This window comes from Vanellus vanellus (genome assembly GCF_965231255.1).
Source record: "Vanellus vanellus genome assembly, chromosome: 6".
Classification (NCBI taxonomy): domain Eukaryota; kingdom Metazoa; phylum Chordata; class Aves; order Charadriiformes; family Charadriidae; genus Vanellus; species Vanellus vanellus.
The window spans coordinates 64386076-64458164 of NC_138911.1; the positions used below are offsets into that span (position 1 = coordinate 64386076).

General features: G+C 41.9%; 1 protein-coding gene across 1 annotated transcript; it reads right to left on the bottom strand.

The window, feature by feature from the left end:
* Positions 1–11034: 11034 nt before the first annotated feature.
* Positions 11035–40598, bottom strand: TUNAR (transmembrane neural differentiation associated intracellular calcium regulator; the record flags this gene model as incomplete). Its single annotated transcript, XM_082485320.1, has 2 exons — positions 11035–11220; positions 40560–40598. The coding sequence occupies 2 exons, from the start codon at positions 40596–40598 to the stop codon at positions 11035–11037; spliced, it is 225 nt and encodes a 74-aa protein (XP_082341446.1).
* Positions 40599–72089: the final 31491 nt, after the last annotated feature.

The following is a 72089-nucleotide window of genomic DNA, read 5'->3' on the forward strand; positions in this document are numbered from 1 at the left end:
GCCACTGATTATGTTGGGATCTTTTGTTTTCAGTACGAGCAACAATGTTTGATTCAATTCCAATGACTAACCTCTTCTATTCCGATTATTCTTTTCATATTTCATTATGTGTCTGAGATGATGGGAGTATTCCAGCAATTACTTGAAGAATTTGTGAGCTCTCCAGGCACTGTGGATGAAACACACTACTACTGTAATTTGTAAAATACCATGTCATCAAAGTGCTCACAAGTCAAATAAGACTCACATAAGTGACTCTTTTAAGTCTTTTTAAAGCTGAGCCGGACTTGCAAATTATCTCTAAATGATCTGAGAACTCAAAACCAAACAGAAACAAATTTTGCTAACGGAAAGTCTCAGCTGGGTTCCCAGGCCTTCATCCCATGATCCTCCCACCCACACTGCCTCATGGAGGAGGCAGGAGTCTGGGGAACACAAGGATGCAGAAAAATGGTCCCTTTTAAAACTCTACCAAGGAGTGACATATCTCCTGTGAGGAGCAGCTGAGGACTTTGGGCCAGTTGGGAGAAAAGGAGGCTGATGGGTGCCCTCGTTGCTCTCTACAGCTTCTTGAAGAGGGGATGTGGAGAGGGAGGTGCTGCTCTCTTCTCCCTGGTATCCAGTGCTAAGGCACATGGGAATGGTTCAAAGCTGCACCAGGGGAGGTTCAGACTGGTCATTAGGAAACATTTCTTTGCTCAGAGTGTGGTCGAACACTGGAACAGGCTTCCGAGAGAGGCGGTCGATGCCCCTAGCCTGTCGGTGTTTAAGAGGCATTTGGAAATTGCCCTTAATAACATGCTTTAACTTTTTGTCAGCCCTGAAGTGGTCAGGCAGTTGGACTAAATGATTGTGGTGGGTCCCTTCCAACTGAAACATTCTATTCTATTCTATTCTATTCTATTCTATTCTATTCTATTCTATTCTATTCTATTCTATTCTATTCTATGTATAGGAAAATACACATACAGGAAAATATGGAGGGTGGAGGCCTGCAGCAACACACAGCATCCTCAGAGGAGAGAGCATGGTCCCATTCAGGAAGACACCAGTTCACAAAAAACATGTTTTGGGAAGGAGTATTTAGGGGCACCTTAAAAAATCTCTGGCTGCTTTTCTGTTTTATATCAGGCATTTGGGTTTGTTTTTTTTTTCTTCTTCACTATAACATTTTAAAACAGTGACAAAGAAAGATGTGACAAGCTTTCCCTCAGAAATCGTAACCTGGGCAACATGAAGCAGGAAGCTCCGGTATCAGCGGGTGATAGGTAAGCTCCAGGGAAGCCTGAGGCGGCCACTGACCACGGCAAGGCTTTGATGCTGAACAGAAGCCTTTCAAAGCCCCGAGACAGCCCAGCCATGGTGCCCTGATGCCCTGGCCTTTGCCATAGTCGCTCTCACCACAGCAAAGCCAGCTGAGCGTGTAACTCAATTAGGATGGGGAAAACATTCATGTTCCCCTCACTCCCCCGGAGAGCACGAGGGACATCGTGGCCAACAGCCAGGCATGGGGAAGAGGCGGCTGTGTCCTCGCAGCCTGAATTTTGTACCTCTGAAGATTTGTTATGTGGCTGTCAATGACAAGCAGGCACCTCACGGCCTCTCGCTTTCCACGTCCCTTAAGTGCTCCCGAACTCGTGGGAGAAGGATCCTGACGCAGGCGAGTTACGCGGTGAGGGGTGGTCTCAGTTTACGAAATATTTATGAGGGGGGGTGGGGGGGGGAAATTAAAAGATTACCTTCATTGCTGAATACTCTGCTGAGTCGCATAGCTGTTTTTATAAGTCAAGTCTCAGCCTCCCGCAGCCGCTGCTCCCTAGTGCTGAGCAGTTTTGTTTGTCCGCGGGACAGCATCCCCAGGGCGGCTCAGCGCCACGGAGGGAGGCAGGGACGAGGGCCCCAGCTGCCTGGACGCTGGTTTGGACTCTGTATTATGTAGGGGACGGTCACCTCAGGGGGGAAACCGTGATGCTGAGGTTAAAGCACAAGACTTGTGGGGTTTGTGGCTGTCCCAAGAGGTACCGTCTATCTTTGTGTAAGTAAGCGGAGACATGGGAAAACATAACTGAGGAAATCAAAAAGCATCAGAAATCTTTATTTGATACCTTTTACGACATACACAAGGACTACTGATGACTGAGAGAGTTGGTCTGAGCATTGTAATCCAGGTAGTTTTCAGTGACAAGGTAATAAAGCAACAGAAAGTTTGTTTATTTTTTTTTTCCCCACACACTTTCTTTGATGCCAATGAAAATTCAATCAGGAAAAAGGTGGGCAAAGTATTATAGCTCTCTGGAACTGAGTTTTGATTTTAATCTGAAACAACTTTTCAGTCTGAAATTAATTTTCTATTAAGAAAAGGAAAACAGCCAACCCAAAACTTGTTTAAAATACATAAAACCAAATTGCAACAAACAATTGTTTCTAAATGCCATTCTGTGACAATCTCCGAACTACTGAGGTTTTGGCTTCAGCTCAGGTCAAAAACCATTTCAAACAATAACAAATACTCAGTGGGTAGAAAAAGCTTTTTCTCAGCGTCTCTGACGATGAGAGGTCACAGCAGTGGGAGGAAAGCCCCAAGTTTGGGTGTTTTAACACCCAAACACAGCAGCGAGGGTTCTGTGTTGAGTCGTGCTAGTGTTTGGCTACTGCCTCGTTAATAGCTCTGGTGTTATTTTACGTCTTTGCACCAGTGGAACCAGGCACATTAGTAATGGTGATATTTCAAAATTTGGAAAGTTAATTGCCCGACTATTATTGCCTTTCATCAAGTATAGAGGGCGCCAGGCACTCGGTCTGTCAGGGTGCATGGAGGGCTGCGGCGCCACAGGGAAGGTCAGCCAGGAGCTGAACACCCTCTACAGCCATCAGAATTTTTTGGCTTGCTCTGTAAATTGCGAAGACAGTGCGATGCACTGCTTCAAGGAGTGCAGCTGAACTCCTTTTTTTTTTTTTTCCAAAATCAAAAGAACCTCATCTTGTAGGGCTATCGTACCCAGCACAATATCGGGGTCACTCGGGGCCGGCCACGTGAACGGGCTTGAGAAATAAGCCCCCCTGTTTTGTGTGAAAGGCCACATACTTTCTACCTAAACTTGTAGGGAAGTTTGCATCATTGTATGTTGCTCTAAGGATGTGGTTGTATTTCGCTTCTTGGCCTTTAAAACAGGAGATCGGGACCTACTAGAAAGGAGCTTATAAAACTTCAAAAGCAACCAAGGACACAAAATCCATTCGCTAGTGTTCGCGCAGCTCACGGAAACTGTACATAAATATGTACAATCAAATAGAAATAGGATAAAGCCACTAATGAGTTAGTGTATTGGCTGATGGTGAATCACATAAAGGAAAATGTAAAACATTCAGCACTGAGATTTTTTCGAAGCAGTTTTTCCTAGTTTCTGAACGACGATGTAGATTGAATATTCCTCCATTGTCTTGATTCTTTGATCAGTTGTATTAATCAGGCTTTAGCGTCCTTCTCATCAATCATACAGTCTCAAACAGATCAACTGAAAATAAGGTCAATGAGGCAAAGCGAAATAGCTCATTGTACAGGAAATGTAGTATTTTTCCCTGTCTGATTAGTTACATTGTTGCTACAGCTGAATTGTCGGCTAACTGTCAGCTGATGCCCCAAACCTGTAAATACATATTCATATGCGTATGGACTGTAAAGATACTTAACCCCTTAGTCTGAGTTATGTACGTGCAGAGTTTTAGCAGAGTGAGCGTCTAAATTCTAGCCTGGCGTGTACTCTGCAACGTCAGCAGGGGTGTAAGGATGATAGCTGTGTGGTCTCACTTTTGAGTTTGAGTCTGCTAAATATGTATATGTCTGGCATTGTCTTCTTTCACCTAATGCCAACATTTCATATGCTTCTGTTTGCTGGCATTTGTTTGAAAATGCACAGCTCTAAATGCTGAATCTTTGTCCCACAGAATTCCTTTAGGGTCCAGAAATAATGGTATCAAATTATTATAAAAATACTGCTAACAATGTGCACTGGATGCAAAGAAAACCACTGTCTATTTTTTCCTGCCCACGATAACAAATTAATAAAACATTGACAATGTCAGCTTCATGCTTTCCTTATGGATTCAATACCAATATTTTTGCATTAGCCATCGTTATTAAAGAAATAAGAATAGTGTCTGCAAAACTAAAACTGAAGGTAAGGGAAAAAAAGCAGCACATTAAAATTTGAAAACGTATATAGTAAATTTTAATCCATATCTTGAATTGACAGAGCCAGAATTATTTATTAAGCTTTCCCCATTCAGTTTGCAGGAACTAAACGTCAGAATTCACTCCCCTACTACGCAAACCCTTTATTACATTTACCCACCGCCAATATCAGTCCACCGTAACACCATCGCTCCTCGGGAAGGTATAAGTAAGTAGTGTGGAAAGCAGACAGCCTCCTCTGCATGAACTCTGGCTCCCGGTGGCTCCCATCTGGTGTCCCGTGCTAGTGCTGGTCCACCGAGGCTGTGCTGCCAGAGGCTGACGATGACCGAGGCTCTTGTTATCGTGAGACCTCAGTGGTATCAAGGCCAGATTAAGATATCAGGGCCTTTAATCTGTTCCTGAAGACCCGGCTCCGGAAGGCATTTGAGTATAACAGAGTCTCAGCATCCAAAAACAAGTCTGCCTGAGTCTAACTGGCGACTGAGCCTGCGCAGAACCCGGAGGCCGGGTAACAAACTTGCCTTTCCCAGGCTATGTAGGATGGTGGGAGGGCAAAGTGTCTCCATCAGCACTCCAGGCAAGTAACCTGGTCGTTGTTAGCAAGAAATGGATGCTCCTCGCTGCTGTCTCTTGCAGGAGGGACTTTGCTCCCTATTCTAGGAGATTAGGGAAGCCCAAAGCCGTTTTCCTTACCCACGTGGAAGGAAGCTCCGCTGCTGCCAAGAAGAGGGTCAGGAGTGGTGCAGAGATCATCTTAAGCTGAGTTTGTAGTGGTTGCGGAAGAAGGGATCCCAGTGCTGTGAACATAGCTAAGGACCTTCTGCGAACAAGGCAGGATGTCCTTTCACTTGACAGAGCTCAGCTTGGGATCCAGGCTTTGGTACACAGCTCTGCTGCAGGGGCCAGTTACAGCCCAAACCCACCCCCGCTCGCAGTCAGGGATGCTCAGTCGGTGAGAGACTACACGTGGAGGACTGTGTGCCACGCGCACGGCACTGCACAGGCATATTTCAGGATGAACAGGCACCTTTCTAGGTGACGGCTACATTACCTGAAGTTGTACCGTTGGAAACAGTCGGGCGCTTTCAGCCCTACAAATTGCCTTTCCCCATCCGAGTCCCCAGGTGAAACGCAAATAAGCAAACCTAACGCTTAGGACAAGGGGAGTCTTATTGGATACCAGATGGTTCATATGTAGATAAATGCATCTGGGTGCACGTGGGATTTCAGCCTGGCATGGAGGTTTCCACGCTGAACAGGTTTTGTTTCTCTTGGATCAGTGGTGGGGGAAGGAAAGCTCCACTGAGTTTATAAGACCCTTTGGGAAGAGCCTCCAAAATGCACAGCCGAGCACGGAAGCAGCGCAGGTTCTGCAGGGTGTCTGCAAGGTATTTGCTGGAAATAAAGGTGAACAGCATTATTTTTGTTTGTTTGTTGGCTGCGTAATGTACTATTCCTTACATTTTGTAAATCTTTGCTGATCTGTGCGTTCTGCTCCACAGAAGACAAAGCCTCTCGGTAAACAAGAGGTGCTTACATATATGTGCACTGTGCTCCTGGGCTGCCAAAAAGTACTCTTGGGAAGCAAGCCAGAGTCACTTGGAGGCCCGGTCGGTGTTTTTTTTGGAAGGTTGCTGCTGGAAACTGCTGCTGAAACATTTTCAATGGGGTTCTTTCTTTCAGTTAGACATATTTCTTCCAGAGACTTTCCAAGGAACAATAATATTTTTTCTCCAAAATACTGGCTAGCCAGAAACAAAGTACTCCAGCCAAACCTCAGACTATTTAATTAGTAAATTCCGCAGTGCTGCCTCCCTGGAGTTTTAATTCAGTGACGTTTTATGCCCGTTCCCCTCTCTGGGCCAAGTTCTCTGCTTATGCCACAACGCGCTCTGAAATGTCAATTCTCACTCAGAAATAGTGGGACTCCTGACATGGATGAGACCTCGGGGCACTGGGGTGAGCTCCAGGATATAGATTAGACGGAAATATAAGACAATTGGACTTAATCAATGCTCCATACTAAATTTTTTCATTTTAACATTTTCAGTTACAATGTAACTGAAGCTTTTTTTTTTTTTTTAATTTGGACGTCTGCCGAATCAAAATTTCACCTCTGGGCCAGGGGAGGGATGGGTCTGGGAATTCAACCAGCAAAGTAACCCCTAGATTACCAGGCAATAACGTGAAGATGATTACTGACTGTCCTTAAAGTAACAAAACTCTGCCCCACGGTAGACCTTTACACCACAATGAACCAAACCAGCAGCTTCCAGAGGCTCCCCGGCTGGGTACCCGTAAAAACCGTCCTCAGGCGTGATGGGGCGCACAGCGCTGCAGAGGCGAAAGCAGAAGGGGCAAAAGGTACAGAATGGAAAAGGCTGCCCTCTCACACGAGAAGATATATTCCCGTATGAAGACATGATTCCGGAGATGACGAATTTTCAGTGGCGGTTATAAAAACCAGCGGTGAGAGCGGTAGCCTGTCTTTCTTCTTTGTCCGCACTGTTGTGTGCATAATGGCATTTAAATAGTTTTAGCTTCTTCTTTCTTGAAAGTCTTCTGTACCCACCAGACAACACACCAGACACTAGTGGGGAGAATGTCACTTTCCTGTCACCTCAGGAAGATATTTCTCATTCCCGTAACACAAACCATCAAGCCACATGGGATAATTTAAAAATACAATGGTATTCTTAGTTGACAGAAGCCAAAGGTGATGTTTTAATATCTTATTAAGATATTGGATATTAATTTCCTTTTACTCAAAGGCAAACATGAAAGTTCCTGTCTCTAATGGAGTAGTATTTTATTTAAAAAAAAAAAAAAAATTACTTTGGAAACTATTTGCATTACCTAAAAGTCAAGCCGGAAATGAGACTATCAGCTTCTTCCTTGCCAAAACACATTTACCATTCAGCACCCGCAATGAGACGTTTTATTCAACTCTTTATACTGCAGTTACTGACTGTGAGGTACCCATGATAAACATGTTACCTCGTTGAATATTTCTTACAGGTGCACGCCGAAATCTGCTGGCAGGCAAAAGCAGGAGGGTAATTTGGCAGCAGCTGGCGTTCAGCCGAAGGCAGGCCCGCGTGCGGCTGCCTGGGTAGGCACGCTTTCAGAGCTTTGTATAAAACATTTCCCTTCCACGGTCTTTCTTGAAAACATACTTTTCCTATATCACGGTTCCTGAATACCAAATGCAAGGTAGAGAAACTGCCCTCGAAGGAAGCTCTTCATTTTTATTTAAATGAATACTTAACGAATCTACTTAAGAAGTACTTGCCCCAGGACATTTCTAGAACTATCTGTGAATAGAAACCCGTAAAATTAAAATATTGAGTGTTAAACTTTTTATGGAACGGGATAACCCTTTCTTCCTATCGCGGGGCGCAATAAAAGCCCCGTGGCAAAGCGCAGAGCCCGGGGCTGCTGACGGGGCAGGGCGGCGGGCGCCCGGACACGCTGCCCACGCTGAGACCAACAGGCGAAGTACGGCACAGCCGCAGCCGGGAACTCTTCCCCCAACGGGTCTTCTGTTGGGCAGGGCAGAGGAAGGACAGAGTCCGCAGGCTTTCTGGTCCACCAGTTCAGCTCAAGCGCGTTTGGGTATTTGCAGTGCCCGGCTCGGTGAAGGTGCTGGCCTCCGGGCAGCTGTGGCGAGCAGCAAAAGTTGCTCCTTTACTTTGGGGGTGGTGGGGTGGTGGGGGTGTTGTTTTACAATGCAAAGCTCTAATTCGTAATATTAATAGAAGCACTAAATGAAATTTCATTCGTTAAGCATCTCCGTGCCTGGAAGAAGATGACAGGTATCAGCATTTGATGCAGAGAGAGGCGAAGAAATATCTCAGGCATGAGAGCTCATCCCGTGACTCAGACACTGACCCTTCCCAGGCTTCCCCTCTAGAAGATGGGTAGGAGCCGCAGGCAGACCGCCTCGGTGTTGGCTGGAGAAGGAGAAGAGCTTCAAGAGAGACATCTGCAGAGAGGATCCTGCCAGCGTGAGGGGCAGGCTGCAGTCAGGGGGGTGCCTGGAGTACGGGGAGGAGCGCTCTGGGGGAGGAGTGCCAATGCCACGGCCACACGCTGTGACCAGCAGGAGTCTAACCAGCAATGAAAATGCAGCATGGAGGGAAATAAATTTTACATACATACACAGGTCGGAGGAGGTCATTCTCCCCCTCCACTCTGCACTGGTGAGGCCACAACTGGAATACTGTGTCCAGTTTTGGGCTCCCCAGTTCAAGAGGGACAGGGAACTGCTGGAGCGAGTCCAGCGAAGGGCAACTAGGATGATTAAGGGATTGGAGCATCTGCCTTATGAGGAAAGGCTGAGAGAGCTGGGACTCTTTAGCCTGGAGAAGAGAAGGCTGAGGGGAGACCTTATTATGGCGTACAAGTATCTAAAGGGTGGGTTGAAGGAGGATGGAGCCAGGCTCTTCTCAATGGTTCCCAGTGACAGGACGAGGGGTAATGGGTACAAGTTAGAACACAGGAAGTTCTGTTCAAATACACGGAAAAACTTCTTTACGGTGAGGGTGACAGAGCACTGGCACAGGCTGCCCAGGGAGGTGGTGGAGTCCCCTTCTCTGGAGATTTTCAAGACCCGCCTGGATGCAGTCCTGAGTAATGTGCTCTGGGCAATCCTGCTTTAGCAGGGGAGTTGGGCTAGATGATCTCTAGAGGTCCCTTCCAACTCTGAAAACTCCGTGATTCCGTGATTTTTTTTTTTTCATCCAGGATGACCAAAAAGCAGAGTTCGCTAATTCCTTAGAATTACCAATAAATAACTATAAATTAAAAAACGAGATCAGCCTCACTCAGCTGCACTGAACTGTGCCACTAATGTTTCTCACCCTCTCCAAGACCCGCAGCTCTACCGCTGCCATCCAAACACAAATGTTTCCCCAACCCCGCTGGCGCGCTGGGTACCCTCTTTCTGTGCCGCTCACTGCTTGTTCAAATCTCTGCTCATTTTCTCACCTCTCTCACCCTGTCGTGTTTCCATTAACATGAGATTATTTTTGCTCTTTTTCCCTTCAGTCTTCATATTGGATTTCATTTTAATTTATTTACTGACCTTTTCCCTCCTTCTAATGGTTTTGTTATTGAATGTCCGATACCACAAGAGACTAAACAGCTCTGTTTATGAGAAGTGCCCCTCAGGGTTTTGCAGGTTTGCTTTTATATCCTGCGACAAAATTCTGTATATTTGAGACCAGTCCTAGCCCCTGGAAACTGATGAAAAGCTCATTACTGATTCCAGAGGGACAGGATTGATCACTAAAATCAATGAGTCTCTAGGATCAAACTTTTTACAACTCCAGCTGACTTCAATAGCAGCCTCCCTTGTGCATCTGAGGACGCAATCCAAACCACAAATCAGTAAACAATTAATTGACCTATTTTTTAAGAGGATATGTCAGAGTTAATGGGCAACGTACTTAGGCAGCTCGAGGCAAAATTGAGGTCTCATGTTTTTAATGCTTCATATATTTATAGGTACTGAACTCTGAAGAAAAATGGTGATCATCGTCATTGTACATTCCTGTCAAAAACACAAGTCAGAGAATTTCACTGCGCCGATCTCAGTTAAAGCACATGTCAGAGAAGCATAAAGGGTTAATAATGCTCACATTTAAAATATAGTCTGTATTTACAGTCTGGATTTCGCTTAAGCCCCTCACTACAGGTTCTCTAAATTTCTCCTTTCAACTGCATAAACCTCTGCTCGCTTCTCTCAATATAAGTATGTAGAGAGTGTGACCAGATTTTGAAAGCCGTGAATTCTGTGGGTTTTTTTAATATTTTGTGAGATGCCTCAATATTCCTTTCATTTGCCCTTTTTTTTTTTTTTTCCCAAAACTATAAATAGAGCCTTCTTTCTGCAACCAGTCTCCAAAGGTCACCTTACAATGTTTTGCTATTTCCCGTATTAAGCAGCAATGCTTTTCAGCTGACATTCCAACTTCAAGTCATGCATATGAGCATGATGTGAGCTTGCTTCAGACCACAGTGAGAGGGCTGCAAACAAGACTGCTGTATAATTGCTGAGAAAAATAACATCCATTGTCAAAAAGGGCACTTCATCGAACAAAATTTAGCTGCATGAATACAAGTGTCTCCAAATATTTGGTTCATGCTAAAAATATAGCACATTTATTAAAAATAGATATTTATAAACATTGGTATGAACAGACACAGACGTTAAGCAAATGAGAAAGGAAGAATAACTGTGTAACGTATTTCTCCCAACATTTTATCAGGTTTAGGCAGACCTTGCTCAATGGAATTGCTTTTTTCATGATTGCACCATATGTTCATTCTAAATAAAAAGCTTGTCAGATTCAATGTAAGTAAAAGCAAAAACCAAGAGAAAAAAAAAACATTTGACCTAACAGACACGTGATCTGTGCTATGAAGCTATCTTTGAGTTCAATCTTTGCGGGTATACAGTATACATTTCTAGTTGTATATAGTGTACAGTTTCTTTCTTTTTTTTTTCTTTTTTTTTTTTTTTAAATTGTGTTAAAACGACATATCCCTGGTGGATTTTTTTCAAAGCTACAACTTACATAATTGCAGTCATTTTCCCCCAAACCGAAAACCAAAGGGAAAGGAAGAGGGCAGGACAGAAGAGTTAAGCTTGTTACTGTGTGAAAAAGTCTTGTTCAATTAATTGTGCTTCAGCCTTCGCTGCCTGCGGGCAGTGCTTTTATGATGTGTTAATATAATACACAGTCCATTCTGATTAAACAACTTGTCAATAGTCAGCAATGTTTGTAGTCACTCTTAACGGCCGTTTTATCTGGTCTATTTGCATGCCTTTTAGTTTACAACGTTGTGTAAATATACACAAAAATGATCACAATGAGGTTCAAAATTGTCCCAATAATTCCAAGCATTGCCAAGATGGTTTCTTCTTTGCTTTCCTTTTCTTGACTGCCTTTATCTTCTTCATTTCCGCTAGTGATTACCATCTTGGTAGCCAGTTTCTTTATCCTCCCCTTCAGGATAACCTAGATTTAGGAAGAAAAACATCAAAATGGATCGTTAGATTGAGTTTCCAAACTAATATTAATAGCGGAACCAACTGCAGATTTTTTTTTGCCCCATAATGTGTTATATTAAGAATTCGCTTTGAAAAGATTAGTATTTTTACTAGCGATTCAGTAAATGCTTAATTAAAATGATAGTTCGGCTAGCCTGTAGATTACTTATACCCCACGGTAACGCTCTGTTTACACGCCAGCAATCATCCGTAACACATACAACTCATCTGCAATGTCGTTATAAAACTGGTTAGAAATGTACCACTGAGGTGTGACTCCAGCGGCGTCCGCGGGGACTTTCCCTGCATTAGGGCCGCAGGAGACCACCTCATCACGTTGCGGAGACCCCAGATTTACCTCCGGTACCAATAAGCAAGTGGGTGAGGGAAGTCAAACTGGGAAGACCTCGTTTCTTTTTAATAGGGAAAAATCACAAAAGACAAAGGCATTTTGTCTCCTGACGAGAAGGAAGACAGTGGTGACTTCCTAATAAATAATTCAAAATAAAAGCAAAACCAAAATAACATCCATCTTGGCTTTTATTTTCCTCATTCTTAATGTACGATGAAAAGTTACTTGCAGTGCAGTGAGCTGAAATGTATCGATCTGCCTGCGGGGAGCACACAGCCATTTCCCAAGCAGCAGCCCCAGCCTCTGAAACGCTTAAAAAAAGAAGGTTCTTCCAAGGCGGGACCAGCCCTGACTGCCGGCACTGCTGGAACCACGAACTAAGAAGCTCCCTTGGTCTTCCAGCCAAGCGCTGAGACCTGGGCAAACATTTGATTGTTCCAATTAGAAATGGACAAATTCTATTGATCTGCGCTTATCTAACGCTGCAAAGTCTAATCTCACGGGCAAACCAGAGCGCCCCAGAAAACTGAAGAAGGTTGGCTGGTTTCCCAAAGCCAAGTGATCTGCCAACAGCTGGGTTCAGGCGATGCCCTGCTGTTGTCTCCCAAGCCGTAAACCTTACCCCTTGATGTTTCTGCTGCAGGAAGCAGTGGTAGGATGGAGAAAAAGTGCTGCCCAACAGCTCCTGCCCATAGGAAGGGTTTGGCTGGAGGAGAAAGGGGGCACAGGCACTTCCCTCATTCCTCCCTACGCTAACCAAAAAGGAAAAACCACCAGGTCCCATGCAGCGTGGATGTTCAGGGTGGTGAGAGCGCCTCCAGAAGGGGCCACCACCTGCGCGGGCACAATTCCTCCCCAGTGGGTATCACCAGAGGGGAGCCCGGACCTGCAGCTCCCCCGAGCTCCTGGGCTGCGCAGCCACGGAGCGGCGACCAGAGTACCGAAAGGATGGAAAGGAAGGGGAGAGGTGAGGAAATTCAGCAATGGAGAGGCAGAGAGGGAAAACAGAGAATCCAGACAAAACAACCTGTATTTTGTCACATCTCCAAGTTGTTCATATAGAGGGCAGCGAGTAACTGCTGCAACTTCCTAGAAAGGGCGTCATGGTTGAATTCCAGCAGGTACAAGTAGTTAGCGGTGAGTAAGGCAGAAGCGGGAGTCTGCGGAGGTGCCACCGGCCTTTACACTTACACATGCATTAACATTTATGTGCTTTGCCTTAGTGACACCAAGTGATGCAGAGGAAAACAAGAATGAGGTAGTCAATAACCTGAGGGCACCCACTGCAGACGCAAGTCAGCGGGCGCAGGGGGCGCCAGGCAGAGGTGTACTCCATCAGACATCAGAGTGTGCTCATCCAGCAGGTAACCTGCCCCAGGAGAGCAAAGCCTCAGAGGCACCAGGTACCTCCCGGGGATGCTGGCTCCCTGCTGCCCTCCTCCAGGTTCCCTTCCGGCTCTCAGAAACTCCCCGATCCCCACAGTTCCTCCAACCACAGCCACCCGCAACTCCTCCTGCAGGACCTACATCTTCTAGCAGCAGAAGGGCTTTGTCATATTTGCCCCCAGCTGGTGTCCATCTGGCATCTGCCCTCCCTATCTTATTAATTGCCATCATGCAGTCAGTGATATCTTAACAAGCAAATTGGCTCTGGGAAGTCTCAGGAGACTTCCTACCAAAGCCATTTACATTAACCTCACAACCCAAGTACATCCATTCCGTGTGGCACCAGACCACAAACCCCCATCCCAAGCTATGACATGCGGCCATTACTTCACCCACAAAGCCATGAATCATTTGGATACTGTGCTCTTTTCCCCTTCAGTAACTGGGAGGTTTTTCCTCTAGGCAAATGTTTGCATTTCACTGTTTGAAAAATCAAATGGGATAACAAATATGGTCTGATAAAATCGCAGGCCTGGAAGAGAAGGTTTTGAGGGGAGGGTGAGTTCCTTGCTGGCGGGTTCCCACAAGAGCTGAGTGCTCTTGATTCAGCACTCTTCCCACAGAAGCGTGGTCATACCCAGGCATCCTGTGGGTCAAGCCCTTCTGGCTCTGAAAAAAAAAAAAAAAAGCCAGAGAAGGAACAGTGGGTTGCTCTGCATCCCATGGTTTGGGCTGAGTTTCCCATTGACATCAACACAAACCCGCACACAGTAGTGCAGGGCCCCACCTGGGGCGGATTTGCAGATGCGCTGCATCCACCGACACTCTTACCTTGGGCACGGCAACTCTGCGCCACATGCGCTAGACAATCCTATTTCTAGGGTTAAAGTGAGCAGAGGCAGCACGGGGGCATCTGAACCCCTCTTATTAACATTTCCAGTCTTTTCCTAATAAATCCAAACTGTGCAGCATGAAGTTAGGGTCAAACTTTTCCCTGCAGGACACTGTGGATCCTAAAGTCAACATAGGTCTAAAAAGTAGTTAAATAATTCACAAAAGAAAAAAAAATATGAAAGGCTATTAGGTATAAAGACAAAGCCTCTCACTTAGGAAATCCTTGAGTTGCAATTTTTTTGGAAACTAAGTATTCTGGGGAAGTTCCACATTCCTGTCTTGTTATTAAAATCTTTTCCAGGCACCCATTATTGGTCACTGCGAGAGAGGGGGTTCCTGGGATGCACAATCTCTGATCTGAGGTTGCACAATCACTTTTCTGTTCTTTGCAAGTTCTAATTATTAACAAGAAGATACTGAATGGTTTCAAATCCAAACACCGCCAACGCAACTCATACTGCCAGGTTCTTTCTGTTCCACTACCGGTCCTTAACTGAGGGAGAAGGTCCCCAGTGCGATGCGGCGAAATATGCATGGAGAAGCTGGTGACCAGGGCCATGATGAGCATGAAGGCACAACAAGGAGGCGACAGCAGTTGAGAGTTTATGCATAGGCTGATGCACAGTGCGACTTGTTGGAAGTCATCTCTGTTGCTCCAGCCATGCCTATGTGCTTGCTGTATTTGGCTCACAGTATGATGCAGCCTGGGACTGCATGTACTGCATCCTTTTTGGATGAAATTACACCCAAAGATGTGCTCCAGGAGCTCTTCATGTGCAATAAAAACAATAAAAGAAACTTCAGTCCATGGAAACAGGGGTCCAGACAAAAGCTGGTCCAAAGGATTGCTCCAGCAGGTCCACACTGTTTGTTATTTATATATCACCTAAACTATAAGAGAGAGAGAGCACAATGGGCTTGGTATTAAGAGACATTTAACGTTCAAAGAGGACAAGACTAGGACCAAATACAATTATATTACTACTTTGCCAAATATAGCACTATGGAAATCAAGGTAAGTGTTGACTTTGAACTGTGGGGAGACCAGAATCAAAATTTCTTTTCCAAATTTAAGGACTAACCTTGGGAGAAGAGGAGCACTTTCCTATTGGCAGACTCAAGCCTTTAACCTTCACAGATCTCATGCTCAGAGCGGTATTTTGGCTGGATGGGGTTTGTGGGTGCTTTTTGCCACTGGGAAAATATTTGCTGTCAGTTTTAGTATAATTATCCCAATTAAGAAAATAGAAAAGTCTTCTGGCTTTCTGGGTACCTTTTTTCAGCCTTTATTATTCTCTTCCGGAAATTGATTTCATTTATTTGACATTGTTTCATGTTTTTAAGACTCTTATGACACATTGCTCCTTTTATTTTCTCCTGGTGAGACTTCACGCTTGTCGGAAACACTCCTTTTCCTTACCCAGAACTGCTGATGGAAATGCTGAGATGGGAGGGATAGAGAGCACTACATTTACCAGTTCTTTAATAACTATCCTTCTTATTTAATTACTACTTCGTTAGGAAAGCAGTTTCCTGCTACATCAAAATTAACGTGTTTCCTACTTCATTTTGTAAGATTCATTAACCTAACAACAGGCTTTTGAAAAGATACGTATTCTGAAAAGCTACCCATGAAAAAATATGTATTCCAAGTATTCTGCTTTGCACAGGGGAAAAAAGGACATTTCAGTGGTTGGGACAGTCCTTGCGCTATTCCTTTCCTGGCACCACTGCTGACTTCTTATATATCTATGGGAAATCCAGTCTCTCCCTGCCTCAGTTTCTCATCTGTGAGATTCTTTGAAGAACAGCCCAAACTATGTCAGAAAATGATCCACAACTACAGCGAGGCCCCACAAACCATTCCAAAAGAGGGAGATGCTAACATGAAAAATTTCCAATCCAACGGTGCTGTAAAATACATCCACTACCATCTATACCCACTACCCACTATACCAAAATACACCCATCCCCCGGATCTGTGGGACCTGTCGCCTATCACTGTCATTGCAAACAGTCCCACGAACTATGCGAAGCATCTCTTGCAAAAGGAGGTAATCCTTACTCGTCTCTTCCCTCTCAGCGTGAGCAGCGAGTGAGCTAAGCTAAAGGCGATGGCTCGGTGGCAGGGCTTGGGAAAAGGCAGCAGCAAGTGCACGTTTGTGAATTTACTGCAGTATGTTTGTCACGTCGAAGATACAAAGCACATCCCTCGCAAAGTACCTGCCTCGACATATCTGTCAGCTTTTAAATACGCTGGCACCTTGACTCGCTCTTGAAAAAAGTTTTGTAATCTTAAACCATTTCTCTTCTAAGTCCTTATTTATGAGGTCCCCAAAGAGGCTGTGAGCGGAGGGTGCAGCCAGCAGAAGCGGAGCTCCTGCGAAGTCAGAGGAGGAGAGGAGGGTCCGGGTTCTGCCGGGGGCCCTCAGTGCTCCTCCTGATGAGCCCGTGCTGTCGTGTATTATCTGGCACCTTGAAAAACAAGAATGAAAACTTCTGAAAGGCTCCCAGGGCGAGATGCTCGGCTAGTGCAAAGCAGCCTCCCTCCCCTGAGTTCAGCTGTGCTACCTCTGCTTACACCAGCTGAGGATCTGCCCCTCTTTTATTCAATCTAGCTTGAATATCAGCGAGCACAAATTTTGTATTCTTAATCCATAATCACAGACAATCACCAGCCAAATTATTTTGATATTTAAACTTGTTTACAGTCCCCAGGCTATTAGTTGCGATGACACATTAAGAGATAAGAGAGCTTTAATTTTCTGAGGATAGTTCCACCCTCTGGGGATAAGAAACACACAGCAGAAACTGGTTTTGATTAGCAAACTGAAGAGGGCACAGAAGTCATACAAAGCAGAGTGTGAGTTCAGATGCTGCTGGAGCTGACACCTTCCCTTATCTCATGAAGAAGTGCTTGGATTACCAAGCAGGGAGGAGAGGCTCCTCGAGGATTTAACCCCACTTGAACATCACGGCCAAGCGGAGTTTTCTTCCTTTCCTCCTAACAAGTTCTTTTAACCTCGTTTTTCTCCAAGGGGACCTGGGAAAGCTGGGTGCTCAGCTCAAGTCCCGGACAGTCCCCCGGCGAGATGCTGAGCAGGGCAGTGAAGTGGCTACCTCGCTACTGCCAGCCGCCCGTGGGAGAAAGGCAAAGGTATCAAACCCGTTTGTGCTCCTTAGCAGTCCTTATTCTAAGGATTACGTTGGCGCATTCTCACTTCTGTGGTGACTTTGTATCCTCGCACCTTCCTTGTGCCATTTTGACCGGGTAAAGTCCTCTCCTAAACTCCACTAACAAAATGTGCTCTCAGCTGTCAGTCAAGATCCTGCTCAGAGAAACACCGGCGGCAGTAGGGACACGCGTTTGCATTTATTTTTAGAGTTGGAATTTCACAGAACTGAAAGGCACCATGTAAATGCAAGATAAGGCTAAAAGAAACTCCGGGGCCATAAGAAGTGTCACTAAAAGCTCATTTAGACACAGCAGCTTGCGCAGGCGGTGTGCGGTACGTATGAACGGCAGATGAATCGAAATGAGGTGAGCAGAAGCGAATATAAGGCAAAAATCAGAATACCTGAGAAAAGCAGAGACCTGCCATAAAAGAAGGGAGAGGGGAGACAAGGAAAGGTGCCCAGAGAGAGGGGTTTTGTTAGAGAAAAAAGATCAGAAAGGGTACAAATGTGAGCCAGGTTCAATAACGCTTCCCAGCAGTGAGCAGAGACACCAGTGCCTAAAGCGAAGAGATGTCTCAGCGGAGAGAGGACACAAGCACTCGTGTAGTCCTCAAGCAGGGAAATAAACCCACGTCAGGCTGCTGCTATGCTGGCAGGTTTTAGTCAGTGGGAAATACGCGCTATTTATAGCACTACAGCCAGCGTATTTCCAAAGGTCTCGGCAATGTGAGGTCTCCTCTAGTATAAAGGGAAGCGCTCGGCAGCAAAGAGGTTATCCTGAGAGGGCAGAATTCAAATAAATAATGCATTATAGGGCTCATCCTGGTCCCTGCCATGGGTCTGATCCAGTTTCTTTTGGCCGCTGCTTTCGGCCCCCAGGCCGCTCAGAACTCAGAAGAGGTAGAGGACTCGCAGCACAACCTTCCTTCTCCTCATTTATGTCTCTGGGACCCCACACAACCCTGAAATGCTGAGGATACCTAAGCTCTATTAGAAAAAAAACGGATATTTTGAATCCAAGTGTCCCTTATCTTAGAGACAAAGCTATGATCTGTGTCAGAATAACAATCCTTAAATACCAGGCTGTTACTACAGCCCCTCCGTTACCTGCCTGTATGCAAACAGTGCTATCCATAGACACAAACAGCCTTTGGCTCCCCCACCTGCAGCAGGGTCTCCTGTACCAGGAGTCATAAGGCTTCACGAGTCCCAGTTTGTGAAAGAAAGCGACCTGGCTAAAACGGCAGTGAGTCACCCTTTATCCCATAGCTCTTTCCCCTTTGGCATGAGATGCACTACGAAGAATGAACTCTTGTTGGTCAAAATTAGCAATCTATTTAAAATGCAATTGGAAGCATTTACGATTCAAACTCCAAATGTCACAAATCCAGAGATGATGAATTTTCTGGCTGGGCCCAAACGGTGGTGAAATTTCAGTGTAAATCTTGTTGGGTTAGGCCGAACTATTTTGTGTTCATAATCCGTTTTCCTGATACACAAAACTCTGCCTGGTGCTAATGCTCAGAAATGTTTGACTCTCGGTTGGTACTGCAGCTCCCACTTGCCATTGTCCTCCTTTTAAAGACTCGGTATTTCTTTTCAGACCTTTTGAGTTGAAAGAGTATTTCCTTCCTCCCACTCTTCCTGAGATTAACGTCTGAGACCCTCTATCAGCAAGAAGAGAGGAAGAATGACGTGGTCTATATTTATTTTGCTTGCATGAATCCCTCTACAATGTGTGCAAACGTGCTGGTTCTAAAAACATAACTGAGGATGCGTGTACTCCATTTTCAGACAATTTACTGCTCTGCTGCAATGGACAGTTAGTGCTGAAAGACAGAAGTTGCATATTGTGGATGCAACGATGGGGAGCAGATCCCAGGCTCTCTCTTCATCTAGTGTCTGCTGAGCCCCGTCCTGCAGAACCCGGGGTGCTCCTGGCCCCAGAGCAGCAGCTGCACTGGGGAAGGAGAAGAAGAACCAAACACCAGCCCCAAACTGGTATTTTGTGTCTCACCACTGCTCCTTTCAAATCGGTGGGGAAAGGACAGCCAGAGCTCGCCCCAGTGGAGATTTCCCAGAACCGCCTTATAAGATGCCCAGTAAAGGCCAAACACGCCGCAGTGTCAATGGGCATAAAAGTGGCCAAATGGAGCCAGACCGTGGTACAGCTGATCAGGCGTCCCCTTGCCATTAGATAATGCCAAAGACGCTCAGCACAAGCATACAGTAATGCTTGCCCCACTGTACCTAACTAGAGTCCAGAAATCTGCAGGTCAAGACTTCCCCCCCCCCAGAGGAAGCATCTTTGGGTTTAATGCCGCTTTGTAGACTTGTTTTCTCTAAATTTGACTAACTGCTGTTTGAACTCATGTTATGATTTATTTTTTTTCTATACAGTGCCCTCTAGCAATGAGCTCAAAAGTTTATTTAAGGGACATCTGAAAAAGTATCCACTCGTTATTTGAACCTGTTACTTGCTTCCTCGTTACGCAATTTGAGAAACTGTGAGAAATTGGCTTTTATTCTGCAGGCTGCCTAGAATGCTGTCAGTCTCTTCCCATAGCCCTCTAGTCATCTTTGTTCAAGACTCAAAAATCCTGGTCTGTCTAGTTGCTCCTCATACAGAAGCTATTCCATGCTTTTGGTTATCTATCTTGCCTTTCTCTCTGCCTTTTCTAGCTCTACAAGGGGGTTTTGGCGCAACAAAGGACAAAACTCTTCTGGAATTAACGTGGAGCCTGTGCGCTACACCCTCAGAAGATGTATTGTTCTTACTCCAAAGATTTTATGATTTATACATAACAATGTTGGTAGAAGGGACACTTTTCATTTGGGGGCGGGGGAAGGCTAACTTCTCTGCTTCCCACACCCCAGAAATGATGATAGAATAAAGATTTGATGATAGAATAAAGATTTGAAGTTTGAAGTCAGAGTTCTCTCTCTTAGTCCTTTGCCCATCTTTCCTGAGCCTAAAAAAGCAGAACAACAAAAAAACTACAGTGAGCACAGCTGGATGCTGGTGTATTCAGTTAAAAATAGCTCTGTTTAAAAGCCTTAAATTTTTTAGTTTTGCCCAGACAGAAGTAGCATTAGCTGACATAGCTATGTGAAAGAATGAGATGTTAAAGTATCTGTTTCCGTCATTCTGGATCTCAGCACCTCATTTTCCATTTCAAGGGCATCTCCGGGGTTGTCTTTCAGGAGCAGAAATACATTGAAGGAAAAAATACAATACCCAAGTCTCAGCGAAAGACAGGTCTCCGTTATCTGCCAGAAGGCACATAACCTCTGTCACAAGCAATTTGAAGATCTGCCCTCACCACTGCACGTTGGAATGGAAACTGAGCTGCTTCAGAAGACATTTAAGAAATATTAAGAGACGGAAAAGTGACACAAATTTGTATTCATTTTTTTGCTATATAATATCTCCAAATTCAGCCAAGGCCAGGAGATAATTTGGCCCGTACCTCAGAAGTGACCTCTCCTTAAGAAACAGTTCGTTGGTACAGCAATAATCTAGAATCATTTCATTCCAACTATATCTTTATTCCGAATGTTAATTACAGCTACATTAAGGGACACTACAGCTAATTCTAGCCAACTGACACTTTCTGATTGAGGAAAGTTGTGTCCAGGATTTTTTTATAACTTTTTAAAATTTGGTCTGAAATGAGGCGTGCCAGCCGTTTATCTCAGGGATGGTATCTTCTGGGAAAAATTCAGTTTTGCTGTTTACAGGAATGATGCTTGGAAACCCATCATTGTTTTATCCATATAGAAACCTGACAACTTTTTCTATGAAATAGTGAAGTATCTTCACTGCATTAGCAATTTTATTGTGGCTGAGATGGCCTGATATAAGTGCTGAAGAAGGTGTGTTTATGTGTTTATTTTTAAGTGATCAGTTTTATAAAAGAATTTACCTCTATTGTAATTTTCTTCCTGTTTAATTACTCTCTTAGCTCAAAGTGTCTTTGCAGTACTTCAGTAGGTTGAAATGACATTGACAGTTGTCAATATGAACATTTGAATAGCAAAAGGTTTGCAGTTTGGTTTTCAAAAAGAAATTATTTAGGTTTTTTTTTTCTGGTTTTTTTTTTTTTTCTTTTTTGATTAATTTGCAAAGACCAAAAATGCCACAATTAAAGGTGATCGAGGATGAATTCAGCCTCCTTCTGTCCATGTGTTATCAGGTAGAGTTTTGTGCTATTCTGTCCACCAAATTCCAGCTTCAGTCAGGGCACAGTGCATTTGCCATAGAAGAGGAGAGAAAAAGAAAAAAGCTTTTCCTGTTGGATTCTTCTTTTTTTTTTTTTTTTTTTTTTTTTTTCAGAACTTCAAAGGTGGCAGGAGAGTCTGAGAAAAGGAGCAGCAGTCATTTGTCTGCAGGCGTGAGATGTTGCCCTGAGGAACGGGGCAACTCGTTCAACACCACGCTTTTCAAAGCTGTTCCCCTCTTCCGTATTTCTGGGAGTCTACCTTGGGCTTGGAGGCTTGAATATCCGAAAGTGGCGAGTACTGGCCATTGCAGTGGGAGCCAATGGGAGCTGCAGTACTCAAAATTACATCAGGCACCCACAGTTATGGATACTTGTGATCTTAGTGGGTTTTGCCGTAGGTTACCAGCTCTACTAGGGAGTAATGATACCCAGAAATGCTGTTAAGGTGCTGTAAATGGGAATAAGTCCGTGTTCGCACGTGGCAAGGACCTGCATGGTGGAACACCCTGGAATGCCCCAGCGGGAAAGAATTTTGCCTTCACGGCAGAGTGTGAGCTATGCATTGAAGAGTGAAAAGAAAATCAAGTATTGAAGTCACAAAGTGTGTCATCTATTATGCGCACCAAGCGAGACTCGGATCCTGGGCAAAAATAGTCTGTGACTGATGCACCTGTGCAAGGTGGCAAATTAATGGAGTAGAGACAATTTCACTTGCAGCATTTCTTAACTTCAAGTGCTGAGCTGTGCAACCTTGATAATGTTCTTTTCACATACTGTTTTGTGTGTAATTATTACCTATATCAGCCCAAATTTAAAAATAGAGCACTCCCCCGTTGGATGCCTCTTATAGGACACGGTTACAGCTGACTCTTAAAGGTGCCGATAACCTGCAATTCATGCTGAAGGCTGCTGGCACTGTGACAAAAATCTGAAACTTCCAAAGCCTCTTTCAAAGTCCTGGGATGAGCGTTCAAAACCAGAGGCGGCCAAAAATCCCTTCCCGCTTTTAAAATATTAGACCTAATAAGATAAAATAACAGATAATTTGAGGAAGAAGCCAGTTTCTAAAACCAAGTTATCAAAGTAGGATAACACTGCAGGCAACCGACTCCCACACCTTTTATCATCATCATTAGTCATTTATATTGCAGCAGCATGTGGCAACCCCTGCTGACGTCTGGGCTAGAAACCAGACACAGAGAGCGAGAAGGGTACCCGGCCCGAGCAGCTTACAAAATTACAACAGTGCAAAATACGGGAAGGAGGAGAGGGGGGAAGAACAGAAGGTTGAAGCGAGTTGCTGAAGGTTGATTTGCACGAAGCCAGCACAGCCAGGAGAGCCAGGCCCTCCATCCAGGCGAGCAGCTGCCCCTCTGGCTTGTCCTCAGAGCAAGCACGGTGCGCGGGAGAGGCGGCAGCTCCACTTGCGCAGGTCCCACGCTCCTGGGGAAATGTCGTGGTTTGGGGCTGGACTGGCCACTGAAATGAATGACAGATGGTCTCCCCCACCTCTCCCCCTCCAGGGAGAGGGGGAAGAGAGAGAGAGAGACTTATGAGTTTAAAAGAGAACTAAACTACTTCAATGGAGATATTAATAAAATAGTAATAAAAAAAATGAAATATATACCATACATACAAAACCAGTATCAAGCTCCCAGGATGACGATTGTGTCACTGACAGGCACCGACTGGACTCAGTGACAGACGGGAACTGAACTCGGGATATGGATTCAGGAATGCACAGATCGGGATCAAAGGCAGATGAACAGACAGGGTCCTCCTCGGATGTTGGCCATTGAAGAAAAAAACCTGACCCTTTGATCCCTCAGCTTTTATACCGAGCATGAGGCAGATGGGATGGAACACCCTGTTGGTCAGTTTTGGGTCACCTGTCCCATCTGCTCCTCCCCGCAGGTGGGACCCCACTATGCTTTTCTGCTTCAGACCCTCCATCGGGGCAAATAACAAAGTGAGCTGCCCTTGGGTGTTGGAGCAATAAGTATGAGCAAAAGCCTTTCTGCATACCATTCCTTGGCATAAATTATAAACAATCAGGTCTTATCGCTCTGGAAGCAGACACTGTCTTACAAAATACGCCATTAATTTCAGAGAGTTCGGTTATAACTAGTTCGAGTTCTAACTAGAAGCAGCTTAGCTGCAAAGTAAAATTACTGAACAGAAAATTGGTTCTGTTTTACCTCGAACCAGGAGAGGAAACAAGCTGCCTTTGCGGGGAGTAGCATATATGGGAAAACATGAGTGAGGTGACACCTCTTCAGGGCTCAGGGTAGAGTTCTGTGGCACAGCAGAGAAGTGGGATTCAGGAGTGAAAAGGTCATGACTAAGCCACCAAATTCTCTGGCAAGGCCATCAGGATGGGCAGTGAAGAAAGGAGAATGGGAAGAGCTGGATTTCCTAACCCCTGTGCACTGGCACCTTGCTATGGCAAGTGCTCACTGTCACAAGTTGTGGATGTCACAGAGTCACAGAATGGTTGTGGTTGGAAGGAACCTCTGGAGGTCACCTGGTCCAACCCCCCTGCTCAAGCAAAGGCCACCTACAGCCAGCTGCCCAGAACCTTGTCCAGACAATTTTTCGATGTCCCTAAGGGTGGAAACTCCACAAGCTCTCCAGGCACCCTGTGCCAGTGCTCGGTCACCCTCACAGTAACGTGCTTCCTGATCTTCAGAGTTTCCATTGTTCAGCAGAGGATGTCACCTTGCATATGGAGCACAGCCATTTGGATTCGTTTGTTTTTTTTTTTTTTGTCCTATGGCTTATTCCTATTATCTTTAAAAAGATACAAATGATGTGCCTATAGATCTGGAGAGATTATTTGCATATGTCTTACCGCTCTGTGCAGCATGCCTAACTACCCACGTTCTTTCTCTGTCTGCAGTGGGTACCGTACTACACAAGGAACATATTTTGATAGCTAATGTAATGCAACATACACACCATGGTGCCTCAAGCTCATGGTAAATTGTATCTGTTTATATGATGCATCTTGACATACTCTAATGTAGTGCCAGTAATTTAAAACAATGCCTGTATAAAATGTGAATAAGACCAAGAACATAACCACAAAACTAAAAATATTTCAATGCTTTCTTACATTAAGAGTGTTCAGTAGCATATTGATAATTCTTCTTAAGAATTTAGGGAGAGGAATGTATATTTTTCTATGCCTTTCTTCAATGGACACCAAGCCAAGTTCTGTTCACAAAATCTTGAGTAAAATTACTGTTAAATGGAAAGTTAATCCGGATTTATGCCCCCAGAACAAAGCGCCAAATTTAACCCTGATTTTTTTTTTTAACATGTAAGGGATTCTTTAAAAATATTGCTTGCAATAAAGGGGCTGCTAATAAAAAATAAAAAAATCATAGTGCCTGAATTCTGCAAAACTGGTCCTTGGAAATGATTGGGTGTAAGTCCCAGCATCCTTATGACACACAGGGAGAGCACTGAGTCCCACTGAACTGTTGTGTTAAGTAAATGAATAACAACGTGCCTAGAAAGAGTAGGTTGTTAATGTTTCCTTCAACTTGACTTTAAAAACAAAGTGTCTATCTGTTATGAATTGTTGCCCAAGATATTGTGCTTGTTCACACAGACCTGTTTTCACTTCTAGCAGCTGTCACAACATCCCTATAGGACTGATGCTTTCTTGATTAAGATACTTTGCTCACATTTGTAAAGTATCCATTTGGCTCTATTCATATTTTTAGAGCCAAACGGTCCTCTAGGGAGATATTTATCCATTTCTTCCCCTTTTATGCTGTAAGGCAGCATCCAGGAGTGCTGGGGTGAGGTGACTGGGAGCAACAAGCATACCAGTAAAAAAAAATAAAACTTGTGGTCATGGACCATGTAAAACCCATATAAGATAGCAGCCCTGTGGCAGAACAATGCTCTTCAGGATCTGATGAGAGGAAGGACTTTCACTCACAAAGCAAAATTTGGAGATGAGCGGTAATCATAGAAGAGATATTTAGGTATTGCCAGTTCATGACATTTAAAGAAATTCTAATAGAAAGAAAAAAATTGAAGATCCTGCATGAGTCACATACCTGGGATTAAAAAATAAAGTAAAAAAGGCACTTGGCCCAAACTTCTCCAAAGGCCGTTTAAGGGCTAATTTAAAAGACTGAACTAAATATTAGTTCTGGTTAACCTGAAAACTCTGATCTGAATCATTCACATCTGAAGAAAAACTTCTGGATTCACTTCACTATGTAGGAAAGAAATGGAAGGCTGAATGATGGGCAAAAGTCAGTGCTGATTCAACGTGGACTGAGATGTGATGCCTTCTAGTGAATACTCACAGGCACCGGTAAACATAATTGACTTATTCAATGATACCATAGCATTCCTACATATTATGATTTCAGAAACTATCTGTAATGTGAATTAATCAGGCAGTTATACTCATTAATGTTAGATGTGAAGAGAATAAGAAAAAATGAACGTGCAAAGTGCTTTAAAATACAGTGCCACTTTACCATCCATCCAGAAAACCTGAGGTGGAGCAAGATGCAAAACTTTATCTAAATTCATGAAGCCGCCCATTGAAGCTCCAGAGAACCGAACTCTCTGTCTCGGTTTCCAGATCAGTACCCTATTCTTTGGACCACACCGTCTCTCTGAACCATGTGGTTTAAGCTGATGCAGCTCAGCTTCAGTTTATACCGGCTGAAGTCTTGCAGCATAAGCTTTTTAACAAGTCACTTTGCAGCACCAACAATTTAATTCAGCTTAACAGAAACATAGAAATAGAAACAGTAAAATGTCTTTTGACCTTTGCTGTTGGCTACAATCAAACCCATGCAATAGAAAGAGCAGAGAGGAAATGTAAGACATATGCTCAAGAAGATGAAAGAAATGTTTGGGCACGTAACACAGTACATTGAAGAAAATATTCAAGAAGAATTCATCCTGTGGAAAATACTATTCCTATAAGGCTACAAGGGTCAGTGTCATCTTAGATTATGCACTGTACAAGTGCTAGCCACAGGAGAAGACCCACCCACAGGCCCTGCACTCTTGGGCAGGAGGTCACTAAACACTAGCAATTGATCTATGGCTCTAGAAACTCCAAGGAAGGGCACAAAAAAACCCAAATAAAATGCACAGATTTCCTTTTTTTTTTTTTTTTGCTATTATACATACTATTTTGCTAAAGAAGATTAATAAAGCAGTAAGAATGACACTGTCCTGTTAATTCATTGTTAGTCAGTATCAATGACGAATGAAAATAAACTAACACAGCTCAGAAAAACATCCTTAAACTAAATTCCTCTCCATTTCCTCCTGATGCAGAAGCAACCTTCCAAAGATTTGTCTTTGTTTGAAGTCATTTTTCTCCAGAGACTTCCCAGCTGGTTAGCTGCATTCACACAAGCCTGTCTAACCTAAGAGCTCAAGCTAAGCCCTGTTTTGCTTATCCTGTCAGCCCTCAGCTTCTCCCAAACATCACTGACACAGGCAACATATCCACCCCTTGTTCTCCTCACGGGGTTTCTGACTTTGTGTCACGCTCTAAACCACTCTTTTTTTACGCTGAAGGTGCAAGCCACGTTGCCCATGCCACAGGTCCAACAAGGGACATCCTTTTGTCACCCAAAGACTTTTTCTGTTGAGTTTGGCGTTGGCATTGCCTCGGTCGGACCACAGACCTGGCTCTGCATCTCCGGAAGCCTTTTGAGTTGCAGTCTGACATTTGAACCACACTTTTCGATTCCTTAGATCTCCAGATGCCAAGCACACTCCAATAATTCACATCGAAACTTGGCCCAGTGACTGGTGACTGAAATGCAGCCAGCTGTCAAGTGAAGCACAGGCAGTTAAAACCAAAGAGCCAAGGCAAAGGGTCCAGAAGAGAGGAAGGGATGAAGATTTTTTTTCTGAAGAGAAAGCATATGGCAAATTTATATAGGGAAATGTCTTATTCCGTGAATCAAAAGACATAAGCTTTCATTGCCAAAAACTGGAGAGCCTAAAAGCTCATAACTCTACAGTAGTACAGCAATTATATTAGCTTTCCTGTATTTTAAAAACCTGAGACAAAAGTTTAATGCTTCTGACTTTGCTTTTTAAATAGAAAGTGAGAGCTACACTAAAAAAACCTCCAATTTAAAATCTCAGCGGGGTTGACAGCTCTGTTGAAGAAGAAAGCTTTTTCACGGTACAAGCTTGTGGGTTGATTTTAATAATGGACATTTTCTTTCCATAGATCCAATATTTGTATTCTTTTTGTTATTTGAAAACCTGTCTGGGGACACACAAATCTGTCTGCAACATAATTACACTTGCTGACATTTCATGCCTATAATCAGATTAGGACCTATGGCAGCAGCCATAGGAAAACTGGACAATCTATTCTGCGTGGGTGGGTTAGTAAGAAAGGCTCCAGTTACTTTTCCAAAAGGATAATCTGTTTTATGAAGAAGAAATTAATTCTGTCAAGTTTTCAGGAAGCTAAGGTTTGGCCAGGAGCAGTTTTTGGCTTATTTCTGAAAGAGAACAGTCAGAGGACTCGCGAGCCTGTCTTTCCAAGCCCACGGCTCTCTTTCTTCCAGTTGCTCCCAATTCTTTCTTCCTTTCTCCAGTCCTTTCTTCACTGGAGCTTGCTTGGGGGGTGCAAGCCAAAGCAGGAGCTGCTGGCTGGCAGGGAGAGGTTGCAGGTAGCTTGCAGAGCAAAGCAGCGTCGCTGCGGCTCCCTTTGCTTGGGGGGGGGGGGGGGGGGAAGGAAGAAGGATGTAGGCTTGTGGAATCCTTCCAAGAGAAAGCTTAGGGTTGTACGACTCCAAGCTACATTCAAACCCCCACAAATAATCCAAGAGTCAGGCTTTTTATGGAAACCCACTGGCGGTGTTTTACTTTGAATACCGCTGCTTCTTGGACTACAAATGTCAAAAGCATATCGGTAGTGATGCGCTGCTGCAGGCTGGCCTTGGGAAACCCTTCCTAAAAATCTGTCAGTGAGGCTGGGTAACTTCCCTCTGCTGACGAAGTCATCCGCTCAGGTCACAGCCACACTCTCTGCACTCTCCCTGGGGCGAAAGTAAACATTACTGAGGAGAAAACCTGCCTGACTTACAAATGCATGGCACTTCACCACATGCAGGTATTTGCAAATAATTAAGGAACAGAACAGCTTTCTCATAGATAGCTGCATGCCAACCGTGCTCTACCAGCGTGAGGACTCTGCCACCCTCCGTACACTTCACAGCCAGTTAAGAACAAACTCTTCCACGCCGCGCTTGCAATAACATTTTTGCTGTATGCTGTTGCCTGTCGCAGGAAGGATGGCCCAGTGACCAAAGCACCAGGTGGCACTGGGAAGTAACGGCCTCTGGGGTCCCAGGGGGGCACCTGCACCCTTTGCAAGTGGGACATTGGTCAGCATGAACAACCCGGGCTCTGAGAAACTGCACCTCCGTCCTCCTCGCTCATTAGCACTCTTTTCCCAGGTTGGTGCTGCCAGGAGGATGCTGTGCAGAGCTACCAAACATTTCATCCAAGCACCAGATTTCCATCTTGTCGAAGCATGGTATGGGCTGCTTCTCCTTCACTGTTGCCAGGTGGCAATTGCTAACCAGGAAAACAGGGATTTGCAAAAACGACTGCTCATCATAGATGGCAGATTGCCCTCTCTCAAGAGCCGTAACCCCTCTGTTAGCACGAGTCTCTGTTGCCTTCCTTCTGTTTTCTCATTCCTGACTTCTTGTAAATTCTAATTTTGGGGTTTTTTTCCTGTGTTATTTTGCTGCCAAAACAGTAAACACGAGAAGATTACTGTACGTCTCATCAAAGGAAGATTTACAGATGTTTGGTTTTCATTATTTTGTTATAACTTTACACATTTTTTTTTTAACAGCACAGTAAACAAAGCATTTAAAACCTCCCAAACGTGGGGCTTAGATTCCTCCTGTTCCAACTTGCAGTCATTTATAACTGCCACCGGCTATATCTCTGCTGCAGTCATAGGACTGCTGCACACATAACCGTGCCCAAGACAGCTCCAACAGAGCCAGGTGGGAGCAGAAGTCTCCCAGAAAGTACAAGGAGCCCGCACCTCCGTGAGGAGCGGATATGTGAAACCACAGGCACTGTCCTGCTACATCCATTAGATGTTCTCCCAAGCCCACGTCCTACCACCTTTCCTCTGCATTTTGCTTAATCCAGCTAGATCAACACAGGCTGGGTACGTTTAGACAGGTTGTTTAATACGAGTGTAAACAAACACCCTAAATGGAGATTGGCAGTCATTTTATGAGGAGGAAGAAGAAATCAGTTCCTTTCATTGTCGATCATTTTCACAGAGTTTTGTGGCTGACAAACAGGCCGTTTGAGTGAAACTAAACAAGACGTGTGCTAAATCTCGGAGGTACCCAGTTGCAGAGCAGCTCTGCTAATACCAGTGGAGATCTGCGTGCAAAGGCACTGTGCAGAGACACAGAGATATGCCCTGAGCATTTGCTGAAGCCCAAAGTATGCGGCAGATAAATGTCTGAAGCAGGAAAAGAATGGAAAGAAGGTTTCAGGTAGAGAAAGAGCAAAGCCACAGTCTGTTCATATTTTCTACCACAGCAGCTTGTACCGGTGGTGATGATGAAACCAGCCAGTGGTGTGATCCAGCTGTGGAAGAAATCAGTGGCACAATTGTCCCTGACTCCACCAGGCACCAGATTAGGCTTTGAACGCAAAAGTCGTCCAGACAGGCAATAACGGCAGAAACAAAAAAATACTTTTTCATAACTAAATCACCCAAATTGCAGCATATATATTGACTCCTTATCCCTGTGTTAGCTCCTGCAAATGACCCACACAGTAAGTTTTCAGCTCCGGTAGCCTCAAAGAAGAGGACCATGTGACAACGAAGATTCGCAGAAAGTCCCTTTCTTTCTGCTGTCCTACTCTCATTTAGTAACAGCTTGTACCCAGAACAGCCCCTGCCTCGCGCTGCAGCATTGCTTTCTAGCTTAGGTATTTAAGGAAAAATATAGATACACCCACAGAGACATCAGCGAAGATCAGTGGCAAACGATCTTCACTGCAAAAAACATTAAAATAATGAAAGTATTAATCATTCATACCAAAAACCAACATAAAAATCCACATGGAATGCTGACAACTGGGACCAGGTAGGCGGTAAAGCAGCCAGTGAAACTAATTACTCAACTCTTGGTCACCTTTTGTTGTTCTGTGTGCTCGCGGAGTTAGTTGTGGAAGTTCCAGTGTCTCTCACTGTTTGTACAGTATCTATCACTGTCAGGCCCCGATCACAATAACCCATAATAGCTGCAATCGATGTGATAAGCACAGGACAAAAAGGCTCCCGGATTTGAAGCACAGCCTCCTCTTGGGTAGAGTTCACATTCTCAGAGGGGCTCATGCTAAGCCTTGCAGCCGTCCTGAGCGCCTGCAGCTCCTGCGGGTGCAGGAGGGCCAAATCCTGCCCACGGCTGCCAGAAGCAGCTTCTGCTGCTGCCTCTTGTCCACAGCCAAGCAGAACTCCGAGCTCTGCCAACCCTTGTTGCTCTCCAGGCGTCCGTCAGAACCTGAATTGCAAGTGTGCTACAACAGATCCGAGAGGTTTCCTTTGAGCTCCTGGTCCTACACAAGCATAAATCGATGCATTTATTCTGTTCTAGGTTATGTGGAAAGCATCCGCCTTGCCTATTTGTGGGTGTTTCACCCAATCAAGAAGCTAGAAGAAGTAGGCCCAGCTCCCGAGAGGGTTAAGCCAGTCAAGCCACATCAGTGAACTCTGTCTGAAAGCACAGAGGTTGTTTGGCATATATCTTAAACTGTCAGGAGGAGCAGCCAGTGAGCAATGCAGCTCTTGACCTGTCAGCACAATACAGATCATTTACATAGCTTTTTACAAACATTAACAGATTAATCCCCACCTTGGGACACACAAGCAAGGTTCAGTAGCCCTGACGAACAGATCTGGAAGCTGATTCATGCAGCGGTTGTAACCTGATTTCCAGGAGAAGCCACCATCTTTACACCTTATAAAAGCAGAGAAGGGGATGGGACTTCACACCTCCAGACCAGGAGAAAAAGAAGCGTGAAGCAGATAGCAGCTTTGGCCCAGCCATTTGCGTCTGAGGGAACTGAGGCTATGGTGACTTTCCCTAAGTGCAGATTTCTTGGCTCCTCTTCAATTGGCACCAGCTGTGACAAACCCAGGAAGGATGGTAGCTCTCACCCCAGCTCCGAGGACGCAGGCACCTTCATGTGCAAAGCACCACATTTCACACCCAAAGTGTAAAGCAAATCAAGCAGCTGAAGAGGAAAAGCCTTACCTGGTTGCAATTTCCTTACCCAAACAGCTATCCCAAGCATCTCAGCCCACTGCATTTCAGCAGGATCTCTTTCTGAAAGCAGTAGCAGTCATCATACACTAGCACATGGGTGAAAGTCGAGTACTGTGCACAAGGATTGGGCTTCGCATTGGGGAGCAGTAAGAATTGTGATGGATATGGCCCACAAGATCATACTGACAGAGCTCACAGACCAAGACAGAAACTGGGACGCGGCTTGTATTAGGAACAGTGGGGCCAGCAGGGCTACGGAAGTGATTGTCCCACTGTACTTAGCACTGATGAGGCCGCACCTCAAGTACTGTGTTCATTTTTGGGCCCTTAACTACAATAAAGACATTGAGGTAATGGAACACTTCCAGAGAAGGGCAATGAAGATGGTGAAGGGTCTAGAGCACAACTCTTACAAGGATTGGCTGAGGGAACTGGGGTTCTTCAGCCTGGAGAAAAGGAGGCTCAGGGGAGATCTCCTGGCTCTTTACAACTACCTGAAAAGAGCTTGTAGTGGAGGTGGTGGTGGTGTCGGTTTCTTCTCCCAAGTAACAGGTGATAGGACAAGAGGAAATGGCCTCAAGTTGCATTAGGAGACATTTAGATTGGATATTAGGAAAAATTTCTTCACTGAAAGGGTTATCAAGCATTGGAACAGACTACCCAGGGAAGTGGTTTATTCATCATCCCTGGAAGTATTTAAAAGTGGTGTAGATGTGGTGCTAAGCGACATGGTTTAGTGGTAACCTGGCAGTGCTAGGTTAACGGTTGGACTTTATGATCTTAAAGGTCCCTTCCAACCAAAATGATTCTATGATTCTATGGCCATGGCCCATGAGGTCATGCTGTCTCTTTCATTTAATCACCCGGGAGACATCATTTGCGCACACATCATTTATGCAGCTGTGCGGTCTGGTCTGAGCACTATCACCGAGGGCTGAGGAGTTGTCCATAAGCCACAGGTGATTGGGAGATCAGGTCCCTGGAGAGGCAAGACAGGGAGTGATGCCACAGCTGTGTCTCTCTGCAGGAGGGACATGCATGTATGCACCGAAGGGGGCGAGAGGCTCAGTTCACACACACACACCCCAGGGACAGATGTACCCAGATACACTGCCACGGGGGTTTAGCCGTGTGTGTTCACATAGACTGGGATAGACACAAGAAGAGATAAAGCAGGATGCATCTCTACTGGCGTCTGCTAGAGATGTGTGGGCAAGGAGGACATGCCACTGGATTCTTAAGATATATAGTAATTCACGTCTTGTAACTTGGTAAAAATATTTGGGATTTATCCTTAAAGAACGGATGACAGGAAGGTCTCCTCTGTTTTACAAAGGAAATTGCTTATTGATCCTGTCTATTTGCATCATATTCACACCGTACTACTGCCGTGCTTAACCTGCAGGGAGCCAAGAAAGGTTGTTTCTCTCTTCACGCGCGACTTGACTTCTGCAGGGAGATGCTGCACCTCCACGTGAGGCTCCAGAGAAGGGCCGGGTATAGGGACAGGTTGTGAGCTAGGGAGCACTGCTGTTTCTGATGTTAAAACCCCTGTGATGCCCATTTGGGGTGCCTTCTTCATGTACTCATAAATCTACTGAAAGCCAGATGAGAGATCACAAATTAATTTGGAGACAGGTTCAGCAAAACTATTGTAGGATTCTCTCGGTAACATTAGGCATGGTCTACTTTTTTTTTTTTTTTTTTCAAAGGAATGTAAGCCTTTAGTGATGCTTTTGAGCTATCTCCTCTTGTGAAACATTGCAGATGTGACTTGTGGTCTTTTACTAGCTTACTAGAATTCAGTGAGGAGGACTGGAATTATTTTGTGGTGAGCATGAATGGATGGGGCGGATGCTCTGTGGGCCCTTCAGCATTAGACATCCATTGCATGGCTTTCAGGGTGGGGAAAAGGACTAGACCCAAAGATACAAATGATCCTTTGCAATTCCATTAGAAAGCACATGAAGAGATGCAGAATTTGAGGGATAACAATTAAGAGCAAAAGTAAGAGACCGAGTGTTCCTCAGTCAGCTCTGACGTGCTAATATTAAAACCATATTACAAGGTACACCACATTGCACACTCAGGACATTCCCAGTGACACGACACATTGAAACACTCTGAGCATCACCAAAGTCATGTCAAAGATGCTGCTCCCTTTGTACCGAGTTAACAATATCTCAGAGTGGCCCCAAAGGAGCAGGTACAACGTAGACTGTCACACGTTTCCACAGCAGTGTTTTGAGAACGCATCCAGCTGTGGCAAGCTCCAGAACATTTTGATGCAACATAAAGCATTTGCTATGGAAAAAAAATACAGGAACCCAAAATAAATGGACATGACATCAGTGAAATGGATGATTCTTCCTAAGGAAAACTTTGTTTTCTAGTTTTGATTAATACAGATAGAGAACAAGTACTATGTTCAGCAGCACAGAAACAATACTATCCTAAGGGCCGTTGTGGTCATCCATTAAGAGCCACTTTCAAGAATGCTTTAAAAGCCCTGCCAAAATCCTACCTTCTTCTGCTAAGTATTTTGTACTGCTTCTATATTCAGTGAAAAGTTACATTTGCTGTGAATACGCACACAAAAGCCTTTCAAGCAGTTTTTGGTTTAGGTGCAAAGTAAAAAAGAAATTCCAACAACACAGAGGCCTTAATAAACAATCTCACCATTTGCTTTCTCATCCAAAAAGTTAAATGGTTTTGTTTTCAAGCCTCAGATTTGCCTTCCTTAAAGGTAAGTTTGTGGTACTCTTAACATAGTTCAGTTACATCTCACTTTACAGACAGTATTGATAGGTTTTGGGATGTATCAAAGTCAAGTCCTAATTTTTCTCATTAAATATATCACAGTTTCACACGGAGGAGAAAGTGATGCTTTTCAATATATAAAGACATATGCATAAAATGATAAGTCCCAAAATTTTGGAAGCCAGAAGTTAAGAATATGCACTGCATTACTATTCTTATTAAATGGGTAAAAAACTATTAAGGCATGATTTATATTTACAAATACCACATTGTTTTCTACTCACACTGCTCTCTTCTGTCTAGCTTGGTTGAAAGCTGGAACAGGCATTCCTCCACTCTCTTTCCTCAAAGAGATGCACCACACATCCTTTACCTTTTTCGCAATCTTTTATTTCGTCAAAGCTTACTGACCTCTTCAGCTCATCAGTTTTTCTCCAGGTCTCTTGTTTCTGAGCCTCTTACCACAAATGACATTCTGTATTTATGTTCATGGACCTCAGTGGTTCTCCAATGTTTCTTAGCCCACTAAAAACCACCTTACCTGTCAAAGTTCAATAATCACTCTACTACAATAATTTGATTTACCTTCCTGATCTATTAATGTTGTAGAAAATAGACTAATATTATGAAGCTCATGTTCACATCCTCAAAGTGTTTGGATCCCTTAGCACCCCCCGGTTTAAAAAAGAACTAGGGGCCATATTGTATCTTAAGCTCCTGAACACCAGCATGTGTTTGAACTTGAACACTTTTAGGTATTCTAATATCCAAGGTTTCATGGCAAAATTGTCAGCTTATATGGAAAAGCTTTTCAGAACTTCTTTTATGATATTTACAGATAACATTAGGTCTAGTTTAGGACAGAGGGCTGAGATAGGCTGGGAACAACCCTCTGCACCATCACTGCTGACGAGAATAGAGTGCGGGTGATCCCGCTGGCTGCCCTGAGCTCTGTGCATTGGAGATCAGGATTTTGAAGCAAGTTATGTAATTGCTCACTATAATGGAGTATGCGTTGACTAAGACATTCCTTTCTAACCCTCTTCCATTGTAAGCCAGTAAAAAGTTCATGTCAGAAAAAATAAGAGTGTATTTGATGCAGTAGGGTGCATTTTAAGTTCTCTTCTTAACTATTCTCAGGAATAAAACAAAAGTGAGATGAGGTTTCCAGTGGAAGTTGCGCTTTTAATCAGACTTTGATACTCTTCTACATTAATATGTCATTGGGTAATTGAACAAGTATGGTACCTGTCAGTATGCAGAGGTGTGTCACACCTGGAGCTGTATAAGTAGACAAGAGCGAGGGAGGTACCCCTTAGCTTCTGGGTTATTCTGCTGCAGAACTTATTGCAAAACTCTGGCATATTTGCAAAAAGCTTTTTTTTCCTTCTCGACATGTACAAAATTTTCCTGGGTTTGTATTCAGATGCCAAGGCAGATTTTTTTCCCCAACTTCAGATGTAATTTTAGCTGCTAAGATTGTTTTGTACAAACCATCTTTTCCCTTTTTCATAAAGAGGATAAAAAAGCTGAAAGATTACTGTATCATGGGTACCATATTCTCTGTGTCACCTTTTTGCACACAAGTGCTGGATTCATAATGACCTGTGTGAATTCTAGATAGCGAATGTTCAGTCTTTTTACGATTTAACTGGATTTGTTTTCTGCGTTGAAATTTGATTAATTTACCAAGAGCCCTCAAAACCATTACCTAACCCCACAGCTATCCCTAAATCCTGACAGTATAAACAGATACACATGTACATCCCCCAGAAATTGTATGGCATATTTAGGATATTTCTATTTAGTAATTTTCTCTTTAATCTAGGATATGCTTCCCCTGTGTAGTAAAGCAATTACATAATTAATGGTTACATTCAAACAGAATGGCTCGGGAGAGAAAAAAGAATTTTTAGGACAACTGTGTCAGACTGGAAAGGAAGTACGCATCAATAATTCCCCTTCACATTTGATACTTCAAATGGTATTAACTTAAAAGTCCAAATGCAAGTCATTAAGCAAAAAAAAAAAAAAAAAATGAACAAAATGAAGACCAACCTTGTAGGGACAGTGATGAACTGAGAATAAGGACATTTGGGTTCAATTCCGAACTCTTCCCTTGCCAGTATAGCTTTGGGCAGTTTCTTTGTTCCTCAGTTCCTTATCTATTTAATAAGGATATTAATACTCGATTAATTCTACTCCTTGCCTGCATGCCTTTCAAAGGCCTTTTGAAGGTTTTTGTAGTAGAAACTACTACTTCTGGTATCTGTAAAACTCTCGGCAAAATGGAGGCCTGCTTTCTGTTGAATTAAAGAATAGAATTGCAATCAGAACTTCTGTCTACCGTAGACCTGGTAAAAACTGCTGTTTAGTAACAATCATACGAGGCTATAAAATATGTAGTGCTAAAGATGGCCCTTCAGAGAGTTTCTGATTAAAGAGTTGACCTGCGAGAGCTGATAAATATTGAGACAGCTATAACAGATCTAGTTAAAAAAGTATACAACAAAACATTTCCCTGTCAAAAAACCCAAACATATTTTAAGTGTTGCAAATTATGACTGAGAAAAACAGGTAAACAGACATCAGTACAATTTCTTGTAACAAATCAAAATCTGTTTAAAAATGGTAAAATGAAATGCTGTGTCATTTTGAAATCAGTATTTCCATACTTATGGATTTTTAGAACTTTTCATTTTTTAAAAACATTATGCTTTTTCAATTTTTTTATCCTGGTTTATGAAAAACACAGATGCTGATCTACTGAAATTTCTTGTCGGATTAACATTCTTTCTGTGGTTATGTTTAAACAACAAAAGTTTAAGACTAATTTGGTTTTATTTGAGTTTTTTTTTTGCTGGCCTTTCAAAAATCTGGGTTTTGCTGGATCTTGAATCAAGACAGCTCGAGGCATTCCAAGTACAGGAACTGCTTATGTGTTCTGTTATTAAAGTACATTTTTCTTGACTAGAAATAGTTACTGTAAGTGTGAAAAGTATTTCCACTGTTCAGTATAACTTCCCTGATAATGCAGGTGGTTCAAACTCAAATTCACAAAGTTTACCTAAAGAAAGAGTTCGATGGACTGAAACAAAATGTTTTCAGCATCAGACCTTTATTGAATAGTATCTTAAAAGAAAAGGAAAGTACTAATTTTACTTGCTTTAGAAGTGACAGAGAAAGCCAAATACAGCTGTTGTGCAAATGTTTAAAGTAAATGACTAAAAATGTCAATAAAGAAAGAATTCTAAGTCACAGTAAATCATTGACAGAAATGTCTGCTAAAGACAACGAACATCCTGTATTGTGCGAAACCTTCTCTCTCAAAATCAGACTCTCTTTAGAAAGTAATCCACTGTTCTTGTTATGTATATGTTGCTATTATAGGGATAAAAGAAACAAACCAACCTATTGCCGCATTAGTATACTGGATACATTTTAAAGGTTGCTATGCTTGCTTTTTCTAATAGTTTTCTTTCTTCCATAATGCATAACCTAGCGCAATAAAAATTCCTATGCACTGTATTCTTTGCAAATTACAATACAGGAAAGATTACTTGTTAGGTAATATATATCCTAATAACATAGACATTTATAAGCATGCAAAATTGCACAGGGCGAGAAAATCCAGATGATTTTATGCTCCCTATTTCAATATGCATGTATATTCTGTAGGAAGTTTACTATAATTATGACTTCATATTGTGTTTCTATACCCTGAAGATAAATATGTTCCTGGATGAAGTAAAGAGCTAAACATCATGTATTAACTAAAAAATGAACATATTTAATGTACGACAAAGCTTGGTAAGTATCCTTGAACCTAATAATAGCGAGTACTTTTATAAGATCAGTGATATTTTAAAGGAATTCTTGATTTTGTTTTTTTATAAGCTGCTTAAGGAATTAACAATACTTAGCGACAAGTCACAAAAATAAATAAGGCAGCAAATTATTCCAATGAGAATATACTTCTCTTGGGTTTGGAGACCACTACTAAAAGTAAACTTCTGCATAGTCTGATAATTTTTCACTAACAATGTATCTGTACAGTTCCATGATCTTTAAGAATGTAATTAACCTATTTTTCTTGTCCTAATTACAAGGCAAAAGGATTCACATGGGTAAAAGGAAAAATGATTTTGCTTAGAAGGGAAATACAAATTATGCCCAAAGCCTAATAAATCTGTTGCTATGACAATCAAAGAGCCTGGTCTTATAAAACCTTTCATAATTTATTCACATGAGTAGTTCTTACTCATATGAGTTGTCCCATTGATTGAAATAGGACTGCTGATGCGAGGAGAGATTTGCAATGGGAAACCTGAATTTAGGATGCAGTCCTTGTTCACATAAAGACCTGAGGGGACTACTTCCACAAGTAATAGCAGCTTTCAACGGTGAAGATTGGAAGATGGCCTTTATGGGTTGTGTTGTCCTTCCTCAGTTTTCCTTATTGGTTCTTATACTAGTTACACATTTTAGATAGTGTAATGCACAAAAAATCTACTTCAATGCACATGTATGCATAACTTCAACCTTTACTCCAAAAAATCAAGGCTGGTTCCTCTGAACCCTGCTGAAAAGTTGTCGCACTACAGGAACGTGTTTGTATTGTCTCTGTTTCCGCCTACTCCAGTGATTTGGAAAAGCTGCATTACCATTCTCTCTCTAAAAACTGTCTTACGTAGTCCTTCACCATACAAGGAGAAGATGTATTGGGAACTACCACAAAATTCCATCTTTTGAATAGGTTTTAAGTTCTGGTTTTGTTCCTGAGTCCTGGTGTGGTGTGGCCTGGCCTGGCCTGGCCTTCTTGCATCCCTCTCCCCCTCAAACCCTGCTGCCAGGAACCCGTCACCTCCATACCCAGCTGGACAGCCTGTGACAACCGCCACACAAACGCACTGCTGGTCCGTTTCTCACCCCGTCAAAAGCAGTGGGATTTGCGGGGGATTACCCTCAGAGCGAGGACAGGCCCTTTCCACAATTTGCTCCTCAAGAGGCACTCAATCTTCCCTCTTCCAAGCTCTGTCATCAACCAGAATGCATAAGAAAATATATATATTTCACATCACGACTCTTTCACTTTTTAGTTTTACCCTAATTTCTGAAACAGAGATGCAAGTAAACCAGGCTATCTGGAGAACTAACCTGTTCTTCCATCTCAGTACACTCACTATATAATTCCTGGTCTGCTTGGCAATTTCCTGATAATGACCCCAAATTTTGGTAAGTCATGTAGTTAATTAATAACATCACCTTGCACTCCCCCAGCACCTTTCATCCAGGAAGATGAAAGCACATTACAGCTGTTAATGAAAATTATTTTGCAACATCCACTGAAGCCATTTATAATAATTCTCAACAACCTGCTAATACATGACTAAAATTATTCGATATGAGAACATCTCTTACTGGGTTTACTTATTTTACGACTTGGGTCATCAAGAGTAACATTGTCATAATTCACAGTGGTCGTTTTTTGGCTTTCTGACGTGTGTAAAAGGCTCTGCCTCCCACTGTATCTAAAACACAGCACCCAAGTCTGGATTTGATATTTGTTTCCCATGGGAAATAAAATAAAGTGTATCTTTTGTACGTGCAGATTTTGCAGACATTCAAAGCCCTTCTGTAGCTCTTATTTACTCGGATAATACTTATTCAGAACTATTCTTACGTTGGTAGAGGATTTCATTTACCTTCTATTTTTGCCTTCTAGCGGTCAGTGCACGGGTGGGAAGCAGGGAAGGGATAGCACCATGACCCCAGAGAGACAGACGGAGCGAGAGAAAGAGGAGGCAGGAGGAGGGGAACGGAGGGAAGGAAAAAGAGAGAGAAATGGCAAAGCAAATTCTTAAACATCCTCTTTAGCATGGAAATATGTACCATACAGCTATTGGTGTTCCAGTCCAAGTGCAAATGACAGCACAGGTGTGCACACACACACACACACATGCACATACACACTGTCACAAAGCGAGGGAGAAAGACAGAAATGATTTTACAAAGCTGCTGCAGTAATCAGGACACTTGCTCCTGGAAACGACCATACAAACAAACCTTTTTTTAAGCCTTCCACAGCTTTTTTTTTCAATTTTCATTTGATTATTGCTATCATTTTTACCTCTCACCATAACAGAAAGATGGCTATTATTAAAAGGAAGGAAAAAGGCCTTACCATGCAGTGCATCAGGAAGAGATGAGAAGCACAGAGCATGCTGCAGAGATTAAGCTCAGCATGGCATTCAGATATCCTTTGGAATTGAAGAAAATTGTCCAACCCATTCTTCCTAACAAAGCGGACAAGTTTTCTCTAGGCTTGAAATTTTCACCAGAAGTCAGATCCTTACAGTGCATTATATTTTCTTCTTCAGGAGATATATTTCCTCCAGTTAAGTTTCAGCTCCGCAATGCCATTTCCAATCAGCTCTAAGAAGTTCTTCATTCCCAGATTCGTGGTGTCATCAGAGGGACTCCAAAGAAAATCAAAGAAAGAAAGAAGAAAGAAAATAATACCTTACCAAAGCCCTGAAATTACTATGCAGAAAAGGAGAAAAACACCCAACAGCTCCTCATTTATTCTATTACCTATGTGTTTCACAACAATCAGTACTACCTCTTTGGTCTCTCATATGCAGTGCTGATTACCTGTAATAAAGGCAGAGTCAAAAACTTTCCCAATTCACACATGATGCATTTTCATTACCGCTGCTCAACTATGCACCACCAAACAGCCCTTCTCACCCTGAGGAATCTTTAAAACCATCTGACAAAAACATCAGCTGTCCCTTTCCCTTCCCAAAGAACACGAATATTAGAATTTCTAGAAAAGTGTCGGAGAAAGCTTGACAAATACCCCAAAAATACAAATTAGATCTAAAAGCAAAATCCTCAAAGCAGGAGAGTTCTTGCGCAAGGAGACGCCTTGCCTGAAGGATCTGGGGACACACACACTAAGTCATCATAGGGAAGGAGAAAGGGATAAAGAACGGGTGGCTGATGGGGGGTTTGGAGAGGATGGGGTGGGACCGACTGGGTGTCAGGTGGGAATGGGATCCTGAGTCACCCTCAGCCTCCTGCCTTCTCACTGACAGCAGCCCGGGTTTCCCCTGCACTTTCTGCAAAGCATATTAATTGATTCTGGTTGCTGAGCAACTAACTCTGGGGAGCCACATCGACGGCTCCGGCTCCAGCACAGCTTCAGCAACGGCAGCAGGGAGAGGGGACGGTGTTCCCCATCTCCCTCCTCCTCCTGAGGCTCGCTCACCCTCCCCAGGATGCCCTGAGCTGCCCCGCAGGGAAGCTTTGCAAGGAAAAGGAAAAAGCCCCCGTTAATGCAGCAGGGAGAGGAGGTGGGTCGCTCCCCCCACCCCTGTGCGGCACCAGCGGGACTCGGGCGAGCAGCCCTGCTTCACTCTGACAGCGCGGCTGCAGCCCCAAAGAGCATCCTCCACCCCGGGGCAGGGGGGCTGGCGCAGCCGTGGGAAACCCACCCAGGCATGGCGAGAGGTAGGTGAAGCAGGGTGGTGCAGTTCCCTTCCAAAAAACGAAGTTGGGTTAACCCTCTGGTTCTCCAGGCAGGCTGCAAAGATGCCGTTAAAATGACAAGCAACTGCCACGGTTATGCCAACTCATGGGTTCAAAAGTGAGTTTCCAGTCAAAGCTGTGGCCACTTAAGCACTATCCCTGCAATAACAGCACAAATGTATTACTTATTTCTGACCTCTTTATCACATTGCACTTCAGACAGAGCAGACACTTCTCTGGCCAAAAGGGCACACAGTAAACCAAAGCCACCATCCAGAGGAATTGCCTGGATGTCTTTTTCAGGGACTGCAAAATGGAGCTCTCTGACATAACCTTGTCATTGCTTTAACCCGTGTTGTGTTTATGTTCCTCATAGGAATGAAACAGCAATGAGGCCATTTAGTTTTGGCCCTTAAAAGACACGGGGTAACTGGATAACTGGAGCTGGCTCCAAGGGGCTCCTCCTAGAGCACCTCGACCGATGGCCCCGTAGCACTGACATACAGGATCTCTGCAAGGTTGATGCCAAGCGGATGGACCCTGAAGAGGCCCTGGCCACTGCGATTTGTGGCAGGGCTTCCGCTGACTCTGGGACTCTAGAGCCTGAAAAAAATCTCCACAACCCAGTGTCCGAAACAAGACATTTCCCTTGTGCTCTCATTTTGGATAAATCCTTAGTCAGGTCATGGCATTTGTTCAGCACTGACTAAGCTGTCTTTCCGTTGCACAGGTAAGATGTAAGAAATGAAAAGACCTCAAGATTTTTCTCCTTGTGACCTGGCAGCAAGTGCAATATCAGATCTTGGCCAAACTGCTCAGGCGTGATTACTGTCAACGGCCCGAGCTAGATCAGCAGATAGGACAAGTTAAAGGGCAAGACCCTGAGAGCTGCCTTCGCTTGCAGTCACATAAATAAACAGAATCATCTAATTCTCCACTTGAAAAGCTCCAACCTATAGCTTGTGTGTGCCATCTAAATGGCAAACACGGGGTCTTTACGAAAAGGGGACAGGTTATCTTAAGCAAAAGGGTAACTTTCCTGACAGTAGCTTAGTCCCACCATACTCTGCTTTCATGCTTCATAAACGAACATCTACAGTTTAGCCTCGTTTTCTCAGCAAAGCCAGATGCTTCATGTATATTCAAAGCTCAGGAAGGGCCATTAGATCAGGTTAGCAGAGCTGCTATACGAAACAGATAGCAAGACATACTCAGTTCATCCAATACATCTATTGATATGAGCGTATACCTCATATTCTTAATCCCTCAAGGACAGCATACAGAGAAATATGGGAACCTCAGTATTGATTTGGTAAATGAAAGTCATTTAGCCTCCTACAGCAACAGAATACAGCAGGATATTTCTAAGGAAGAGATCCTGTAGTTCACCCGCTCCACGAAATTGTGTCTCCTGAGGTCTTCTAATGTACTAAACATAGGTTAAACACATTAAAACACACTAAAACCGCACATAGTAAACATTGCTTGGTCTTGATTTATATGCTCACCAATTTATGAAATTAATTTGGTATCAATGATTCTCCCTTTAGCCCTTCCTCTGACTCTTTGAACATTTCTTTTGACTCTCTCTCATAGTACCTCATCTTTGTGCCTGGACAGGAATAAATCCACCAAGGTTTCCTCTAGTGGTGGCCAATGCAAATAGTGTATTTTGTTGCGTGTCACTGCTGCCTTTAGCCCACAGGCTTACTTGCTTGCAACGAAGTGCTGAAAAATTACCAAAAACAGGGTTGAAAGGGAGCTGATCCTCCTCTGTCTCACAGCGGGATCAATCCCACACAGGCTAGTGCTGGGAAATGGCTTTCTAACCAGTCCTTACAAGTCTCCTTTCTGGAGTCTCCATACTTGTAAAAGGCAATTTATTCCAGCGCCTCACTACTATAACTACAAAAAGGGTATTTCTAAGCTCCATTGGTGCAAAGTTAAACACACTGTTTCTCGTCCTATTCACAACGATCAAGGAAAAGATCTCCCCCATTCCTTGTTGCAAGTACCTTTTATTTATATAAAATTCATTATCTCTCTTCTCAGTCTTTTCCCTCTCTAGATTAAAAACTTATTTGAGCCTTTACTTTTCTGTCACTTTTTAGGGAATGTTTTCTCACACACTGGCCTCTGGATCATTAGTGTACAGAAAACTGAATGTAAAATTACACACGTATAGGGATGCACCTTAATGCAGGCAAAAGAACAAGGTACCAAAGAGACAGCATCTGGCTTAGCAAGTGAGTCATGTAACAGAGGAACAGGGAAACAAGGGGGGACTGCTTCATCTACCTGTGATAATAAGGCTAAATAGTGTTTCAATGTTCCTTTTTTCTTTTCCGAACGAAATAGGATGACAGAAAGGAGGCGATTAAATACAGCTAGGCTGTGTGTCTCTGTCAGTGAGTCCTTCCGACCTGTGGAAGAAGATGGTTCAATTTAAGGGCATAAGGGAAAAAGATTATTTTTTCCCTTGAATTTGTATACTGATTTATGAAATACTACATAGACGAGCACAAGATCTCAGGTAGATAGTGCATGAAAAATAGAGAAATAGATAGAGAAAAGATTAGGGGGGGAATAAGTGCTTGGGAGTGATGAAAGGCTGGAAAACATGATATGAACATTTAGACTAAGGGAACAAAGAGAGGTGGAGAGATTGCCCAAATTCTTACAAAGAAATATTTAAGTATAAATTAACATATTTCACCATATACACAGTAACAAAAGCTTTGTTTCAACACGATAAGGCATAGTTGTTTTATCTTTTCCACTTTTACCCCTTTACATTAGTTCCGGTGCCTGTTTTCATCCTCAAGAGTACAATCTTTAAAAAGTGTGACAACAAATTATTAATACTTTAGTGTGCCTTGTTTTGTACTTTATTTTTACAGGGAGGAATACCGAGCAGTGTTGAAGCTCTCTGTATCGGAGCAAATATCATAAAAAGTGCTAGGGAAGGGCAGTTGAAGGGCAAAGCAATAAAACAAAACTATAGAAAGGAAGCAATTCAACAACTGGTGATTTCAAAACAAAAGCAAACTGTTTGGTGTGTAAGAAGGAGCCATCAGATTATTAAAAGAAATCGTAGGAGAGGTAGGTTTGGAAATGTCAACATTTGTGCTTTTTTTTTTTTTTGAAAATGTAAATCCGCTTAGGTAAAATTCAGTCTCTTACAGAAAGCAAGTACAGCATCTCTCTGACTTACACAAGGCTTGAATTTAATCTCATATAAATGCTTTTTATTATGCATTGAAAAGGCTGACTAGTGCACGTGCTCTGTTTCTATTCCATTTTCTATTTATCTTCTCTCTTCCCACCTTTCTGTCCTTTCAATAGTAACGTTATCCTCTTTGAGAAAAATGAGTGTCCTGTGAGCTCAAGGACCAGAGCAAGTGAGGACCCAGTCAGCCTACATCCCCGGGGGAATGGTACCACTGGTGTCCAAACAAAACCACGTCGGTTAGTGCAGCCAAATCCGACTGGCAGCATCCCTCCTTGTTCAAGCCCCGTAGCCAGACAGGGCCCGTACTGCAACCCCTGGGCATCAGAATAACGGGGAGATGCAACAAGCCACGGCAACTGGTTGGGCAGAAGTCCATTTCAGATGTTAGTCTTCTGTGGTGCTGAGAGTGATAACAAGAGAAAGTCCCCAGGAAGACAAACGGGAAGAAAAATCAATATGTTGTCAGTATGTTCTAGTCCAGGGTGTAGGAAAGGACCAAGTGGAAGGATGACATTTGAAGCAGGCGAGCGAGGGCTGCAACGAGTGGGAAGTGGTGGCCCAGGCTGAGGAAACGGTGCCTTTCTGTGGCTGGGTGCGGGTGCCTGCGCTGCGGGGAGGGAGGGCCGGGAGGGCGGAGGGGCTCCTTACCCTGCTGGGCTATTACTGCCCCCGACCTAGACTGAAAAAGGGCAGAGGGCCCTGGGGACTTGGAAGATGTGGGCACCGGCTGTCAGGCTTTAAGAAGCTGAAGCAGAAGAATCTCTCAGGAATCTCCCTGCAAGTGTCAGGAGCAGGAAAGACAAACGAGCTGGAAGAAGAGGTGTGCCAGCATTGCTCCTTGGGTGCTCGGACTGCCTCAGCAGCCACTGCCTCCAGGAGATGCCTTCCCACAGGGCAGCGCGGAGGGTCACCCGTGCGGGCTCTGAGCTGAGTGACAGGGGAAACCTCCTCCCCAGTTCATCCAGCTGACTGGCCACGAGAAGCAAATGAAATAGCTCGTTTACCAAAACAGCAGCCTTCAGCCCAATCGTAGTGTGATACTTGATAGAGACCATCACTTTATTCCTTGCAAACTGCACCTTTGCCGGTACTGCCATTTGAGACCCGAATGAGATTTTTAAAAGTAGTGTTGTACGTAAAGGATACAGTAATTTTAACATAAATACACAGATACACACAGTTCACGGAAATTATTTAAAGTATGAAGGAAAAGATATAATTCAATTATGAACCAAATTTTAATTAAAAATTGTGAAAACAATTTGCAAAGAAGTTTTCTGGATATGTTTCTCGTTTTGACCTTTCAATAGCCTGTGTCTCAATTACTATTCAGTCAATTGCAGCACAAACAACTGAATTGATTTCTTGCCTTTTTAGTTTAAGTGTCATAATACATGCATGAGAGTCTGAGCTTCGGTGAGTGCATTTCCAGATCATCATCATCAATTAATTGGAAAATCTTACTGTAGGAAATAGATCCTCATTAAAAAAAAAAAAAAATAATCCTAAAAGCAGATCAGAGGATGTACGCACAGTTCCATCTATCTGCAGTATGCTTAGCGTCCCTAAAAACTATTTCTATCATACTTTAATTATAATATTACTGTAATAATTATTTTCAATATTCTATATGGCAACTGATCTCATTCTTTTCTAGTTCCCATCAGTGCAAATCAGACTAGGATATTATAGCTGTCAAAAGCTTGCAACAGTAAGAAAATAGTACAACCAATGGTAAGTAAAGCCAGTAAGATGCGGAACATTTTAGATTTGTTGTTCTCTTTCTTTTTAAATAAATGCTGGTTTAGTACAACTTAACCACTAAAAGACTAAGGAATGATAAAAGGTTACAGCTTAATTGCTGGGCTTGCTCATACTTGCACAAATTAGTCTGAAATAAATTTTAATGGATCTGATTTGAATTTCATTTATAGAAAACTAAACCTCCTACATTCACTGATTTCAATTAAATTGTCCTTAATTTACATCAGTGTAGCTAGTAACAATAGAAAAACATTAATAACTATTCATTGCAGAGTTAGCTTCAGTTTAAATTTGCTATGTACCGGTAACGTAGCGTTGCTTCCCTTACATCACCCTAACACTAAAAATAGCATTCCGATATAGCTGTATCAAAAAGGTATGCAAAAAATGTGACTACCTAGCTAGCAGCACAGCCATATCCACTGCAGACAATACATAAAGCATCTTTTTTTTTCTTTAGAAAACCAAAAAAAAACCCCTGGTTTGTAATTAACTTCTCAGCACACAAATGGAACAAAAATGAATAATCTCAATTTATTTTAATAAGGGATGTCTTGACTTGAAATGCCATTTTGTATAAGCAAGGTGCTCTTTTTTTTGCAGGGGTCCACAATTCTGACCACAAGTTACATGCCAAAAACATTCCCTGATTTCTGTGGAAAGAGAACTGGGCTCTGTTCTTAGGAGATTGCCACAGTCTCAGCTAAAAACTGCTCAGCCTGTTGCACCAAATGGAGACAGACTCACACCTCTAATGCTGCTTAAATAAACTAGTTCCATGTGTACATTAAAGCACTCGGGAAGACAGGTACTATTTTCTGAGAGGCGGTGATGTGTTTGCAGCGTCTGTGTTCAAACTGGAATCTCATTAGAAAAACAGTAATCTTGCTGCACAGCCGTGTGGGAGGCTAGGACATGCAACGCATGAATTCATTGAATCCCAAGGGTGATCATCTGCCTGAAATCCCTTTCTGGATAAGCATGTTCACACACGGTAAAAAAAGCTCTCGAGCAGCAGCGGTTATTACTGCTGAATAAATATCCACATTATTTCTCAACAGGCAATATACCCACCAGGCACAAAAAATAACAGTATGCTAATGAAAGATTAGACAGGCACTGGCTAAATTAGTCCTGCTACAGTTTTGTTGAGCTCTTGGGTGTGTATTACATGACATTACTACTTAATACCGTAGAGCAAAAATTTCTTTCTCTCTCCCCTTTTTTTTTTGCTTTCTACTTTTTTTTTTTCTTTAATAGAAGAGGTGGAGATTTCCTTTCCTGGGTTAACTTCCAAGCATTAAGAAAAGTAACATAACTGGAATATTCATCTGATTCACACCTAGAGCTCTTAATTACTGCACTACACACAGGACACTGCTAGAACAAATACTGCACAGGGGCCAAAGTAGTCCTAAATACCGCTAAACACTGTAAAATGCAGAGTGTGAGTGTTGGCATCCTACTGCACAGTACTTCAATAAATGCATTTTGAGGAACTCGGCAGAAGGCAGATTTAAGTAACTTCTGGCATTTCTATTCTGAATACTGTCGTTCTCCAGAATCCCAGTATTTTGACTGGTAAAAGTCGCTTTTCAAAAGACGCCTTTTCATTCTTTGCTTCACAAAAGCCGGTTTGGTTTGGTTTTGCATTTGCCATTAGCAGCAGTATCTTCGTAAGCAGCTTTCTGGCAAAAGTCACCGCGAACAGCTCAGCAAGTCCCTGAAGTTTGACAGCGAATGCCCCTTAGCCGGGGGGAAAGCAAACTCCATCAGCCATCCTCCGTCAGGCTCTTTTAAATCCTTCCTAAGCAATTACTCACTCCACTGATTAATATTTTGAAAACTTTACAGATAAATAATGCACAGGTATTCAGGAGGATTCCTCAGAGCCAAAAGATCGAAGCAAATATACAAATATAGACCCACAAGGTATTCTGAGGTATCCCTTTTTAAAAATAAAAAAAACCAAACAAACCCAAACCGGCCTGAACATGGTAACCTTTTACAATATAACTGTTTCTTAAGTATTCCATTCCTTTGTAGGCTTTTCCTTGGTGCTGGGCTCTGTTTAATTAATTAATCACAGTGTTTGCACATCTTGAGTGCTTTGTTTCAATGTCTCACTCCCTTTTGTGGATTGATCTGCTGTGAGATTTTAATGAGAGCCATTTCTCATGTTTTTATGCAGAATTATTGTACGGAGGAGAAAGTGATAATAACTCAGCCTTCTGTTAATTACACATCTAATTATTCTTAGAAGTTTATTTATAATTATGTCTGCCGGCAGGCTTTGTTTCAATTATCATAGCCAGATTGGAAATGGAGCTTAAATCAATTGCTTGCTGTAAACAACCATATTTTAAACCAAAAAATAAGTATGAATATTTATATTTTAGCCCAAAATACCCTCTTCTCTGATAGTCATTCTTGTAAACAAAAATCTTAGAGAACCATGTAAAATCTCTGCCCGTCAATAACAATATTAATAATACTTAAAGCTAGCAAACATTCTCAGAGGACAACAAAAAAAACTCCATTAAGACAAAACCTATTCATGGTCAAAGGCTCCTTTTTTTTTTTTTTTTTTCTAAATGGTAATCAGGGCTTTTATGTTAAAAGTCTTCAAATAGGAAGCCTCACCTCTAGAGGCACAGCAGTGCCATTACTCAAAGAGAATAAGTGTTCTTTCAAGGGTGAAAGGGAAAGAAATATCTATTTTTGATGCTGTTAGATTCCCACTTGCGAGCTGGGAAACCCCTTGTTTACCACAGTATTTCTACAGTGGTGCAGAACTCATCTGAAATGTAAGCTGCCCAAAGATCTTGGTTCAGGAAATCATGTTTTCGGGGAAACACTTTTCAACAAAGATTATCTTTAGAAAGTACAGTCCCATACATATTTTTGCACATATTTTGCACACATAAGGAATAACATCGTTTTAACCAGAGTAGTCAGACTAGAAATAATGACAGGTTGAAGGAAAGAGATTTAGACACAGATATTTCACTACGTACAGATCCTCTTCTAATAGTGCATAAATGTATACAATAGCTGCATACGTTAAGGATTAATTTGGAATGAGATTCAGCTCTTGGCTATGGAAAGAAATTATATTTCACAGAAATATTTCAGCTTGTAGGCAGGGGACTGGTAAGCTGAGAGACAACGTGCAATACTGCACGTTTAAAATTTAAGAAATACAGTTTGCTTTCCTGTTGAACACATCTCCCTTCGACACCAGTGTCCTGCAAGCCCCTGCTCCCTTACTAAAACAAACACCGAAAGAGAAGCCCATGAGACTTACCTGTTTGCCTTACTGGAGACGAAGTTTAAAGCATCGAAGTTCTCGTGACAATCAGCCACTAGCATTTAGCTTACGTGGAAATAATTACATTCTTCCATCTTTCAGCTTTCTCGGTAAGTGAAAGCTGGTGATGGATGCCAGCAGCCTTGTTAAAATATCACTGTAATCCATTCAAGCTCTGGAGATCGCTTAGAAAACCAAGTCATAAACATGCAGAGTCTATAGCTTCACGAGCAGCTCAGCGTTTTCCAAGCGTGTGCACGTCTTCCCTTTCCAACACTGCACTTTACAGAGCGCTCTACCTATCTTCATTCGAGTAGAAAAAATACAGTTGTTGAAAGTAAATTCTACAGGAACAAAAGTGTTTTACATGTTTAAGCTTTCTCACATCAAATAATTGTGATTTTAGGAAAGGAGACAGCCTTTAGGTTTTTTTGGTTGTTGCTTTTTCCTCTTTAAAAATAACAACCCAGAAGCTTCAAATAGCGAAGCAAGAAGCAAAGAAGAGGATATAGCAGTTCAAGAAGCAGCAGGCAAGGATGGGTGTCTTGTGATTGCTTTGAGTTAATACTCCTCAGGGGGAGATGAAAAAAAGCACAAATACAGCAAAATCTGTCTTACAGAGTAAAAATCTGTTGTATAAGCCAGTCTCTGGCAAAGTAAAATAGCATGTGCACTTACTCCTTTAATTTCTAACATGCCGGAGCGCAAAGGAAATTAGAAGCTTTCTGTTTATTAGAGGCAAACAGGTAGGAAAAGAGAAAGAAAATTCAGCGTATGTCACTACTGTAATTCTTTCTGCTCCCCTGAGAAACGTTATCAGATAGCTCCAAAATCTATCGGAGGTGCGTGTGTGAAAGCAGCGTTTATCAGTACCACAGAACATTTTATCATTAACAATATTGTCTGGAACATATGTAGAGAATGAACATTTAATAATGCTGCATCCCCTAGATACAAATAAACACATTTGTGACTACTCTTTCTATAGCTTAAACACACCAGGTCTTTGGACTCCCTGGAAAATATGACTATGAAGGCAGTTAAAAGAATCATAAGTGCTGAACACTTTGGAATAACTGACCCAATTACTGGCACCAAGCAATGGGATCTTCAGCCGAAAAACCCTAATTCAAATCCCACTGAAGCCCATGAAAATAGATTTTGAGAGGCTGCGGGTGAGAACCAGCTTGCCAGCTGGCTCCTGTGTCCCTGGGCATCACTACGCCGCTGGACCACAAAGTCACCAAAAACACCTTGGAAGGAGCTGGTTCAAAACCCACTCTGACCTGAAGCTCTCCCGGATGTAACAGTGCTGTGCTGGGTCTGAATTTGCTCAGATAACGTATGCAGCACAAAGGCATGCATGTTCCCTTCAGGGCCAAAAAGAAAACATTCCATTTATTTGTATGATGAGTCCAGTCACAGACCAAAATGCCACTGAGCCAAATGCTATTCAAGCATAAAATAAAGAAACTTCCCAGCCGCCTGAATTTACAGTCCAGCTGTCACCTTTCATACTTTCCACACGCACCGCCCACCTGCAATGCCACCAAATCTTGCAGAACAGAGGGTTCTTGACTTTAAACCCCTCTAATTATTAACACTGCCATACACTGGGTTTTTTCCCCATAGCAGAGCTTCATCTAGCCCTCTCCAATCAATGAAAACTACACATTTTGAAAAAAGAAAATTAAAATTAACCCTTATTTCCATTATATCAGAGGACAGAGAGGCTGGAGCCAATGTGCATCTGTAGGATACACTGAAAATGTGAAAAATGGGAAAACAATTGTCATGTTTCACATTTGAGCTCTGAGGAACTGCACATGCCAGATACAGCAAACCCCACATCCTTTTCACGGAAGAAATCGTTCGTAGCTCAGGGCTTTGCCTGAAAAAGCTGTAGCACTAAGTTTAGTTTGCATATTCCTTTCTTTGCCATATTCACAATTCTGTGTTTTGCTGCAATCTGAGTATCCTATGCTTACATGTGCATGGAAAACTGCCTGCCCTTTGATAATGCCCTGGCTACTGATCTTCTAGGAGAAGCATTTTCTCATATGTCCCTAGGTATTAGATATGCTGGCAATTCCCTCTCTGTATCTGATGCCCAGGTGGAAGGCAAATGCTCTTCCTGGAAGGTCAGCAACTCCACTGCCTCTGGAAAAACCACAGATAGGAAGGTGGGAACACAGTGTTTTGAGGACTGTGGAGGAAATCTGAGCCTACCACTCCAGCAGCTTTCAGTGACATCTCGAGTTGCATCAACTCCACTCAGACCCTTCTGGGTCCCTAAGAAAATTTCCCTTTTCCTTGTCAACTCCGCAATTTGGCTGGGTGTTTGCTCCCTTTGGGAGTCTTGCCACCAGAACGGGGCTGCTCTGCAGCCAAGCCTTTGACAGAGCATCACGTGCACTAAAACATAGTAAAGCAGTCACCCCATCTATTACAGCATAATCGGCACGTCCACCCGAAAAGAAACTGCCACTGCTGCAGCATGCAGTGCTTTCTGCACACTAACATGTATTTCCCACTGTGGTAGATTGATACCATCGATCTGGGTTACCCCCAGCACTGTCACCGCAAAAGAGTCTCTGGTGTTACATGGCACAAACCTCCCATCCTGTTTTCAACTCACATTTGACTTCTAAACGCGCTTATCATGCATTATGTCCTTTTAGCATGCCGAGGAATTTTGGGTTCCCAGCCTGAGAAATCTTTGGAGAGATCTAATGTCAACTGGACTTTTGAAAGGCCGGACCATTTTAAAGTTGGGCAGCAGGAGAAAAAATTAGAAAAAGAGATATATCAGTAGCTTCTTTCAGAAACAGAGGCCAGTGCCCATGAAATTTGTCACTGTCTTGTTCAACATCAAAACCTGCAATGTTTTGACACTACAAAGTGCACCTGCCTCTAGAAATTATTTTGAATGCCTGAAATGTTCTTCCATCAGGGCCAATAATCCTTCTGTAAAAATTCTTGCCTTATTTTTTGTACAAAATACTTCCAGCACTCAAAGATACATTTTAGGAATAGAGGTCAATATGTGTACGTCCCAAAGCTAGGATATTAATAACACTAAAGGATCTATAGTTTTCCATGAGAGATGGCATTTCAGCTACTGACTGTAAAAAATTGAATTTGTTCCAAGGGTTGTTTTTGCATAGGAAGGTGACACTACCCTTGCAGAGGGCTTATGGGTATCCCCCTCTCATCCCAGGAGAGTCTGAGCGTCCCAGAAAGGACTCTGAGCGTCTTCAGCTCCTTTTGAAAGTCAGCAGGAACTGAGCGAGGGTATACAGCCCCTCAAGGAGCCAGGATCCTAGCGAGCACGATATAAAGCTGTATTGTGTCATTTGGATTTTCCCCACATACTATTCTAGGAGGAAAAAATGCCTTTGACAGACTGGGATCAATTAATTTTAGAGAATACATGCATCTCCCTGAACACCAAAGACATCCAAATATACTTTTCCCTTGTATCCTGCTCAGAGAATCCTTGCCAAAGCAGTTCTCTCTATGCATCTCGGCAAGTTATTTTCACTAAATAATATATTCTGCACAATTTCCTTGGTGAAACGTAATCAAATGGCAAAATGGTCCCAAGACCTAAAAGAAAACGCTAAAAAAACATAACAACTACTAAACGTTAGCACTGTCCAGGGTGCGGAGTCTTGTACGAAGAAACAATAAACATGGAACACCGAGATAAACAGAGGTGGAAAATGGTGTCTTTAACGATTATGTTACTTTTATTTCCAACCAGAAACATAAATCCTGATGCACTCTGTGCATATCCATATTCATATCCGGAATAAATTTATTTGTGCTCAAAGAACAAGTCCCTATACGTAAGAATGAGGAAGTTGAGTCAGCACGCTTAAGATTCAGTTTTGGCTTAAGTTCAGCCATATTTTAAAATAAGAGTTGGTGATCACTTCCAGTAGTAGCAACAGCAGCAAGAAATCAAAGAACTGTGTTTGGGCCTGATTAAGTTCAACCGCTTGCTAAAACATTTCCTCTGTGTCAGATACAAAATGAGTTCGAACACTGCAGAGATGGACAGGTTGCCACTGGGCTATCTTGAGATAGTCCCCTAGAGATCAAACTATGTTATGTTCCCTGCAGAATAGAACGTGTACGTAAACACATCTAGGTCATGCCAATGCATGTGCCAACGTGAATCTTAACTGACAAACAACTTTTAATTCGCTGTCCTACGTTCAGTGTTCAAGTGCCCAAAATATCTAAGCCAAGCTTAAGAAAGAGACGGCATTTTTTCATGGTCCACAAAGAGACAGAAACTCCTTCATCAAAGGAAAATTACTCTGATCTTTCTGCTGCTTTAAGAGCAGGTTGCAACGCACTTGTGGCAGACATCATGCATGTGATAAATGGGGGGATCCTGTAACAAGGTGTGAGGATACGTGGATTTAATGCCAGTTTTTTCCTAAGACTTTTATGAACTATATAGGGTCCAAGAGCGCCTCATGCTCTGAAGTGGGATAGGTCCATCAGCTCTTGAAAAAAAAAACTATGAAGTCCTTGATTACCCCTCAGTCCCCTAAAGATAAAAGATAAATTACAAAATGGAGGTGGAACAGAAAGAAGAAGGATGATCAAAGGCCAACTCAAGGATAAAAGTGGTGATGGAAAAGCTTAGGTCAAAGAAGAAATAGAAATGTTAGGGAGAAAAAAGCTGAAGGAAGAGGGTTAGAGAGAACATGGGTAGAGACTGAGGAGGGCAATGTGTGATAGCTCTGAGACACATGCAAAAGGACAAAGATGTGAAGCAAACAGCCTGGAATCCTGGCAGAAACTACCTGGAATCAGGTAAGAAGGAAGAGTCCCCAAACTGCTATTTGGTCATGTCATAGAATTAACTACCTTGATCAAATTGTCTTCTGATTTACTCTCCAGGAACCAATCACTGGCAATAATTGAAAAAAGGTGATGAACATTATCCTAATTTGATCCTTTATCTTTTCTAAGCAGTTCTAGGCAACCTTTCAGAAGTAAGATTTTACTGAAGAGTTTATCTGAAAGTATTTCTTTCTGTTCTTTAGCGTTTGCTACATGACATATAGGCGCCTGGAATCTGGACACTTAGAAGCAAAGAACTTTCTCACTAAGGACCCAGGCATGCTCTTGCAAACTGAGCTGGAGCAATTTCAGAAACTACTGCCTCATCCTTTCAATACCATTCATAAATTAACAGTCACTACCAACAAGCTGCCAAAGGAGCAGTTTAAGCTACGCAGTTTTGCATTGCATTGATATGGATTAGGTATGCTCTTACGGATGGTTACTGCGTCTCAGCTATGAGCAGAATAGCAATTTCCATCTCATAGCTGGTAAGCAAAAGTTGAGTAGTAGCTTTTTAACTTCTTTTGACCCACAAGAACATACCAATTTATATTTTTCCTTGCTTTAGTTTTAATATCACACATTGTTTTCCAGCAAGTGCTGCACATTCAAGGCCTGGTGAGTGCCAGTGCTGCCCAACAAGAATCCCAAAGGGATCACAACCCGGGACGTAAAGGCAACAAAGTAAGGGACAAAAAGAGCGTTTTAAAAAAAAACATAGGCTTATAGGATAATTCAGGTTCAAAGGGACCTGAGAAGGTCATCTAGTCAACCTTTGACTCTGACCCGGTTTTGCCTGCTTGCCAAAAGCACCCGACTTTCTCTTAAGTAAAGCTGTAGGAAGAGGCTTTTATTAGCGTACGTGTCTTGAACAGATGTGACAGATTTTGTTGTTCTTTCTTTTCAATTTTTCTCTAATTTCATACCTTCAAGAAAAGACAGTGCTTAAATATTATGAATGTATTATAATTATTCTCACCATATGCTAGTCTGTAAGCTTGATAAACCACAGATTAAAAACCCACGGATAAATAAACTGCAGGTATTTTGTATCGGTTGCTGCTTTGATACATGCATTGCAGGGGAAAGATTTTTGAGTGTGTGAAGAAAAGATCACTTCTGAAAGATTCAGCCCAGTTGTCCATTCATGACAACATTCGCGTTACAGCGAGCCTGTAACCACAGTCCTTTCCTGAGCACTTTGAACAGTACGTGCAGTAACATTTTCTTAAACTTCATTTGAACAAAAAAGAAAGTATGTTTGCATCTCATGTGACTCGTTAACTCAACAGAACCATCATATATCAATCAAGCTGCATATAAAGAGGAACATAATATCACAATGAGTCTGTAGTCCTGTTTCTAATTAACATGGCTTAACCAGCCACAACGAGCAGTCTCACTGTGTAAGCACACTGCCGTGACTGTCACATAAAAATAATCTAGAAAGGTTGAAAGGATTTCAGTCCAAAACCCTTGGTTTTTTTCATCATCGCAGCTCAATTTCATTTCAACTTGCAGCTTTTGAAGGGAGCAGTTGAGAGCAGTATTTGAAGACCAAGAGCTAGTATCATCATTACCCATATGCAAAACAGATATAATATTTACTTCCCACAAAAGGACATTGTGATTCTTTCATTTTAAGTAGTAAAATGCTTTGCAACCCACAGATGGAAAACCCTCTCTGAAGTCAAACTATTTTTCTTCACAAGAAAGATTTGCTTTTCAGTCCACTTCTAGACTGCCATTCACATGTTTTGCTCTTTCTTATTCCTACAGAATCTTCTGCTGTTTGGTCTTTAGTTTGTACATTTATCCTTATCCTTGAAAGCAGATTACACCGGGTTGTGGCATAATGCTTTGCACATTTGCCCTACTGAGTATGAAAGAGCCCCACCATTTTATGACATCACTCAGAAGAAAAATTTCAATTTCATAAACCCTATTATCATTCAACTTTACAAATTAGCTTTTTGCAATCTTAGCTCTGCATTCCTTAACTAACAATCCCCACGGAAGGATAACACTGACTTTAGTCTACCAGATTTCTCGTATAGTTACTCTATCGTTTTAAGAATATCTCTTGTTTATCCAAGAACAACAAAATACAGAAACTGAAGACAGGCAAGGAATAAATAAGTAGTATTTTTACCCCCACCTGTACTGTACCCAGCACCCTGTCAAGAGAAACCATCCTGAATCTTCTGTCCTGAGGCATTAAAGCAAAGGTCACAATAACTTGCGCTCATGAAAGATCCTGTGGCTTTTCCCATAAGCTTCAGGTGGCAACTGCAGAACCTTGGACAAAATCCAACTCAGGAAATTGCCTTCTAACTACATCAAATAATTTCTACAGGTTCAACTGAGTAATGTATTTTTCTCCACTCTCCATCTTAAGCTCCTGTTGCTGGGCAGTCTTCAGTAACATGAACATTTTACCCAAGAGTTGTTTCGAATTCCAAGCACTCCTAAACAGTTAAGTTTCACAAAGTATTTTAGCAACTGGGTTCAAAGCTCAAGCTTTCCTATTTGCCATCTTCTGTTAAAGAAATAACTTCTTGTGCTAACACAACATTTTCCTAAACTCTGTATCTAAATTCACAATTGGTAATTTCTTGTTCCCTTTTATGTATTTTTCTTCTACAAATTATGAAAAATAGTTTCTTCTTTAACCTATCTTGTTAGAGCGCGATTGTGAATTCTTAGCATGAGGAAAGCAAAAACCTGTTCCTTTGTTTTTAACACGGCGGATCTAATGGACAGTACATTCTCAGCTGATTACCATAAACCTGAATCATTTAGAGAAGGAAAATGGGCAAGGGTTGACACTTTCAGCTGCTTGAAAACGCAAGCAGACTCCCTGCATTAGCTTGTAATGCCATTCTGAGCCTGAGACTTATGGGAAATACTAGGACCGAGGTTCTGTGAATATTATGGCTGAAAGTTTTGGAAAAAACTTAACACAGAAAAGCCACTAGAGAGCACCATCCAGGTCTGCTGTCCCACAGCAGTTTTGTAGTTGAACATTGTCTGTCTCTCTCCATCAGCAGCCCCTGCACAGTGACCTCTTCTGAGGAGGCCCCTCATCTCGCCAGCTCCGTTCCGGTAGCGTGAACAGGGTGAGGCTTATTCTCAATGAAGGGGGGTTTGGCCATCTTTCTTGGTGCACAAGAAGTGTCATACTAAATCACTTTGAATAGATTTGTTTTGCAGACACATGCCTAGACCTGTTGGAAATCTCAAACAGTTCCATAAACATTGAAGGACTGTGAACTAGAAGATATATGTTTTAAAGCTACGCCTTTTTAAAAAACATCCAGTTTCCACATTTCATTTGTGAGTTTTCCTCTGTCTTATAATACATCTTTACATTCTGTGAAGAAAATATCATCTCCTGTAAAGACAAAGCCATTAAGGCTCTTGTGGTCTGCATCAGCTTATTTCCTTCAACTGCGTACACCTTTGTCCACGCTTGGTTTTAGGTAATAATATTATTCCCTGCGAAGTATTTCAAATGATATATCAAGTACTTATTTGATCAAACAGCTGCCATAAAATAGTCTTAAAATGGAGGATTAAGATCCAAAATGTCAGTCAGTGACAGTAGTATAATTTCATATACAATCTTAACACAGCCATAGGCATACGCGGTTTTGAATACCATTTTCATATACTGTTTCCTCAATATAGCATCTCCTTAGGATCTTAAAAGGACACGCAAAACTCAGCACAGAATAAAGACCAAGTAATATTTTCACAGATAAACCACAGGAAAGAGAACAAAGTTTTTCCATACATTTTGAAATTCTAAGTATTTAATAAATTTCAGCTTGTAATATGTGCAGGTGATTTGGGGGTTTTGGGGGGAGGGAGAACTGGAGGGGTACTTTTTTTGGTTTAAATGGGATAACAATTGTAGTTTAGACGAGTGATAATCCATAAGGAAAGTCCCACTTACTAGGAATCATTAACCCCTAAATGCAACGCTAATATGATACACAGTAAGTTGCACACTAAACAGTCCTCTCTGAGGTTATCAGGAACTGTAGTATATTACATGTACTTTCATTAATCTTCAATATTCAAGATTGGGTTTGTTTGTTGTTTTTTTTTCTTTGCAACTTTAATGCTCTTCTAACACTTTGTTTTGGGGTTTTTTTAATGTAATATATTATACACATGCTCATGAAGATGAAGATAACCAACGAGCAATATTTTCACAAAAATATATTTTTTTTCATAGACTGTGGAATAATTTAATAAGTATGCATACATACCAGGAACAATTACCTAGTTCTGCAATATATTTCATCTATTACATTGTATTTCTCTTTCTAAACACCTACTATACAAAATTCTCCCAACTGATTCTCATAAAATACAACAGCATTGCCTGGGTGATCATTATGAAGAGTTATATTTCTGATTTAAACTGTTTCAAGCCAAATAAAATAAGGCAAATTCTGTTCCCATATACTTTAAAGTAAAATTTGCTTAATAAATTATTACTTAGTGGAATTCCACAAAGCTTTTGTAATGAAATCCAGAACAAGAAGAGATCCCTCAGTCATACTGAATTTACAGAAAGGTTTTCTGTAATGTGCCCATTTCGTAGAATGCTGTTCCTCTCACAGTCTTTACACTTTCAGATATGTGTATATCATAAACTACAGTGGTATTCATAACTAAACCCAAGGAAATAGAATTCCCCCCCCCCCTTTCTTTTCTTAGCATTTTTTTCAGCTTTTTTCCTTCAGCAAGTTATTTAAAACTTCAACTTTTTCTGCTTTCAGAACTTATTTATTCTTGTCTCTCCTCAGTGAAATTATAGGGCTAATTTATATGCAGCAAACATAAAAATTTCACAAGAATCTGCATATTTCTCTATCCTTTTATATAATATCTCATTGTTACAGTACTTGATTTCTCTACAGTTTTAACAAAATACATGTTCCATACTTCTCAATAAATCGTGAGAGAATAAATATTAGACACAAAACAAGAAAAGGTGTGAAAAGTTAGAAATGCTGATATGGCTCTCCTAAACAAACAAACAAAAAAGAACAGTTCTTCAAAAAAAGAATCCTTTCTATCCATCTGACAATCTTAGAGCTCATATTATGCGTAGTCCAACTCAACACACAACACAGATGTTTCGCTCATCAAAAACTTGAAAGCTGCATGGTTTTCCACCAGAAGAGCATGTTATAAAAATTTGGCGACAAGCAAATTTCATTTTAGCAGTTTTGTTGGCCTATGTTGGAGAAAGTTATAACCAATACATCATATTTTTTCTTCAAGTCTGATATTTCCCACGCCCTCAGAAACTATCATATCTGGGCTTTTGCATAAAAATAAAAACAGAAGGGGGGAAAGAAAAAAAGAGTAGAAGAAATATTACTTGCCTAACTTAAGGAAATACAAAAATTTCTAAATTATTGTAAAAAATGGCAGGTACACCAAAAGCACTTTTGGGATGTTTTTCTCTCTCACCTGGGAATTCTAATTTTCCAGTTTCACTGTTAAAATCTAGGGATCAAATTCTGTTCTCTTTCGTTTTAGTGGACACTTTCATTGAAATAGGAATTCATTCAGCTGTATTGTGAAGTAGCAGAACAGGAGATGACCCCTTAAGACAGCCACTCATTCCTCTTGTAGCCAACTATGTAATTCCTGAATTTGATTTCCAGGGCACATGAGGCACAAGATGCGCTTTGGGTGAAAAGAACAGGGACAAAGATTAGACTCAGAGGGGGAACACTGTATTCAAGTGTTCTACAATGATATTTGCAAAGATGTTTTCAATTTTGGTATCCACTGCTCTGTGAACGTGCTTTTTGAGATCAGCATTTGTGAACGTAAGTGAGACATCATTTTCATCTTGTTAGGATGGGCTTGAAGCAACATGAACCAATTACTCCCTCAGAAATAGGCAAATGCCTTTTTGAAAGGCACTTCTGTCTGTCTGAGGTGATGCTTTTGCAGACATTAGAAATTTTGCTCCAGTTGTACGACCTTTGAGAATGTTCCCCTATTTTTACTTTCTTTGGTCTTGGGAATTTATATCTCAGAGCAGAAGAATAGAAGAACAATTCTAATCAAAGCATTGCCAGAATTTTCTGCCTGTCCCTTTTCCTTCCTATTATAGGCGCAAATTTTATTTAAAAAAAAAAAAAAAAAAAAACAACCAAAACCAACCAACCAACAAAAACCCACACCAAAACAACCAAGCTTTTACACAAAACCAAGGGTATTCTTTCTCTTTTAAGAGCAAGATGATACATTTTAGCAATTGGCATATGGATAAGGGAATACAAATGACTGTGTGTACAGGCCGACCCTTATTACTAAAGCTAAGCTCTGCCTGGATTCAGTGACTGAATTTAAAGAAAGAATCTTCGCGCAATCCCATGATGTTGTGTTGTCTGTGTAATGTGCAAACCCACAAGCCCAGACACCAGCACTGAGTGTGAATACCTTTATTTCCTAGGTCGTTCTTTTCGACTAAAACAATGATTCCCAAGACTTCCAGTCAACAGATCACTCTCAACCCTAAGAATTTCTCCCCAGGCACCAGGCCCCTTTTTCAAGAAAACATATTTGAAACAGAATAGAGGTAATAAAACCTAAACTCACTTTTGCACACCTTAGTAGACCTTTCCTGATCACATTTGAGATCCAGAAGACACACCTGATTGATCTTTGTAGGTATAATTCCTCCAGTCACTGTGGCTGCAGAATCTTCCCCCTTAGCTAAACAAGTTAACTTGAACTAAAGTATCAATAAATCAGTTACGTAGGTTTTTCTTGGTTTGGTTTGGTTTTGTACTAACCAGGAAACAGTAACCAGGCTGAAAACAATTTTCTGTCCTTCCAACGCTGCGTTCAGTTTCCCTACAGCCTGGATGTATCTTCAGCTGCTAGTGAACAAAAAAGTGATGTATCCACGTGCATCTTTCCCTGTCTCTTGTCAGGTGCTACAGTGAAAACAGAATTATAGGAAGTACTTAACAGAAGACCCTTTTGTAGTGAACTCATTATCTTCTGAAAGGTCTTTATTTCAATGCAACTTCCTTTCCATTCACATGATTTGTATTTCCTGCCAGTCTAAGGAATTTCTGTATTATTTCCATTTCATAAATCCATCATATAAGATAGGTTTAAGGAAGTCAATAATATAATTTTTTTCTCCATTCATCTTTAGAAAGAACATTTTTTTTGAACTTCTACATTAGTGATGAAAAAATTGACTGCAGTTGTGCAGAAGAACCTAGTTATTAAAATATGAATTAATCATATAAAAGGGAAACCCTTATTGCCTTTTAATGTAGTATCCACAAGATCCGATTCTCTTTTGTCTGGGTTTTGTCTTTGCTCTCATAATCTTGGAGGCTTTTTTCTCTGAAATACTACTGTTTATGGTCTATGAACTACCTGGGATGTAACATTTAATGTAATACTTAAACATTAAAAGACGTCACAAATGTTTGGCGAGTTCTTAAATTCAAATCAAACCTTAACTTCAGATTTTAAGAAAAGACTTGCATAGTTTTTCCTCCTTTTCAAGGGGAAAATATAGGTCACTGCTGGACAAACCATATTGAAGTCATTGGAGTTACACCAACAGATAATTTGACTCAGAAGGTATCAGTGTTTGAATGCTGCAATACTGCCCAATTTAATTATTTGGAAGACACAATTCTCTCCATCTTGTTCAGCTCTCACTGAAAAGTAAAACAAAGGATGTGTTTCTCTGTGTATCAAGGGTATACTGATATTCTGGATCCCTGGAGATGGAGAAATAAAGACCTGCTAAAATGTTGAAGGTAAAAGGATGCTGTCATGTTCTGGATCTGGTCACAAAGTCCAGGTGGATGAGGCATTTTCTGGGCAACCAGCAAAAACATGAAGAGCACAGGACAGGTTTGTGGTGGAACTCTTTCATCATCCAGACAACCACTGGGAAAGGAAGGGAGCAGGAACATATTGGCAGCAAAACCTTGAAATGTCCTGGTGACATTTTTGTTTCTATAAAAGGTGAAGAAAGCAAGTAAGGGAAAAGGTCTTCTGGCTGCCTTTCTGGCCAGCCTGGAAGAACTGGTTAAGAATGTGCAGATGCAAAGTAACCTGTCTGAGAGTTCTGACCAGGAAGCAGATGACAGAATTAACCATCCTCAGACAGTTGGAAAGGAGAACACAAACATCGTAAATCGTGGAGCTTAGGACAGCAGAGTGCAATAAGTACGGGGAGGTAGAAGTGCTAGATTTTTACATAAGGACAGTAAAAAGGGAAAAAGGAATTGGGGAGAACTGGTAGTGCTGTTAAAACAAAACAAAACAAAACAACAATCCTGCAACAAAACAAAACAAATATACACACACACAAAAAGAAAACTCATAGGTGCAAAATATCCTGAAGTCTAGTATCGACAGTCCAGGCGTAAAATCAGAAAGGCAAAACATAACTCGTGAGAAGATAAAATATAGGAGAAAATATTCCATATTTATGTTATAAGTAGTAGAAGATTAAGAAAAATGTTGGTCTATTCTTTGACAGGAATCTTGAGAAGGTCACAGTGTTAATGACATCTTTGCTTCTGTCTTCACAGAAATGTCAAGTCTGATCATACAGCTAACACAATTAGCAGCAGAGACAGAGAGATGAGTAATAAAACCAAAACAGTGACAACCAGATTGGAAAATAGGTAAATGAGAGGTTTTAATATAAGATAGGCTCACTGAAAAGTCTCTGTGGGTATTTTTCTTCAGCCAGCTCTTTATCCCAGGGATGATAAATGATTACCTTTTGAAAACTTGTCAAAAATAAGTAAGGCTCAACAAAAGTGGGAAAAGTCCACTTCTACACCTATTTTTTAAAAAAAAAAGGAAAAGAGAGGAGAGACAGGAAAGGGGAAAGAAAACCACTCAGCTTAATTTCAGTTCCAGAAAAATCCTGGAACAAATCGTCAAACAAATCATTCACAAACACCTAAAAGACAGCAAAGACATAGGTGACTGCCAACACAGATCTTTCAACATCAAATCACACTAAATGAATTCAATTCTTTGTATGGGAAACTGATGATAATTGTTTAGATGTAACGGTGGGAAATAAGTAGGCAAAAATAACCATAAGTCAAAACTAAATTTCACTGAGCTGAGTATCCTTTCTCTAACAGAAACCACTAACAGGTGTCAGGGAAGAACATGAAAAAATATGGTAAGTATATACTTAACTTTCCTGCAGTGAGCTGTCCTGGTTTCAACAAATATAGAGCTTAATGACTTTTGGAGCTGGATGTTGTATCAACAACTATGTTGGGCTATTCCATACAAAATGAAAGGCTATTTTAAATAAAATTCTGCGGAGTCTGCTATTATACTACATTTTCATAAATAACTTGTATGACATTATAGATAGAACGTATTTACTGAATTGGAGAAATTTCAGGCACTGAAAGGCCTCCGACTAAAACTCCAAATAATTTTGACAGATTAGAGAACTCTCCTGAGTTCAACTGGAAATTATATTGGGGGGGTGGGAGGGTTGTACACTTAGATTACACTACACAAACAGAGGGCATGGAATGACAGATCTGCACGGCTGTAAAAGGTCTGAGGATTAAAGCGGATCAGATCTGAGCATGTGCCAATGACTTTGCCAAAGGGCTGGTGCAGCATCCACTGGAGTTACAATCACTGCTCCTCACAAATAGTCTAGGCCATCTGGAAGAGGTCCGGGGAGCAGTAAGAATGATAGAATTCAAGAAAACATTGTTCAAGAAAGGTTGAAGGGGTCATTTAATCTAAAGTAGAGAAACCTAAAAGGAGATTTAATAGTTTTCAGATGTACAAAGGGGGGCAATAAAGAAGAAACTAAGCAATTCTCAGTGACCACCAGGGACAGAGCAAGAAGTTTCACACTTAAATACCAACAAGGAAAATTTGAAACCAGGCACTCAAAAAACTTTTGAGCAACTTTTGTCCGCAAAACCAGCTCAGTCTCTATCACAGAGGTTTATCATGGAAAAAGTTAGATGAAGACCTATCAAAAAAGGTTTAGGCATAAATGACAGAGCTTCAGGTAAGGGGGGTGGCATCCCAAGTATTTTCCTGCTTTATTTTCTGTGGACTTCTAAGTTAATTTTCTCCATATTTTTGGATAAAGGCAAATAACTACTAGAAAAAAGTCACCAATGGATATAGTAGATTCTCAATTACTTCTAGTTGCATTAGAAGACACAAGTCCATCCCATGAAATATGCTGTCTTGCAACAGGTGGTTACTTGGCAGAAATTACTGACACCGACTTCGTGTTTTTTCTTCTAAAGGGGGTTAGACTACATGGCTTTAATGGTTTCTTCTGGCCTTAGCATTTGGGAAACTACAAATAAATTAACTCAAATACTCACACAGTGTACTATCAAATATACTACTGAATTTTATTTTCACGATGTTGTACCACAATGTTACATGCAAGGCTCTGAAAGGCCAAGAAGCAGTGGTCTGAAACTGAAATACAAGAAAGTCCATTCAGACTTCAGAATAAAACTCTTTTACGCTGACTGATCAAATACTGCAATGCATGGCCCAGAGTTGTTGGAGTCTCCATCGTTGGAGATATTCAAAACCCTGAGCAAGCGGCTGTAGTTGACCCTGCTTTGAGCAGGGGTTTGGACTGCAGAGTCTCCAGAGGCGCTTTCTATCCTCGAACTCCTGTGACTCTGTGAGATCCTGTGAATCCAGGATTGCAACTACATTAAGTGCATCTATTACCGATCAATCAAGCGAAAACTCTGAAGCATTCAAGAATGAAAGCAAAAAAAAAAACCCTATGTGAAGAGCATTTTCTCTCCTGTTGTGGTCCACATGGATTTTTTTTCTGCTGCATCCTAATTATTTTTGTTCCAACTGGATGGCTTTTCTAATAAAAATTAGGCTGTTTTCTGCTGTCAAGAGAGTGGGAAACAGATTTGGTGAAAGCTAAGTTACAGGTTTTGTAAGATACCACCTTACATGTATGCACTAAACAGGCTTCAAGCTCCAACAGGATAGATTTAGACTGAACATTAGGAAAGAATTTTTCACAGAAAGAGTGGTCGGGCATTGGAATAGACTGCCCAGGGAGGTGGTTGAGTCACCATCCCTGGATGTGTTTAAGACACGTTTAGATGCGGTGTTGGGGGATATGGTGTAGGGGAGAACTTTGTAGAGTAGGGTAGATGGTTGGACTCGATGATCCCAAGGGTCTCTTCCAACCTAGACAATTCTACGATTCTATGATGCTAAAAAGTCTAAGAAGGTTTGGTAAAAAGGGGAACCTGATGAGATGGTCCACATGAATTGGAAGTTATAAATACCAATTTTGCACAATATTTTAGAATAGATAATGTGAAATTACAAATGAGAAAAACAGAAGTTCACAGTGGAATACGCTTAAAAGGAAAATCAACAAAATACTGGAAAATGTTCAGTGTGCATAGAAAGAGAGGGAATGGAGGCAAAGCCAGAAGGAATCAGGTTCCATAGCTCAGTGAGGGATGCTGACAGGTTCTAAACCCTCACCACCACAATCTGGAGTTTTGCCATATGCAAGTCACTTCTTGTGACTGCTAGAAACCCAATGATCCTGTGACTGAGGGTTCATCAGTAACGGTTCTTTTTAAAGGCTCCCAAAGAAGGCTTGTCTTTATCCTGAGGACAGTGGAAACAGGACAACCTAACTAACCCAATTCCCCATCAAGCCCGTATTTTCAGAACAAGAATCACTTCCTTTAGTTTATCTGATCCCTCAGAAAAAAGCAAAGACATATGTAGCACAAACAAGCTCTTCCCATGATTCAAGGAAGAGTTAGATGTGAGAATCACCAGTAAATACAGTGAGTACTGTGCTAATCACAGGTCATAGCAACAAGATGGCATGCTGTCCCCTCGCTGAAACTGTGCACGAAAAGCTTGTGCAAGTCAGACACAGGCTCCAACTGTCTCTTGGATGTTGGCATTTATACCAACTATTTTGGAAACAGAAGACTCCTTAATTCATTTAAATGGCTGAAAAATGGTAGTGGTGATTGTAATTTATGTTATAGATTAGGAGTTAAGTGCTTTCATGCAGGAAATAGAAACTCTGAACACAAGACCTTCTTTAGCTTGCTGGTTCAAACTCAAAATTTCCATCTTCCACCAGCATGGCTTAACATTATGTTCTAAAAGGAAGGTTTGGAAGGGAATCCCTTTCCTGCAGAAGCTGTGTCATCATGCAATAAAGAATTCACTGTTCTCATATACTAATAAATTTACTACTCAAATTTACTAACAAATTGAGAATGTAATTTCATTTGAAAATGAAAAATAAAGGCAAAGTCACTATTAAAGAGAATTCATCTGTGAATGGCAAATTGCCTCCTGAAGCAAATGCACTCATTACGCTCAAAGAAAGGATGAGATCTCCCACAGTTAAATAAAACTAGTAGGAAAAATAATTGCTTGATAAATCAGACTAATTAAATTTTGCACATATGAATGCTACCGCACCTCTGTCTTCGATGCAACAAGGCCAGCCCTGTAGCACAGAAACAGCACATAAAGCTCAGCCCTTTACTCCCTGTAAAATCTATTACCGAAAGAAATGTCATACCTTTTCCCTGTTAGCTCTTCATTAATGAAGGATGGGAAATCGTGCCCCACAAAGCTACTGGGATCAGAGCAGTCAAAAACAGTGGTGACGCTATCTAGTTCCTGTTCAGCTTCTGCCAATATTCCACCGATCATTAGTGTGCCTTCTAGCACTTTAAAAACATCTTATTTTAAAGTGATAGACTCTGTTTTCCTTTGGGAACCTGCTGAGAGGTCATTTGTTAGTTGGTCTGCCTTATATGTTAATTTTTGCATACAAGGTAAATACCACTGTTTCCAGTTATAACCTTCCATAGGACAGATACTTCCCCATGAGACCTTTAAACTTTCCAGGTACTCTGATTGCTCTGTATTAGTACTGACAGAAAGCTTCTACAATTATCCTTTCGAAGTCAAAAAATTAATTCTTGACCATTTGAAATATTTTGTGATTAGGCCATCTAAACATAGTTACCTACGCGTAGGCACACACACACACGCATCGGTTGTTCATCCACCCGCTGTACTCAGCAGAAATCTGTCCAATGCAACACAGAGCACGACTGAGTTCACCCTAACCGAGGGAACCAGCAGCTGCTGAGCCCACTCACTCACTCAGCTCCAGCGAGTCCAGGCTTGACCTCTATTGACTCTACTAAGGGCTTTGATACTGAGGGCTCAATCCGTTGCCAACACAGAGGGAGGCGGTCCCATCTGAGATGAGACAGCGTAGCCTGCCTGCCCTCCTGCTGGCCATAGGTGTCCCAGACCCGTCAAGGTGTCTTGCATACTCTAGGGCGTCTGAATTTAGGTATCTCAGTTGCCAGCTGAATCGCTGGAATTTAGGAATTTGAACAGGAGACATATCTGGAAATGCCACGTTACTGCCACACTGCACGCAGCACTCATAAGAAGTGACTTATGATGGTTTCCCTTCTGTCATTCAAGAGGAGACTAACAGGAGAAAAGCACAGCACAAGCTCATTCATATATGTTTCTCAAGAGTACAAGGATGTATTGCATACACTGTCTTCTGAACCAATCAAGCAGAAAGCACCAGTAGTCACTTTCAGAAGCATTACAGAAGAGCGATCCTGGGGTTCAAGGGTCACTTTAGGGAATAGTTATATGCTCAGATTTAGATGGTCACGAGCTAACTCACTCCATGTTTCATATCACCTCAGGTTACAAGCCATCTAGATGCATTATTATAGGATAGTATTTGAGATAAAAATTCACACCCCTCAGCTGCTTCATGCAGGCTCAGTAGGTGCCAAACTTGGCTACACTCCAAGCTAGAGCTGGCCTATGCTGCAGCGTCTTGGAGCATGGATGGCACCAGCTAGTAACCTTCGATCATTTAGAGATGTATTCAGACATTTTGGTGCTGACCCCCTTACTGTAAAATCATCACAATTTTGGTAAATTGAGGGGTCAGGCAGCAAGAGACCCATGATGCAATGAGGCAGTGTATCTACACAGAAACACAACTTCAGCTTTTGACAGCCTATATTCGACAAAAAAGAGAAAATGCCTTTCATTAAGAAAATCTAAGCAAAAAAAAATGTTATTTTGCCAATAGCCTAATGTTCTGTAAAAATCAGTTCCCTAAACCGGTTTCCCTAAAAAACTTCAGACAATCTTATTACCCATGTGATCTCTGTGAATTTAGTCTCCTCTTTACTTCTCCACTACAGCATTTTTGTAAGAATTGACCGTGATAAATGTGGTTATGGATGCAGGTTTACGCAGGTCTGGTTCCCAATGTAACTCCTCCATTAGGTGGTCAGCTAATCTATTACATTAGATGCTGCTAGATGACTGAGTAAGGTCTTCAAGCTTCTTCCCAACATGCCTCTTGTGTGTATGTGTCACGTCTGGCAAAAATCATAGTGTCCACTGAGAGAAAGAAGACGTGCAGCAGATGCTCGACTGCATTTCTTTTCCTGCTTCACTGCAGTGACTGCTCTGAGAAGTAAACAATCCACTCAGTAAAACAAACTGCTGCAAATGCTCACTACACGTTGTATCATTTGATTATTGCCTTGCTCATTCTCTTTCCTTGAACAGCTTTGTTCAAATTCCCCTACCAATCTATATAGTCCTGAATTTTTAATCAGCTATGCCTCTTCTTTCCAGGCAGACTCCACACTTTTTTTTTGCTCTAAGACTGTTTTCTCTCTTTTCCAAAACAGTTCTCGATGTCTATATGTAGGATTGTTTTATTGGTTCTGTAAGGCACTTATGCTTGGAATAAGTTCCTGCTTTTTGACTAGGGGATGACATGTTCTATAAAGTATTCGGTCCCTAAATCAGGAAGTGAGAGAAAAAGCTATGAAGTCTCCTATTTTCAGAATTGAAAGAGCAGCTGATGTCAAAAAGCAAACTAAAAAAAGGTGACTTTAAAACAATACGTTTCACGAGGACACCGCCTTTTAGGGTCAATGTCCAATTTTTCTCAGTGCACATGCAGGGTGAGGACTGCAAAATAAGACTAATGAGCATGGCAGAAACATACGCAGTAATTCATCATCATAACAAAGCATAGCACAATTATCTGAAATTTCAGGTGCCTGTAGGTTTAACAATTACAATGAAACAAATTGTTTGGTCTGCTCAGTTAGAAGTGCAAGAATGCTGGACTGAAAAATAGAAGGGCATTGTTGCCACCTGTATACACAAATCATCCTTTTATGATACGGCAAATGTACAATTTGGCTTTTTTTTTTTTTGTTTGTACACTGAAATTCTATTTAGTGCCTTCCCCAATAGGTCTCCTTGTTCTGCAACAGGACATGTCACAGAAAACATAGGAAGAAGAGGCATTTGGCTGCAGGGATAGAGGAGTTAATGGATATAACCACACCACCTTGCTCATGCTTGCCAAAGACTTTAATACAGCAATAGTTCTCAAGTAAGACTGGAAGGAAGGGAAACCTTTAATTAGTTGGAATTTACTTACTTCAAAAAAAATTGTCTCTGCTTGGCGTTTCTTACTGAGAAAAGACTAACATCAGCATCATCTTGTGAATAATTGGGTTTGGTCCTGTTCCTGGTTTTCAGCTATCTGGAGTACAGTTTAGGCTGCTGTTTATTTGACTTTCTCCCGGAGGACCACTCTTCTGCAGCAGGATTAAAGCTATGCAATGCTTACACAGACATTTCTTGCACTTCTGATAGCAGAGAACAAGACCCATTCTGAGCAAGCACTAATAATAGACAACACTGCAAGTAGCTGCTGGGGTCTTACATGCCTGAGAGACGGAATACTGAAGGGAAAGTCACTGCTGAAAGGAGCAGATAGATGCACTTGCTATCACAGGTCTCTACTGTGTTTCACTGATCATGCCACTTAGGTAAAGTGGGACTCTGAGAGCAAAAGTCTAATTAAAATAAGTGGGCGTTATATAACCATGCTTGGAAGGCAAATTTTCTGCAATATTCCTTAGTGACTAGGAGCTGCCTTTCTTTAAAGCATTTATACAGCTCAGCTCTAGCAATTTAATGGTTGGGAGGCGATAAGAAAATAAATTAGATTTTGGTACACAGCAGTCAAATTAATTTCAGGGGTATATGTAACTCTTAGCACTTAAAATCCGTAACCACGTCATGACCCGTGTCAACACTAAGGTCCCAACTTTTCAGGGAAGTTTGGGTAGCACACATCACACAACTGCCTTTTAGAAGACATCATCACGCTGCAGAAATGTTCCGTATACAAATGTCATGTTTCAGGGAACGCCTTAGCTCCTGCAGGTTATCCATTGTGGTTAGGACTGCAGCGGTGAGGCTCCAGGGATGCACCTGGTCCAGGGAGAGGATTTACCCCTTGGTCCTTTTTGTTTTGGTTTAATTGGTTTGTTTCTGTTGCTTTCATGTTTTTCTTCCTCACCTCATTTACTTTATTGATCCTGTCTTTCCTCCGGTTTCTCTCTTTCCTGGTTACATCTAGATTAGCACCAGGATGGGAACTCCCATGGGCAGCCCAGCTTGGCCACTTTCAGCTGAGTAAAACAGCCAAACTGGCCAAAGGGAAGATACTATTGCAAGAAGCAATGGGGAAAATTGCTGGGAGGGTCCGTCTTGTGTGTCACAGGTTTGGTGACAATCTGCCACGCTGCTGCAGAGTCCAGGTAACAGTGCAGCCACTCTGCACTGCCAGCACTTCTCTAAATTACAGCCGTGAAGGAACCATCTACGGTGCAAAGATACTTAAGCTCACGCCGTATGTTTGAGCCTGGTTTGCGAGCACTGCACCATTAAAAACAGCCTGAAATTAATTTGATTGGATGGGTAAATGCTGTCAAGATCTTTGAATTCTCACAAACCACTTTCATCTACGCTTAATTAACAGATATAATTTTTAAAATATAAACAACTTTCAACTAAGGTTT